Genomic DNA, 64,046 nt, shown 5'->3' with positions numbered 1-64,046 from the left:
GTCTTGAAGTTTCTCCAAAAATTTTTACGAGTTTGATAACCGTTTACCAGCATGCATCCAGCCCTTTTTCAAATCTCTGATAAATGCTAGAATACATCATGCTAGCATATACATGATCATCCAAGACCTTAAGTAATACTTCTGTTCTTCCTTGTAAGTTTGATTCTGCAGCAACATCGCCATTAAAATAAGTCTGGTGCTTGCATTATCTAGCAAGGCATCAACGTTTAAATTTTCTTCTATTTTGTAAAATGATTGGGACTGTAGTTATGCCAGGACTTCTTCTTAATGTGTGAATTGCATGCGCATTGTTGTATGATTGGTTTCTTTTCTTCATGCAACAATCTATTCCACGAGTTTTTGTTCTCACATATGACGGGCTACAATAATTTTCTCGAAAACATCAAAAACATTTTTTTTTTCTTTTGCTATCATGCATCTCTTTTTCACCTCGTAGTTTTTAAACTTTTTACAGTTCTAAATTCTATTGCACCATTTTACATACAGTACATCTCCTCTAATCGCCTGGCGTTAATTTTCTCTGGTTTTCTCTTTCTGTTTAGAACTGCTGTGCAATCAATGAAGGGTTTTCTGTCGCCACCCAACTTCGTAAAGATTTCACACTATCTGTTTCTTCCTTTTGAAATATCCATCTATGATACCTTGCCATCATCAATGCAGTCATTTTCCTTTCAAGTGCAATCTCTACTTCTTTTAAATTGATAACAACGACGTTTGAAAGATCACCAAATCGTTCATGTCTTCATACTTCCTGTCAAGCATTTATTTTGCACTTTCGAATGGAATGCATATGCTGAGTGTCCTAAATCTTCATTACTCTCAGCGCCTCTCGAGATAGACATGCTGGTGCTGCATCCACGCATGCCAAAATTTTCTTTCCAATTCTCATAATTACTTTTTTCCCTGTGAACTGCAACAGATACTTGTTTCAGTTGTGTCCACATATCATTCTCAATATCTTTTCTGAGACTAGAATTTTTATCTTGTCTTAGTTGCTAATCAGCGGCGACGTTATACAAATTCCAGATTAATACAAACTTCACCGAATAAAAGGGTGATGGGTTTATAAGCTGGTGGTGGACTTATACCCAGATATTGGGTTTATAAACAGGTGGTGAGCAAAAAAGTATGTACTTTGCTTACACGAGAATAAGAAGATGTTTACGGTAGCCGTCGGACACAATGAAGTTACATTGTCAATTTCTGTCCAACAAAGTTTCATTTTGACGGCATTGACGTACGTCAATGTTTGAAACAGTCGGTTAAAAAGAAGAATGAGAAGAAGAAGTTGTTTTGACAAAGTTTTGGTTACTTGAAATAGTTTTCCTGTTAGCGACGAATTTAAGACAAATCGATGAATAACAGTCTAAGGATTCTGTTCTAACGATATTCTCCAGAAAAACACATCAAATTAAACACTTTTTCGAAAAGTAATTGTCTGTGGGATTTCTAATGCTGTAAGTTAGCTTTATGATACAAGTATTTTTTGTCTCAACACAGTTAGTGAATATAGACAAAAAATAGGTAGTATTAAAATTCGCAAAAAAATAAATAAAAATGAAACATTTAAGCTACTTACATATTGTTTCAGTGCATTTTAATTCATACATACACAGCGATTATACACAGTGGTTATACACAGTGATTATACACAGTGGTTAGACACAGTAATTATTTTTAGTTACACAATTTCCATTCATTCGATTAAAACGTAATGAGAAGTTGTAATTAACAATTAGTGTTTCGTATTGTTAACAAAAACTGATGTTAATAAAACCGGACACCGAATACACATTTTCCGAATTACATTTAAACGTTTCCACTCCACTTGGGGAAAAGGGATGTTATCTTCAAAATTGTGTAAGCCTTTAGAAATTTTGCTACAATATTTGTTTATCCTCTCTATTTTAATAAATTTAACAATTTGATATTCTAAACAGTTAGAGTATTTCGCGAATAGAGAGAATGACAGTTTTGCTGATGCTGCATATATGTCTATCTGCTTCGGACGTACACACATGTAATCATTTTCCTTGGTACAATAGTTATACATCAGTGGTAATGCATAGATCAATGTTGATGGGGTTGTATGGATGCTTCATGTATGCATAGGGGCGGCAGTGAGTGACAACTGAAGATATGATAAAGAAGATTCTGTCAGTATTGGAAACAGTCACGGAGAAAAGTTTATTGATGCTGTGCTGAGCATGTACGACGAAGAAAAAGCAAAATTAAATTCTAATAATCAAGGTACGTACATTGATCGTTTTATACCATTTGTGTTCGTTATTTTAATCACAATATAGTCTTATGTGAGACTGGCGCTTTCTATTAAAAAGCATGCTTGGAACGCATTTGATTCAAAATCTATAGACATTTTGTTTATTTATTTATCGTTTAGATATCTAAGATTCACTTCAGCAGTTACACGATTCTCATGAATCAATCTATCTTGATTTCTAACCAGTGCCGTTTTTCAAGAAAGTTCGATTCCGCCAGCCATTGGTTGACGTAGATAATGTTAACATCTATGCAGTGAAAAGCGAAACCAAAACCTCTGCGATGGAGAAAAGTGCAGTTAAAAAAAGCATCTCAGCCCTACGTAGTTCTCTTTAAATTCCGGTACCTGCAGGATCTTGTGTTTTTAGAAAATCTGTAACTTTCATTAATAGCCATTTTACCAGACATGTAAGAATATGACTACTCCAAGAAGCACACAATGAACAGATAATCATGCTTTCAACAACACTTTCGATTTAGGGCAAAATTTAATCTTTTAGTACATCCAAAAAATTTCAAGTGCCAACGCATATAACATATTGATTTGGTAAAAACCAACACTAAACCTAAGCACACAGCCTATTAAAAAACATATGACACGTTAATTAAATCTTTGGTATTAGTTTTCATTAAACACTCGATATTTCTCATTCGATGAAAAAAGTGTGACCGCAAAATATTTTTAGCTTTGATTGGAATAAAAATGCAAGCTGTTGTGTTAGACATATTTAGCACAATGTGCTATATTCTTAAAACTTTTCACCAATACTGCTCATAAACTGCATTAGTAATGTTTACAATGCCCTCAAAAATCTGCCAATCCACATTCAGTAAAAACATTAGAATCACACGTCTGAGAATTCTGTGACTTGTTTTCTCGCTTTGATCTAGTTTTTCTATCACTGGTTTGAAAGACATTTTATTCAAAAACCTTTCTACACACCGAAAGATTAGTCACGGCCGCAGGGAGATCAACTTTTTCATGAGAAAGAGAAGCACTTTCACATTTATTAAACAGATTCATAGCTCGGCACACGAATATAAATCCGAAATAAAAAATATTCACAGTACAAAATATTACGGATTGTCGTTGTCAGCAATTCTCAACAAGCAGTTTCAAATTTTGTTCCATTTGTAAATCTTCTAAAAAATTACCTTGTACAAAGTACACAGTCTTCCAAATACAAAATTTACCCCCGTTTTTATACCACATAAATAACAATAAATAGCATTAAAATGAAAAATATATTTTATAAAAAAGTTCACATAATTATTAAGGATATACAAATATTTTCAAATAGAGTTTGCTTTCGGTAAATACTTGTCTAACGTAAAACTTTTCGTGGTGCTTAATATGCGAAAAGAAACTATTTAGGGGCTAATGTTTTACCGAAAAAAAGAACGAATGCTACGTCACTAATGAATTTGCACTGTTTATATTCTAAAGGCCGACGATAAACCTGATTTTTTCGGCATTGCACATGGTCGTTCTCAGTTATTCATTTAAAAAGTCAGTGCTATTTATGGCGGAGGTGTAGCCAATAGCATAAATTTCACTAGAAGGCTAAAAATACATTTCTTAAGGTATCTTTTAACCCAATAACACGTTTATCATATTTTTGAACGTATAGCTAAGTACAGTTAAAAACAGCAAAAAAACCGTCTGGTTACATTCAAGATAATTGTAATAATTTATTCCAGTCCACATTCGAAAAACACGTTTTATTCCACTTTTGTCTGCAGACTTTATTTTTTACCTGTAAAAGGTTGACAAATAGGAAAGAAAATTTAAGCAAGTAATAATAATATAAAAAAATGTTTTTTTAAAATGTTAAAAATTCACTAAAAACATTTATTAAATTTGAGTCGTGTAATCCACTGACCAATAAAATGCAATTTTAGTCGATCTCACTACAAATTCGATCAAATACGAGCTTCTCTCACTGAGTCGCTAGATCTCGTACAATACTGGAGCCATGATAGAAAGATTGATATCAACTTTCACTGGATACCGAACTTTCAACGTACGATGTTCTCTACGGTATGGGAAATGGTTTAAAATCCTCGGCAATTTTAGCCCATTCAGGCACTTCATCGTTCTCCACCAACTGTACGCTCCATCTTTGTTGTTTTGCATCAGCTTTACAAGATTCGATGATAGGATGAGTTGGATTCACATCATGATTAATAGACAAACATTTGCTGCTACCGGCATGATACAACTGTTGAGTATCCTAAAATAAATAAAAAAACGCACGTGACAGGAGCTGTTTATATGTGGGCGGGCTGGCTCGGTATACGGGCTTGCTCACTTGCCGGGTCGGCTTTTAACTTGTGTTTATATGAAGAAACTACTTCGGTTAGGAGGGCTGGCTCCTAACAATAAAAACATTAAGTAATGTAGAACAAAAGAAATACTTTTTATAACAAAAAATTTTAGTTAGTTGAGCATAATAAACCATCTCGCCTAGGAGGGCTCATATAAATATTTATTTCAACTCCTCCATGACTTTTTTTTCACTGATTCATGGCTTACAAAAATCTTATAGTTTTTAACAGAGCTAAGGAAAATAATACTTTCCCGAGCATACATGTTGCCGATACTTTAGCATCATGGGGAGTTTTAAGCATTTAATGCTGAGCTTCTCCAGGTCTTTTTAGTGAGTACTTATTTAGGAAACAAAAAACATATTTATATTGGTTCTTTCACACATACACCTTAATGACTTACCATTTTATACGTAAACTTTTGATTACCGCCCATCTCATGACATTTTTCAACGTACACGTTATTAACATCTGTATACCTCGCATCTAAACAATCTTCCGGCTCTTGACGCAATTCGTGCAAATACGTCCAACGAAATTGCTAAAAAAAAATTCTCCACTGATGAGGCTACTGTAGCAATGTTTGCTCTCTTGCGGGCCTGATTTCAGAGACTTATCATAGTGTCGTTTATTTCTTCCCCAGATTTAATGACAGCTGTTGTGTTTCGGAGTGGAAATATCAAAATGCAAAAATATTACCATAAAAAGGCAAAATTATGCTAAGGATTTAAAAGCAAGACTGGAACTAACAAGTAAATTAGTAGGAACTTAAAAACAAGTCCTTAGAAAATATTCAAAAATCAACCTGTCCACCATGGCTTTGACAACTGCTTAAACTGATTACTTGGCCAGGATTTCTTCCAAGAGTGTCAAGACACAAGTTGGAATGTATATTTCGAATCTAAAACACATAACGAATAAAACAATGCATGAAATATAAAACGACATCGCGAAATAAACGTGTACCTTTACTTGACAAACAACACGTATACTTTTTTTTATACAATTTTGATATTAAAAATATATATATTTTAACTCGTTCGGCTGATACAATAAAAATAAAAACATCCCAAAATTATCATAATAACTATTTTTTACCTGTCCCTTAGCCCTGTCTGGTTCATATCTCGTTCTCACTGTATCGTTGGCTACATTTTGTAAATACCACTTGAAGTCCTTACACTTGTTACGCTCACGTATATCAACACGGTCGAATATATCACCATGTTTTTGATAGCGAATGTCAGGTCGGCGTTGATACAAGAACTCCTTGAACTCATCCATCCATACTTCTGCGACGCGTTTAAAGTTGACAAGAACTGCATGCGGACGGTCGTATGTGTATGGAACGTTTCTCCGATACACGTGTCCAACGCGTGAACAAGGCATGTTAAGCATTTGTCCACCACACATCCATAGCTATGTTTTTTTAAAAACACTAAAGCAGTATACAGGTAGTCGTTCAACCAATCCCCTCCCAAAAAAAAATTTCTGGAGGTTTTTAAGTTTGCCAGGGTAAACATTTTTGCATTATTTAAAAGTCATGTGACAATAGGTACTCTTGGGTACGCGGGTTTTATTAGTTTGCATTTTCAAATCACGTCATCAAAACAAAGCATTTTATTTGCTAAACAAAACCACACGACCAAAAACGAAACCACAATGTTTTTAAAACCAAGTCGGGACAAAGAAAGTTGGAGGAGTTTTAGAAAGTGTTTTAAGACTCTAGGGATAAGTTGCTTTTGTACACTCAAAAACTACAGTACACTGTGCGGTAACTAGGGACTATCTGGGGCCAAATTGGGATCAATTTTCTAAAGTTGGGTCAACCCACCCGTTTCAGAACAGAGGGATTAATGACGTCATCAAAACCCTTTAAATCCCCATTCTTTAACCGTCCCATTATCTCATACATTTCCTTGATCAGTGTTCAAAGCTCTATACAATGGGGGAAACAGGTGAAAAAAAATTTTCTAAAAATTTTCAAACCCTTACAACTCCTTAACCATTTACCTTGAATGAAATTTCATACTGTTCTCCACCCCACACATACATTCCAGGATCATATTTACCTAATTCTTCCCAAAACTTTCGTGAAATTGCAAATAAGCCACCAGCCATTACTGGAGACCTAAAATAGTTACAAAACTCTATATTAATAATACCAGTCGGGTGTCCGAGGTTGTGTCATAGGCGCAGAAAATAGCACGGATTTTAAAGGACCAGCCACCTCGTGGGTTTTTTTAAACCAATCGCGCTTAGTAAACCAACCATAAACCTGCTTTTTCTGAATAACCAAGCATCAATTTCTTCGCGGCCTGACAACATGACCGGAACACAAATTATCAAAGCCACGCCAATGACAGCCATTTTGGAGGTTTGGAGGTCCTTTTTGACCTTGTTGTTTTCTCAGGCCTTTTTATTTTGTACTATTTATTTTACATGTTAAGATAAGTATACTATCGCAATTTTTAACCATGTCAGTTTGGTGTTTTTTATCCTAGCCAACATCATTGTTTTATGTTGTGGCTAGCTAAGTTATGGTACCTTCAGCCTAACTATTACAATTAATTTTGGCTAGGCTGCATTTTTATCTCACAAACCCTTCTTCCGCTTAATAAAATTGCTGCGTGACTTATGCTAAAAAAACATGCATCTTATAAAAAGGAAAAATCGTTGATGCAGTAAAGCATGATCACTTACTTTACCCCTTCAGTCTCATCCTTTCGCTCGAATTTTTGTTGGGCGTTGATAGGTTTCTCTTTGTAATCAAATCTCCAATTAAACGTTCCACGTATGTAGGGATCAACTCCACGATAGTGAAAATCGTTATGATCGATGAAATCGACAGTTGGGCAAACCACACTACGATAATCTTTTCCTATTTCTAAGGAAAAACATAATTTAGCAGTTTGGTTTTGCGTGCATTTTACATTTCATTACAATTGTATACCATGAGCTGACGTTAAATAAAAACTGAACTTCGAAATTAAATTTAAAATCACATACCAGACAATAAGGGCGGCAACCATCCGACATTCGCTTCACAATGCGAATCGAGGAAGAGTAAAATTTCACCAGTTGAATGATCTGCTCCATACACGCGTGCACGAATTAATCCTTCCCTTTCTTTTGTACGTACAAGTTTTACTTTGGGATAAATTTTTATGTAAGTTTCAAGTCGACCTTTTAAATGTTCTGTAATAAAAAATAATTAGAATCCTATACTTTTTTCACATGTACAGGTGACTCTATACAAAACAGACACATCTAATTAACAGACAAAATGTGAATGCACCAGTATATCCTTGTAGAAATACGATCTTAATAATAGCAGACAGTTCTTTCGTTACACGAAATTAACTTTAGTGCTGAAAATTCTTTCTAATTAATGGACAGGGAAGAAAATATAAGTTTTTTTAAAACACTTATTTTTATCATCCACCTTAGTGCTTTTTGGTGTCGGTAAAATGTCCATATCATGGTCCTTTATTCACACTTCAACCATCATTTGACATCTTTTTGACGAATTTGTAACTTTTATATATCTTGATAAGTTTAAAAGGAACATATGAAATAAAAAAAATATGGCGATTTCAGCATTTTACTCCCCCTAAACTCAGTTGAATTGACCATGAGTTATAAAGGTTGTACAGTTAAATTCCATGCAGATTCCTATTGTTTATGCCCTCCTTTGAAATACATACGTTGTACCACTTTCGCTGTATTTTTACATACCCAGAGTGAGACGAGTGTTTTAACGACAAAAAAGAACTTTAAAAAAAACATACCAAGAACTATGCCGACGATAAAGAAAACACGTGGCTCAGTTGAACTACAAGAATTAATCTGGTGAAGTTTATTTCCCTAATTGTAAAACGATCCAGCTGGTGTTTGAAGCTTGTTTTGTGTTAATTGTTGCCCTGAGATATGATACAATTTTATATCTTGTAAAAGTTTGATGAAACAGCTACAAAATATTACTGTAGGAGGGATTGAATACTGTACATATTTCTTTATCCAATGTTATGCTGACTTCCTTTTTCATACCTCAGAATAAAAAGTCCTCCCCCCAATCATCGATCTTAAAAAATTAACCCTTTCCTTAATTAGTCCACCCCTTACAATACGGTTACCGAAAATAATTTTTTTACGGGACATAAAACATGTATTTTGTCATATCAAGAGACTTTTTTGTAGATGTAAACAGTGTGAGATGTAGGTTAAGATTGCGTTTCGTTTATTAAATTAACATAAAAAGAGTACATGGAATTATACAGTTTAAGCTTACCTTTTGAACTAAAATCATCACAGAGAACTATTTCATGGAGCAACTCAGGAGGAGATCTGTTAATAACTGAGTGCACAGTACGCAGTAACGTTGACCAACCCTCATTATGAAAGATAATAATGACGCTTACTTTTGGAAGGATGATTTGATATTTTTTTAAAGTGCACCTTAAAAGAAAAATTAACAAAATGAATATTATTCAGTGGAATCATGTAACAATCATATAAAACAAGTTTAGGCATAACTTTCCAAGTAAAATTTTAATTAATTTCCAATTCGAGGCTATTTGTTAGAAGTATTTTCTAACTCTTTACCCTGTACTTAGACAAGGTAGGCTGTTTAGTTTAATGCATACAAATCATTTTAGCATATTTGCAAAGATACTGTTGTGCAAATGCAAATAAGCAACATAAAAATTGAAAATTTCCAAACTATTAAACCATTTACAATGAATGACCTTATTCCAGGAAACTACCGAGGCACAAAACTTAACGATCATGAATTAACAGGAAGGAAATTATTGCAAATACCTATAACAACTTATATAAAAGCATTGAATTAAGCGAATTAGTTACACTGACTTAACAGCCAAAAAATAATGTGTATCAAGAAATATGTATCCTTCTTTTAAAAGTGGGTTCATTGACAACCATTTTCTCTTGTTTTCTCCAAACCGTTTTCAATATCAGCCACCACCCTTCAGCCTGTCTATCACACTAATTTTTCTTTTGGCTTCAAACAAACAAGTAGGAAGAAGTATGCATGTGTGGGAGTTTTGTATTGTGATTCCTATTATAAACTTTTAGTTTCAAGTTGAAAATTAACTAGTAGTTATCCTGGATAACTACGTTACATTTTAATCAAGGGCATTTAATTAGCGCAAATTTTAAAAACCCGCATTCATTTTGTGCCGTGTTAATTTATAGTACTTATTTGCAGTGTTGCCACTCTCTGTTGAAATAAAAATGCAGGAGATTTCAGTTTTTCATTTTGCCAAAAATCCCACTTTGACATTGCTACACACAATATCAACAGATTACGCACAATAAAAACAACATGATAAAGAGGACAGGAAAGAATTAAAAATTCCTAATGTATAAGGGATGATGTTTAATGTCCTAAAAATAAAAGTGTGTAGTACAGTTGGATATTTTCAAATTCAATTTTCTACATTTGGAGGTTTGCAGTCCAAGACAAATGCTATCTTCCAAAGAAGTTTTTTGGAGTTCATAGGAACATAAGAAAAATATAGGAGTTTCTTTGTTTCTCCTTTGTTTTGGTAATGAACCAGTCAATTATCTAACATTTTAACAAGAACAGCAAAAATAAAATCGATAATTTTTACAAGTATTAGTAATGTTCTTACTGTTTCGGTCTTGGATCAGGCAGTGATCGATGCAAGGATATCTTATCGCTAATAAATTGATTAAATCCATACTCAGAATATGCTCTGCCTTTCTGACCCTCTTCTTCTGGTTTTGTCTCCATAGGTAAGCCAGCTTCACCAGGACCACCAACATTTGATAATTTATTAGGTTCTTGCCATAGTTTATAAGCTATTTCATTATGCTTGTTGTTATCGAGAAGAGAGGAACCAGTCTCTATGTGCAGTATGGACGCTTTATTTAAAGAATTACGAGTATAGTATAACCGAAATGTGGCAAACAGAAAAAACAGTGCCAAACTGACAAGTGCAATTAAGGGCTTCAATTTCCACCGCACAGCAGTCGCCATTTTTTAAAAATTCTTTATTGAATAAGGTTTCATGTTTTCGTTTTTAGTTTAACTTGGTTATATCTAAAAAAATTAGACAGGTGTTAACAATGAAACACGAATACTACACTGCAACTAAATTTTGTGTAGAAAATATAAAAGGCGAATAACGCCTGGTTAGAACATTTTAAAAAAAATCAACATTTCGTATCAAATTAGACCATTTTCAAGTTCCTGGAGAACATACATACTAGCCGCAGTAAGAAAGAGAGTGAACTGAAACAATAAAATCATTTTGACTTGTTGCTGATATCAGTGTGGCAATTCTTCTCAAATTTTGGGGCCTTTGTGGGCCCTGGTGTGGATTAATCTGTAAAGCAGACATGTTAGAGAGTGCAACTAGCGCATCTTAAGTAGGTCTAGTGCAGCCTACCTGCTGTGGAGAATTCGCAATTTAACAACTTTGTAAATTGGACAAAAAAGTGCCCTTATCTTAATTTTTGTGAGGGACAAATCATATCAGAACATAGACATCTCTTTCTCTTATCACCAGGTACCTATTAAAATTAATGGTGTGTATAAAAAATGTTCTGGGACTTCCAAGGTTTTGAATACAACTAAATTTCAAAAAAATTACAAGTTCTGGAACAGGTATCTGTGCCTATTGGACATGGCAATAGCTGTATCAGTACTACAAATTTCTGCCGCTTTTAACACAGGATTTCACGAAATAATTTAGGTTGACCCAGCCATTTCTCTCATCAGTCATTTCTCTCTTCACACTATAAAACTTTTCTTTTAAACCCTAACAGTTCCATCATTTAACTTTATTCACAAAACCACAAATAAAAGCTAGAAATTATATATTTCTATATCTTCAAAAAATTTACAAAAGTGTTGGTTCTATTTCTTTTTAGCAGTAAGCCCAGAGCCAGCATTAAATTTAAAGAATATAATGTCGCCATCATTCACTACATATTGTTTACCCTCCTGTCTGTACTTGCCAGCCGCCTAAAACAATGTACAAGCAGTTTTACTACAAGAAAGTCAAATATAAAATAAAGTCTTTCTTTAACCAGAAATTAATATATTACAATTTTTGAGGAAAATTAACTTCAAAATTAAGATGCTGCGTTTTTATAGTACTTCAAAAGTATTGATGACAGTAACCTAGAGTTTTAAATTTTGTCCAACATGAAATTCTATGTGATTTGGAATCTAATACACGTGTATAACAAGGTTTTTTCTATTACAGTCTTGATTTGGAGTTACATTACTTTTTTTACAAAGTGTATTTCTTTACATCAAATTTTGACTTAATGATGTAATATCTTGAGCATAATTCAGCTAGCCACAAAATCAAAAAAACTCCCTAGATAAACCTAGATAAATAGGCTTGTGTATGAAAGCCATCTCACCCACAGACCATTTATAGTTCTGTGAATAAGGTCAAAGATGGACAGCACAGTGCACGAAAAAAACAACACTGTGAAAAAGTCAACTATTAAGCATGATATGTTTACAATATTATAAAAATTAAAATAAATTATTGAAAAACAGGAGTAACATGAGTCATTATGATTAGCAAGAGATTTCAATTCTTCTTTTAACTGGAGGTGATAAAAAAAATTTTTAATTTCTTTTCTTGCTAGCAAGGAATGGATTGTGACTTGCTTAAATTTTCAGAAATAACAAATTAAAAATTTTTAAGTAGATGGAAAAAAAGAAAAACATTTGTTATTAATTTTTGTTTGTTTTTTTTTGATTTCTTTAAGTGCATTGCGTTTACAGTAGCCTTAAAGATTTCCTTTTATGCGAATGCTATTACATATGCCCTACCTTAGCTGCTTGTTCAGATCCAATTTCTTTAAAGTCATCATACTTCATAACCTGGATAAAAATAATTATAAAATTTATTGACTTTTCAGTTAGGCGTTTCGATGTCTGTCTCCAGATTCTAAAGAGAGTGGTTAATTGGATGTTACAATTTTTTCCCCAGTAAATTGTCAAAGTCAGTAGTTATGGCTAATTGAAAACAGACAGAAAAAAAACCCAAAAAACATACAGCAACAAAAATCATAAAATTAGGCCATGTTGTGACACTCGTATTACAGAGCAAAGAAAAAGAGGATTACAACATGCAAACAATCCAGTACCATTGTCTTGGCTTTAAATGAGCAGGAACTTTGAAAGATTTATCATTGTTGAGACTTTGCCAACACGGTGATTACACGGCTTTAAATAGTAAACAAATCTGAAATCATAGTACACACATAAATATTACTTTGAACCTACCTCAGCCATTATAAAACCTTTCTCAAAATCTGTATGAATTTTTCCAGCTGCCTGAGGAGCTTTTGTTCCTTTCTATTAGCAAAAAAAGTATAATAAACATAAGACTAAACTTAGACATCTGTAAACCACTTTATATATAATATAAAAAAAGAAATTTAAAGCATCAGAAAGTACCAAATTATGTCACATCCCTATAGTTTGTAAGAAAAGGTGTTCAGATATGAAATAACTGTTGAAATGAAATATCAGTTTACCAGTGCATAGGTAAATTTCAGAAGTCGTTCAAATTTCAGCTTTAAAAACAATAATTTCAAGAGTTCACTTACTTGTATAGTCCAGGCTTTGACTTCATCTTTTCCCGCAGTAAAAAAATATTGCAGTTGTAACAAATTGAAGCCAGATTTTATAATTTTTGGAAGAACACTAAACAATGAGAGGGTAAACTTTTCTTTCATAAAAATATTAGTTTTCAATGGCAAACTTTATGTGCACTTCTAACAAAATCCTTGCCATTAATTCACATTGAGTAAAAATATTAAAAGGTTACTATTTTCTAAACTAGCCTCAGTTTACCAAGTTTACACATGCATTAATGAAAAAAAATCACAAGCATCAAATTTTTGTGACATATTTTTCCTGAATTTAGAAAAATCAAGTTTCTGCATGTTTTACAATTATTGGCCCAAATCCACAACTCTTTAAAATTATTACTTGTAAAAGTTAGTATACTTAGTAAATATAAAAAAATATATAAGGCTTTATAATTTGTGATTACCATTATTTAAACACATGAATATTCCTCACACAATTATGGTGTCAATATAAAAGAAAACAACAAACCTCTGTGCTTTTACTTCCTCACAATATTTTTGAAATTCTTCAGGTTCCATTTCAAATGCCTATTTAAAAAAAAAATCATAATGACATGTTATTTTGTTCATGCCTAAAAACACCAAACTAAGCTAAAAATTTCCAAGCAGGTTGTTATTTTTGTCATAAAAAATGTGTGAACTCAAAAATATAGGCTTATTTCTTAATGTGTGTTCAATCAGTACAAAAGGGAATGTTAATAATAAAATTAAAATTATTGAAGCCAAATTAAGGAAATGCCTTTGATTTGCGTATAACCCACACTAGTTTCTGAACCCACGCATTGATGAAATCCTTTATAAAATCGGTTCTCTTTTCCAATTTCTTCAGCCTACGTGAATTTTTTTTATAGGTCATTGGGAAAATAATTCTATAAATACGAGAAAGTTAACATTCAAAACAATTTTCACTCACTTTCAGTTCAAATGCTCCACTAAATGGAATAAGTTGTGCACCAGGATCATTTTCATCTATCCATTGCTTAATTTTAGCAAGCCTTAACAAACAAAAAATACAATGTAAGACAGCATTAGGCCTAGGTACAATTAGTGGGATAGATAGTGCATTTAAGCAGGTACATTTTATGTTTTACAATAATACTATTATTTGCATTCAAACACTAAACAAAACTGTAAAATCTGTGTTCTTTCATTTTAGAAAAACAAGGATACCAAAATATGCATTATCCAAAACTGTTTTAGGTGAAGGATATGTCTTAAAGAAGAAAATGTAAAGGGGTATATAAATTACTAAAAAGATTACTCAAAAATAAAGTTTCTTCAACAATGATTGAGATAATGTTTTATATTTCAAACTTTAAAAATGCAGAAATTGAACCTTGACCTGCTGCACTTGAAACAAACATTTTATGTCTGTGATAAAAAATTTCACCAATACCATTTATTTTTTTTGCGTATAAAATCTTTTTCTGATAAGTTCACAAGATATACCATAGGTTTTGCGGTGATTGGTAAGTGACGATTTAAAACTTCTATCTACATAAAACGAATATGTCAAAATCTGCAAAAAAATATTTAAATTACAGTAACAAAGAATATGTCACAAAAATATTTAAAAGTAATACAAAAACCCAAAAAGCTACACAACCTAATTTTTTTGTTTTACTTAAACAACCACACAAACAAGCACATAAACAAACAAAAAAATACATACTTCCACAGAATTCCAATCATTTATGAAACGTAAATGTTTTTCATCTTCTTCAAGAATCTTTAAAATTTTGGTAACAATTTTCTGTAGAGAATAAAATTGAAGAACTTTTATATATCTCAGACAGAAAAAGAATATGCCATAACAGTCAAAAATTAAGTTATTGACAACTTACAAACTCCTCTGCTTGTTTCTTGTCTCCACCCCTGATACATTTCTTCTCATTGTCATTCTAAAAAATTATATTTTTAAAATTATACTTTCAACTATTCACCATATTCACACTAAAATAAATTTTCAATCATCATAGCAGGAAATAACATTACAAAGAATCCCTTCCCATTGATAAAAAGGTAGGTAATGTTTTTTTGGGTTAGTGTGCCCACTTGTTTTAATTTTACACAAATTCAAGAGATCCTAGAACTGAAATAAAAATACACCAAAAGTATTTTGATTTTTAGTGGAGTATCTTTGATCCTTGGATGGTGACAGGCAAAAATACCTAACTTTCATTACATTAATGCCAACAAAATAATTCAAGTGTGAGATGAAATATTATTCTACGGTGCCTGGTTGCCAGCTAAGTTGAGGTAGGCGTTTAATAAGTGCTATAACATATAAGGTTGAGAAAGGGTAGAATATAATATGAAAACTGCAAATGCTTTTGAGTCAGTGGTGGATCTTTTACAAGTCATCACAGTTTTTAACAATTTTAGTTAAAATAGTCAACTTTTTCAACTATTAATTATGAATCACTTGATAATAATTATTTAAGGCTCAAAATATCAATTTCTTAAGAATTACAAGTCTTTTAATTGAAAAAGTACAATTCTTAAGGTGAGTAGAATAACCTATGGATTGTTTATTTTAGTTGATCATTAACCTAAATTAGATATTTAAATTATTTTTTTTCATAGTTTTTGTTGTTTTAATCTTCTTTTAATTCTGAAATTTGACCAAAATTTCAAAAATCTGTCTGAAATCCGGTCATCACTGCAAGTTCTGTTTTGATACAAAGAAAGGTCTGGGCAATTTTCCAAAGTCATGGAAAACAACAATAAAGTTACTCACTTGTATATTAAAGAGAATGAAAAGTTGTTTATCAAGTTTTTTAGAATTTTTTAAAAATCTTTTTTCTATTTTAAGATATCTACAAAGATTTCTATTTGACCCTATGACATCATTATTGATGATGTAATAAGGTAGTAAGCATTATTTAATAATTTAAATATCTTGCTTACAAAATATAAAAACTTTTTATCAGTGTGGACTTATGCTCTTGATGATATCTTGACATGTGTAAAGTGTTGTAGTTTAAAAGTGATTTCATCTTTAATTAATGGTAGAAATGTAACGTCAACATTTTTTAGAAAATACTTATGACATCTGAAGTTCTCAGATTCTAAATATTTAAATCTTGAATAACTTGAGAATAAAAAAAAAAATTCCAAAGGACTTGATAAACAACTTTTTATCCTCTACAACATAGGAAAATATAATTTTCAATGCAGGAATCCCTTTAAAATCGTTTTCGTAATAGTTCATTGGTGTTTTGTTAGGTATCTGTGTTGCAGCTGACAGATGGCCGTTTAGGTGCAGAATTATTTTACATTCTAAAAATGAAGGTCTAATGCAACAGTTTCCTGGAATTTTGTAGCCGTTGGTAAACCAAAAACTGATCTTGATGGTACGGAGCAGTAAAGTGCACAAGTTTTCAGTTTTCAGATACCTTTTTTCAGTGCTGTTAAAAGGTTATTATCATTTTCCCATGGTTGTCTCGCAGATTTATTAAGCTATGTAATTTTTTTTAAAGGGCATGTGCAAACTGGCAATGATGGTCAAGGTTACTGACTTTGGATTTTGATTTTTAAGCTTCTGAAGTATTTTCGTTGATGTTAATATAGGAATGGAATGGTGTAATGTCCCATCGTGGTGAGTGTGAGAGGAATGTTTTGTCCAAGGGCACCAGCTGTGTCATTTGAAAAACTAACTTTGTTCATGCCTCTTGAAAGTAGAAAAGGGATGTCTTGGTCAACAATATCCGTGCAAATGTTTTTGTTTTAAATAGGAGCAGGTGTAATGGCATATTGGATTGAACTTTTTTTCCATCATCAAATTTTTAGATGTTTAGATAATGAAGTAACATCTACCTTGCATCTTTCACTAGTTAGTAAATTTTTAGTGAAAATATCACATCATTTTTTTCCACATACAATTTTGAAAGTTCCACTGTCAAGAATTGCAGTGTTAAGAGATTTTGCTAGAAGGCTTTTTACTTGATGAGGATGAATAAATCAGACTGATACATTACCACTTCTTAGTCATGTGGGGCATCTTCCTGTGTAAGTGTTTCAGAATACTCAGCAGTAGTAGATTGAAGATAAGTGTTTTGTGGGGAATTTGAAAGAGCTCTGTCAAGGCATTTAGCTGCCCAGTGGTTGATGGATTGACACATTGCATATCCTGTTGGGTTTCCAAAGTTTTTGCCTTGCTCACTGGAGTTTTTTGTTGTATGGCCACCTCTTCAATTTGGTTGGCTGATACCCTAATTGGGGACTTTTATACAATGGCATGAAATGTTATTTGGATATGATCTATAAAATTTTCTTTGTGCTGTATAAAGAAGTTCATCATCTTCTAATGAGAGCTGGTTTATGTCCTCAATTATTTAACATTTAACCTCAGCAAAACCTTAAAAAGCAACCTTCTCCCCAGGAGAATTTTTGATTTTTTGATTTTGAGATTAGTAAATAAAAAGTCAAAAGACGTGAAAAATATGACAGTCGTCATCCATTCTGACAAGAAAGGTAAGCCCTATGTATAACAGTAATGCATGCAATAAATATTCTTAATGAAACGGAGCTTTAATATTCATTTGATTAAGCACTACTTCTTGTTCCTATGTTTTTTTGGGCAACGTAATAGAAATTTTAAAATTGGGGAAAAAACTGTCACCTAAGAAAATCGCATTTCCCAACGTCGTAAGCAATATCTTACCATTCTATTTTTATTTTTTGTTAGTAGTATAAATCTTAAAGGCTGCTAATTTTTGCCGATGTCAGCACTCCCAAATTTAACAGTATTTAGGACCTTTCTAGGTGAGAGCATAGTGTATTTAAGAATATTATTAGTTACAAAGGAGAGATTTTTATTTTATGTCCCAGGATCCCTTAACTTGCAACAAAATTATGCAACATTGATTTTCAATAAAAAAAATAAATAAGCAGTCTGAAGTTGAGAGCAAATATTCAGATTAAATTAGTGCAGTTAAAAGGCTATACATACAAATCTTGCTTTGAAATATTCAACATCCTGAAAAACAGAAAATATAAAAACAATAAAAAGGTAATGCAATCTCAAAAAATATTTTCACAATTTTTTATAAAATCAAAACTGAACCTTAAGTCGGAGTTCTTTTAAAATAGTTTTAAGATCGCGGACTGGATCAATACTCCCATCAACATGAGTTATATCTTCATCATCAAATGCCCCTGTAAAACAATTTTTGTACAAAATATTATGTCTACAATAATAAAACCTCCAACTTTTTTCTTACATAGCAGATGTACTTTTTAATTCTTCCTCTTCACAAATTATAACTAATTCTAAGTAATACATTTTTACAAATGGAATCTAACTTTCTTACTAAGCATCTGAAAGATAGCATCACAAGCTTTGATGTGAGATAAAAACGCATTCCCTAAACCCTGAGTGATAAAAAAAATCGTGATTAAGTTGAAGATGAAACAATTACATTACATAAAAGACTGCAACATTAAAAAGCAGCTGCGACAAACGGTTATTAAGGTACAGATAGTTCAGTGTAATTGATAATTATTTTGAAATTTTGTATGAAAGTGTAACAAAGCAAAATAACCAAAAAAGTTGACACTTGCCTGTCCTTCATTAGCTCCTTCTACTAAACCAGCAATATCAACAACATTTAAAAATGCTGGAACTTTACTACAAATTAACAACACAAGTTAAGCATTTGATCTGTTAAAATAAAATACATTAGCAATATCAATTTTAGCAGCAAATTATTTTACTTTCAGCAGTAATGCATATGCATCTAATTTTAATAATGTCAATGTCAATGTAAACATTTCTAAATACCTATTCAATGATGTATACAAGTTATACAAAGGCTAATTTTTTTCAGCAAAAAGGAAAAGGCTTTTAGATAAACTTGTTGGCTTGAGCGTGGTATAAAGTGGTGGTGATTTTTTCTGTTTGGTAAAATACTAACTTGTATGATGTAAGTCCTTAGGATGCAAATAAACACATTTAAACACAAAGAATAGTAAAATACAAAAAAAATATTCCGTTTTTTAAGTATAAGGGGCATACCATATCCTTAAAGAAATGCTGCAATTTTATTTTTTACCTAGCTGGTTTATGAAAATCACAAAGGAAATCGTAACGCTCATCCGGAACAGGTACCCTACGTAAAAAATAAAAAATTGTTCTGAAATCACTGTAGCAATTAGAAGTTAAGACACTATAAAAATATGAATTAAAGTATAAAAAAATACTTCTCTAGGTACGTATAAATTAATATTAGAATACTTATTTTCATTGGGATCTAAAAATAAAAACAAGGACATTTTTTTACTTCAGAAGGGTTTTGAATTTTCAACAAATCATTACATTTTTTATATTTTAAATATTTCTAATCAACAAGGAAACCTTCTTTCTAAAATATGGGAAACTATTTGAGAAGAAATTTTATAGATAAGGGTAAAGAAAATAGTAAGATGGCAGGCTTACCAATGGTACAAAAGGGGAAATTCTCAGCAGATGCCTGGCTTTTCGTTAGCACATTGAAGAATGTTGACTTTCTAATAACAAAAAAAAAATAATTTACAAGAAGAGAGTTGAGTCACATTTGCTCTCTTCCGTAGAGCCTATTATTATTTTATATTTATATTTTAAAAGTTTAAAAACGAAAAACGGCGATAGAAATGTTTTTTAGATCGCACTTTAAAAGTTTAAAAACGAATAGCGGCGATAGAAATGTTTTTTTAGATCGCATTTTAAAAGTTTAAAAACAAAAAACCGCTATAGAAAAGCTTTTTTCTATCGTGTTTTAAAAGTTTAAGAACAAAAAATGGCGATAGAAATGTTTTTTTTAGATCGCATTTTAAAAGTTTAAAAACGAAAAACCGCTATAGAAAAGCTTTTTTCTATCGTGTTTTAAAAGTTTAAGAACGAAAAATGGCGATAGAAATGTTTTTTTAGATCGCATTTTAAAAGTTTAAAAACGAAAAACGGCGATAGAAATGTTTTTTTAGATCGCATTATAAAAGTTTTAAAACGAAAAACGGCGAAATAAATTTTTTTTAGATCGATTTTTAAAAATTTAAAAACGAAAAACAGCGATAGAAATGTTTTTGCGAAGATGTGTTTCCTTCTCTTTTAAACCTCCTTGCTTATTTTTTTCTCCTTGTTTATTTTTTTTAAATAATTAGATCACTGGATTTGTTGTTTTTTAAAAGAGTTTGTGTTTTTTAAATATATTGAGATTAAAATCGTGTTACTATAATTAGTTTCGTGGTTAAAAAAAATAAAAATTCAATGGCCTTCGCGTTTAATTTTTTCTCGCGCAGAGTATTGTTTATAAACAATGTTTCTTGCTATGCTTTTGTTTTTAACACGAAACAATTATTTTCGCGCAATTTTAAAGGAACTTGCTATCCTATTGTTTTTTGAATGAAAGCCATTATTTTTGCAAGTTGAGTGTACGCGTACAATTACATCTGGACTGTACTGTATGTGAATTATTTGAAATACTTTTTTATAACGTAAGACAGTATAGAAGAAGTATTAGATAAGGAACTTAACATCATCATTATTTCGTACAGTTTTAAATTATGAAAGTATAGGGTCAGTTCTGACTAATCAAATCACAAAGACTTATACTGATCAATCATTTGGGTAAGTATTTTCTAACCAAAAGAAAGATGGAAATCACAAAAAATTTTTGCGAGTAATCTAAAGATCCAATAAAGATTTGCATTGAAAAATTAAAGAATGTTGAAAATTCGATTTTGGCATTCTTGGTTCGTATAAATCAGCAGCAGATCTCATTTTGAGTTTTGAGAAATTTAAATAAAACGTACCACCAAATTGGCCAAGATAATAGAAAACCAAGAAAGGAAGTGCTTCACTGCATTTCAAGTAATGTACTACCTTTTTAACAATGGAAAGAAAGCTACACCAATGCACATCGGTAAACACAAAAACCATTTACAGGTTTTGTCTTTCAAAAAAGTTTATTACAAGTGATAATAGATTGGGATTAGGTATATAAGCTACAGTGAAATGGAGAGACCTGGCCTATTGTGTCATACAAGGTGCTGGTGATAATTGTATATCTATTGGTGGGAAATTATATTCAGGGTAAATTATTCACAGTGCAATGGACAATCTTGGCCATGATGAAAATACAGCCTCAGGTATCAGTGGAGTCACCATGGAGTACTTTTTCAGTTCCAGAATCCGCCTCCAGAAAGGGAAAAAAATCCATTAGTATTGTCAGTAAATCTCTAAAATCACAATCAATAAGGGAGAAGCTCCAATGTCAAACACTTGAGATCTAGCACATTTGGAGAAAGTGGTACAATTCCAGAAAGCTTTGTTTCTTCTAAGGATAATTAAACAGCTGACATTTCAAAGAAAATTGACCTGTCACATGTAACTTGGGCAACTTAAGTGTTTAACTTTTGAGCCAAAATGTTCAGCAGTTCCTACAAGAAGCCTGCTTGAACTGAAACTAAATTATATCACAGGATATGCATTTACACTCATTATTTCTATCCAGTTATTGAGCAAGACACCATTTACACATGCATAAAAAACTTTAAGTATAATTTAAATATTTATATTCAGAAATGTTGATAGGCAATTGGTGGAACAAATGAAGTACTTGACACTATCCTTAAACCTAGCTATACCAAGGACTGATGCAGTTGATATTGCCATATTTTCCTCATATAGCAGATCAAATTTGAATCAAAGCAACATCCTTTCTGCAGAATCATTTTCCACTTGTATATTTCCTCATCTTTGAGTGCCTCCAATTCGATGAGCTTTTTACCAACATATGGTGCCGTAGTTTAGTGGTTATAACTCCTGCACGTTTGCGGGAGACCACATGGGCGAGTGAATGTTACCATAGCCCCGGGTTAACCCAAGCCATGCGAGGAAAACTAGGGAAATGACACTGTGTGGGTCGTTGGATGTTGCCAACAGTTGTCTAGTGGAGCGTGGGCCCTAATTGGGTCTGTCTAGCTTAAAATGAACATTAAATACTCTAGGACTCCCCATCTAAGCCATGACCCCTTCTTGAAATAATAGACAGGGTATATCCCTCGATATTTGTAAGGCTAGCTAAAATATGCACATCTAACATACCTTGGAGATTATCCAAACAAAGCTCTATCAGCTTTCCACCGGGTACCGAATGGGTGGGAGTTAGAACTTGTTGAGAATGTTTCTACTCTATGAATAAATAGTGCTGTCACTCTAAAAAACCACAAATGTTGGGACTCTAAAAAACCACAAATGTTTTGAGGAGCTGTACTTGGAAAAAATAAAAGGGCCTGTTAACAAGCCTAAGTCAAGTCAAAGGAAACTCGACCTGCGCAGGAAGGTAATGACTCAAGCGGAGCAAATTGATGAGCTAAAAAGAGAAAAAATCAGAGAAGAGAGAAGTGCAGAAAATTAAAAGGGAAAACCTGGGGGCAAACAAAAAGGCCAACAACACAAATAAAAGCACAGGAAAAAAGAAGCGGTGAGGAAGTGATGAAATCTGGATGAGGGTAAGGAAGAGGTAAAAGATGAATTTTCTGAGTCATAAGAAGAAGAAGAACCCATGAAATATCTTTGGAGGGTACTTGGATGCACTCAAACCACCTGTCCCAGAAAATGATTTGTTGTGAAAGTGGTTTTCTTGTTGCATCTTCACATCAAAAAACATGATAATTTTTTTTAATGGAAGACTGTTGAAGAGATTTTTAATTAATGATACTGGTGGTCATTAAATAAAAATAAATTTAAGGCTCGTGTTCTTATAAACAAAATTTTATAGTATATTTGTATTCGTCATACCAGTCCAGACCTCCTGGGGAAAACATAGTTCTTACCCAACGTTTGGTAGTCCAACTATGCCAACTTTAAGTGACGTTCCAAACCTTCCCAGCAAAGAAATTGTTTTCTCTTCTTGTTTCTTCTTTGGAGGCATTCTTGCACGAGAATAATTTGTCTTTTGAGTAAGAAAGTACAGCGATTTTTGTAATCTACTGCGCCAAAGAGTCATTGACTTCGCAGGAAAGACGTGAAAACGTGCTTTTATAAAATAAGGACCAGATATATATTGCGGCAATTGATCAAAGTTATTGACAACACACAAGTGTGATGAAGAGAATAGTGTTATAAATAAATAAAAAGCTTGCACAACAGTGGGAGGAGAATATCTTTGCCCTCCGACCACAACAAGACCTAATCCCTGCAGGACACGTTAATCAAGCGCATTCACGAGACAGACAACCAAAAAAAGTCAGGAAGTTTGGTATAGTTAAGGCGAATCATCGTGCAAAAATATGGTAAAATTTTGTGCTTTTGAAATGGCAAAATGTGCTTTTGAAGATAGAAGCATGAAATTTTGGGCAGTGAATCTTTGTCAGATTTAAAATTTTGTGACTGGGAGTTCACAATTACCCCATCTTTTGTATTTTACAGACCAGAATAAGGCTCCATAACAACAAAGGATTTTTTTCCAAGGGGCTGTTCATATGGGGAGGCGAGCGGGCTACTTGCCTCATTTAGGCGAGATCTCGCCATGATTTAGAACACCTTATAAAAAATGCATATTTTATATTAGCCGTCCAAATTTAAAAAGCCTAACAAGTCCTGAAGACGAGGTTGTCTGCGTTTTAAACATTTTTTATATATAATAAAATATTGACACTTAAAAGCAGGGTCCTGTAATCCTTAACAAACTTCAATGTTCTTCTGGCAAAATATTCTTTCTTTGGAGGAAAATTTGTGAATTAATTATTTTTGTGACAGTGCCACTCTTCTTAATAATTTATTAATAAGTCTCGTATGTTTGTTACTCTGTAAAAAATATTAAATCAATTCTTCCCAAGGTTATTTATTACAAGCTCGTGAGCTTGTATTAAAACGCAAATGTGTCCTACAAGAATGGAAATTTTTGCCTCTCTGAGCACCGACACGGGAGTCGTCGTGTGTTCGAATCTCATCCTGGTAACTACTTTTACTTTTTTTTTCTTTTTTCTTTTTTAAAAAGATAAGACAAGTGTTCAAAACACTTGTTTAACTAACTAGTAAATAAAGGTGTTTCCACCAAAATTTTTAAAAGTGAATGTAGGCAGAATTAACTGAATTAATGAATTTCGCAAATTTTGGGGTTTGTGGGTTTGTGGTCTTTCTTCTTCCTGTCAGTCGGTTCACCCAAGACGGACCCATCGAAAATTAAAAGTTCGAGGAATTTTCCGTTCAGGAAGGTCTCACAAATCAATTTTGAAAAATAAGTGTGTAACAAATATTATTGCGTATCTGAATAGTAAAATATGTCGTGTCTAACTTCGTAACAAAAATCCCAATTTGATAGACAGCTTTTTGTAAACTTTATTCGCGAGGTTGTTTGCGTATATCATGCGTCTTGTTTATTTTATCGCAAAAATTTGGAATTTTAAAATCAACACCTGCTACAATGTTTAATCTATAAGCTTCATAAAAAAGTCAAGATTTAGAAAGCATTTCACAGCAATAATAATACTCCAAAACAGATTTCCTAAAAAAAAATTCACATGCATGATAATTTAGTTATACTGAATCCTGACAACAAGTTTCGAAAAACACCAAATTCGGGAAAGGCTTAATATGTGACTTCACACCCTCAAAAGGGCCAAAAACTTCCGGAGAGTTTTGTGAATTTCTATTTCACAAAACAACAAAAATGGAAGAGACCAGAAAATGCACAAGATGTAAACACTTTGAACCTCTAGACAATTTAGGGTCCCAATAAATGTAACAAGGCCTGGGGACGAGGTTGCAATAAATGAACAGTAGACTAAGCAATGCATCAAGTGCCTCCTAGATGCTGCCAAGGGTTCAAAGGAACGTACCAAGTGTCCATGTGGCACCTGGAGATCGAACTGAAAGCTATGCGAACTTAGTCAAATTTGCAGACATGGCAAACGGAAATCAAGGCGCAAAAAATGCAGAGGTGGGAGTATCTGTCACCATGGTAAGAAAGGATCCACATGCCAAAAATGCGGAGGCGATCAAATGTGCGAACATTGTAAAGAGAGGAGGCGATTTCCCATTTGCGACCCTAATGGGCATCTCGCAGACATTGTTAGCAGTCGAACTCGTCAAGTTCTGCAGGAGAATAAGGAACTAACTTCTACAGAATACTTAGGCTGTGATATTACATCGCTTGAAGCACAGTTCGTCGAAGGGAATGTCTTGGGACAATGAAGGCGAGTGGCATATTGACCACAACATCCCTATTACGAACTGGGAAGATAGGGAGGAACCATCACTTAAAGAATTAGCTGGAAGGCTGCACTATACCAATACTCAGCCTATATGGGCAGGTGAGAATATATCGAAAGGTAACCGATACATCTCTGTCTAGTCTGCTTCATCAGTATACTACATAAATGCCCAAAAGCCTATATAATGTAAAAAACCCTCATACAGCTATTTTTCATGCTCCACGAGCTGTGGAAAAACAAAGCTCGTGTTAGACCTTCTCAAAAACAAGCACAAGCGGCATTTTTACAACACCACCATCGTCTTTCCGACGATAAGATAAAACTCGACGTACTTCACCTTGAAATTGACGATTATGTGTTCCTCATATATCTCCAAGATCAGCCTTTCAACTGAATCGAAACTCTCGACTACTGGCTGGTGAGGAGACACTATTTATCGTAGATGACTGCATCGCGGACAAAACCTTGACAAGTGAAGACAGTCCCTACGCAAACTAGCTATCTCAGGGAGGCATAGGAAGCACAGCCTGTGATTGTTTACACAGTCTTATACAGCCTAGAACCTTTGAAGACAGAAAATCAGCTTTTTTATTGGTACCCTCACGAGAGACCGGACATAAGGCTGATCCATGACGAAGCCAACATGATCTGGGAGTCCATCAAACTGGGTTAAGAAAATTAATACCGCTTGCTTAACCGTAAGGCTTGAACATCCAAGGGGCTACAGCATCCTAGAGTAGAGTATAAAAATATGATGCTTGTACTATTATTGTGTATCGCTATAGCCAGTGACAGCGTATGCTGGAGAACGAGGTTAAAGAACTTCGTTAGGTAAACGGTGAGCAGCAGAAAGCCATCAAGATGCTTGGGGATGACCTTCGAACTAAAAAAGAGATCAGGATGCCGAGTTGCGCCAAGAGCTTAATGAGAAGGATAATGAAATAGAACATCTGCAACAACGAAATGTTCCATATCGAATTCCCATAGACACTGTCTTGTATGTTGTTGATAAGAATGATCCTCACGGGCACGGAGAGGTAGGAGACACAACCACTACATGATCCGACGTCTAAGAGTGAGGTACCCTGATATAATAGTACGAGAACCAGAATGCAACGAATTTAGGTTTCGAAATGGGTCATACTACGAAAGATTTGAGCTGAGGCTACATATTGCTAGTAGACGCAGGAAATAATACGGTGTTATCCGTGACGAATTGATCAAAGAATTAGGACTATTGGATCTAGCAGACTTGGACAAAATAGGCAACATCCTAGGCGTTCATACACTCGATAGACGGCTCGAGCGAAATGTTTATACCTCTCTCTACACCGTTGCCTTCTAGTAGCTTTGTCACATCTGACTTGTACTCAGACCAGTTATCACATTGGAAAGTCTTGGAATAGCGTAGAGGCCCTGCTTTATGGATATCTATGATTATCTACGCAACTTGTTCGCGCACAGGAGTCCTCGACGAAGTAGGCTGGGGTTCTGTAAAATACACATTTTTCGGGGGTTTTCAAAACCTGAACTTTGAACCTCAAAAAAAACGTTTTTTGAGGTTCAAAGTACTGTCCCAGAGGAGGGTAAATTTTTCTTTTGGAAGATTTTTTAAAGATCGCAAGCTTATGTTAAAATATCCTGATACACCTAGTTTCTTTTTATGTCGACAACAAATCTTTGTCAATGCTAACACGTCTTTACTTGCCCTTCACTTCTTCCTGAACTTTGAAAAAATGTGACGAAGACCTGGACCATAATTTTCCTGACCGAAATACAATAGCTTCGCGCGCGAAAAAAGAAAGTTGGTATGTTGTGGGATATGATCGCGCATCGCAAAACATTACGTCATTTAATTTGCTTTTTTTTATTTTCCAATTGAACCTAAAAGCAACGTCGATGCCGGTGAAGTTATATTTAAGTGTTGCTGTAATTTATAGTGTGGCACGTACAGTAGATCAAATTGGTGCATTTCGTGTGCCTTTGTTACGTTGAAGTTACGGTAGTCGATCTTTTAAGGGCCGCGAATATGCCGAAGCCAGAGTAGCTTACGAGATACCCTGTGTGTCACTTTCTTTCGCGACTACTTTCTTTCTGCAGAGAGTAGGTTGATAGCCTTTCGTCCAGTGCAGATTTAATCCCAAAAATTCAAGTGCATTAATTGCCGCTATCTCGCACCCGAGATAGTTCGCAAAGCTATCTCCCTATCCCACCTCAAAGCATCGCGTATTCCGTCCATGAAAAGTTTGTATAGACAACCTGGGGGATCGCAGATGGACAAATGCGTTTTTTTAACTGTGATGACGTTTTGTGCGTTCTACTGACGCCTTTATAATATCAAAGATTTTTTTAAATTTTCTTCCCCACTAGGACATATCTGAAGGTAAATTCCAGGTCTACCTGTGTCTCCTGTAGCATTTCAATTATCTTTCTCATCGGGCGTGACAGTTGTCATTTTATATTATACTTAATCCATGCAAAAGCCTGATAAATCATCAGGTTTAATACACCAGGGAGCCGACGTAGTTACGACAGGCTTCGAATCCGCATCTGGAACCTTGGTACGCGTTGGTGTCGACTTCGCTGTTGATTGCGCGTACCAAAGAATGCCTACTATCGCGAGTGCTGTATTTAACTGACCCCAGAAGAGGTCTTGACTGCTTATTCTACAGTGCCTTTTTGCTGAATCGGATCTTTCTTCCCATTCTTCCTCAGTGCCGCTAACTTGTAGCCCTGTGCTACTTTCCTTGGATGCTTCACTGGCTTTGTAATAACCCGCTGTTCTTCACTTTGTTGAGTACTGTCGCTATTTATTTAATGGAGGTAGACCCTTCATTTATCCATACTTCAAACACTCTTTACCCAGCTTCAACTCGCATACGTGAGGTGAAATCGAGCTGTAGGTGAAATTAGAATGACCTTTCTATAAATATTTATATCATGGCTACCTAGAAACGTAAAACCAGGTGTAATTCTATAGTGAAACATAGACCTCCAGCTTGCAAGGTTTCTCGCATACTTTTCATAAGATCCTTTATGTACTTTTGATAGATAATTCCCCATCTTTTTATTCTTCATCTAACCCCTTGACACCTTACTTCCTCATGGACAACTAAGTATTGTTGAAGGTATGTGTTGTACACAAGGATTCCCCTTGATGATATGGTTTGTCTTGATATATTTTCTAAGACCTTCAGCGCTATCAAGTTGAACAATTTTTCCTACTAGATTTGCATACATGCTTACTACATGTAAAGAGAGGGCTTGAGCCGTTTTTCTCCTTTATCGCGTAGCTCCCGCTGAACAAAATTTATCGCTTTATCAGCGCCCTGTCTACGAAACCTTCGTTACACTTCTTCAAGGTGTGTTTTACCTTGACGCAGGGCCTTTGTTACCGCCTGACGTTTGTCTTTAGGTTTTTCCTTGGTGTTCTAATCTGATCTGGCTGTACGAGCTTCTTGTCAGCAGTTCGTTTTAGCGCGATTTTGTTCCCTTTTAGGGTGTAGACCTGATGACTTTTCTGCTGGATGAGGATGATCTCGCGTGTACATTAATACCTTCCTCTAAGCATCGCTTGTAGTCTTTGAATGTAATAGACTTCTCCGTGAGGCATTTCTTTACACCCTTTGCTATTCGTTTTTTTTTATCTCCGAGAGACTTTTGTAGGTTCATACTTTTGTAATGCACTTTGTAATGATTTTTCCTTTATTCGTTTATGCCTTTTTGTTTTTCCAATAAGAAGTGGCCTTGCGTCTTCTTTCTAAATGCGCTTGTATTAAAGCGTGTCCCTACATCTGCAGCTATATTCCTGCAGAAGTCCTCCATTCGAATGTGGACAAAGCTGTCTGTATCTATATAGCAGAGTTCTAGCTTACTATCACATTTTGGCTGCATTTAGTCGTATGATCTGCTTGGAGAGAACTAGGATCGATTGCCCAAAATACACAAGCTTCAGTATTTTGACCCCTGTTTTTCCCATCTTTACGTCCATGAGATGATTGCTGAAGCGGGTTCCACCCTTAAAGTACCCATTTAAAACCATGTGTTAGTAGTTTCTGAGTCATGGCCCAGCCATAGAGGTTGTTTCCATCGAGGCACTGCAGGGACGAGAATTTTTCGTCTGGAGCATACTGATCACCCTTATACTTGTTGTTGGCCTTGGCATAGAGGGGTACTGCCTACGTTATTCCTCTTGCATTATTCCATACCCTTTTCAAACATAAGACGTCAAGATCTGTGAGAAGCTCGACTCCTGTCTGTTTGAGTGCCATTTTTTAGGCTAGGTCTGGGGAAGTGTAGAAGTGTACAGCTTATAGTTCTCGGTGCAAACGTCCCGGAAATTTTCAAATGCATCTGCAGGGAGTAGTACATCTGTGGCAAGGTAGTTATCGTGATAGTCGTCGAGCGTAAACTAAAGACCCTCTGGCATCATACAATACTCCCATAATTTTTGGGCAGGAACGTAGTTTTCGTGAGAGAAGCCTTTCATATTGAGTTTGCTATAAAACGCTTTCTTCAGAGGCAACTCCGTCTCTTTGAGGAGTTCCCATTCATCCATATACTCGCATGGGTATACCCCCTTGTGTCTTTATGCTTTACGAACCATCGAAGATTTCTGCTATGTCCATCTGTCGGGTTACTTGAAAGCTTCTCTAGACTCGATGGCCTAAATATAAAACTATCGATAAACATAAGCTTTATCTTCTTGAACACCTGCTCTCCTTCCTCGTTTTTTATGCCTCCTAGCGGCACATCGACTTTTACGTTGAAGCTGATGTACTTCTCTGAGTTCTCCGCGATACAGCCTTTGTCTTGTGTATTGTATTTCTCTCCTTGTTCTCTGATAAACGGATGCGCATCGTAACTGCTTAGATTGTGGAAGATAAAAGGGATGTGCTTGTGGATCTTACAATTCCGGTTGCAGTTGTTGGGCACCGCACCTCCGTAGAGACCTGTGTAGTGACAGTGGTCTCGAACCTTGCGATTTATTCCAGGGTCGTCGAATGGATTCATACAGATGTGGCATAATAAAGTCCAGAGGCGTTCTTCTCGGCCTTTCATTGCCTGAGTGGTCGTTTCAACCCCTGACTTTGCGTTTTCTCGACGGTTGCACAGCGCGACGAAACACTTCAAGAGACGATGTATTACCACGGTGGTTGGTGTTTGAATGGTCGGAGGAAACCACCGTTTCCATAAGACCTCTAAAAAACGACCAGCGGAGGTCGAATATTTGGCCACGGTCAAAAATTCGTTGAACCCTCGTTTTGAATAATTTGTAAAATATTTTAAAGAATGAAAACAAAAAAGAATGAACAGAATGAATTAGAGTTGGAACGAAAGAGTTGTGTTTAGTTTTTTACTTGTGCGAGTATAGTTCTAATTGAAGAAAGAAGTATATGGAATAAAATATTAGCATGTCTTTACGTTGGGTTTTTTTGGTAAGTTTTGTATACCTTTTTACCTTCGTACAAAGGTATTTTCTACCTTTCACAGAATAAGTTGTTCTGCAAAATACCAATGTTATTTTACCGACGACCTGCACCGCCTCATCACAGCGCCTCTTTCAACCCGGTTCCATGTGGCACTTCGGTCAAGTACCCCGTTGTCCCATTCTAAGGTGCCAGGAAGGAGCGTGAATGTATTATTAATGGATTTATCGGATATAGCGAAGTTCGACTGTCACTTCAAAAGGGAGACACCACCGGATCATGAAAGCAACGGCCAAAATGACCGCCGACCTCACGTAGCAGGGCCAAAAAACGAAGGCCGGGTCATATCCGTGTTCCCGATTCGCTGGCAAAAATGGTAGCAAGGACTGTGAGGGCCAGACGGTATGAACTTTTTTAGCATTATATTGCATCAAAATACGTTGTTAGGCAATTTTATTTCCTTTCTCTGCCTTTAACATTAGAAAAACAATTTCTCTACTTTCTCTAGCCCCCACTTCAAAAAAAGTTCATCTTATTCTGTTTATAAGATGTTGAAAATTTGTAATTTAACATTTATTAAAGTGAAATTCAAAATAATAAAGCTAATAAAAAGCCACCTTTTCTCGTGTTTACAGCATGCTTCCTTCTCGAAAGCTGCCATTTTGTGATAATTTTTTTTTCGGATTAAACTAAGTTTGACGTCATCTCCCGGATGGCAAAAAAAGGTCTCCTGAACATGTTGCCGTAAAACGATAACTCGGAGGACAAAGAAGAAGAGTAATTATTGCAACTAAGATTAATTTTGTTAATAATTATAAAATGTGTTTTCGTGCTATGATTTTTTGCAATGAGAATAAGAGAAGTAACGCTGGAAAGCATTCCTTCGCCAGTCTTCCATAAGGCAAGAAACAACGAGCTGCGTTTACTCATTAACTTAGTCGATACGCTTTCACCAGAATTTTTTTTATCAACGGTGGCAAAAAAGGCTTTGGCAATTCTAAATCTCTGTCCACTTGTCTTTGCATTAGGCCATGTGCCAATTCTGGTATAGGTGCTCGCACTTCTTCTGTGTGTTGCGTCTAAAACTTTTCTAATATATTGTGGTACACTAGGCAGGGTTTTTAAGGGATTTTATTTTGTTCTGCGCGCATTGTTGTTTCTTCTTTCTTTTTTCTTTTTGTTTTCTTTCTTTCTTTCTTATAATAATCTATTTTAATTTATTTTTCGTTTCGAGTTTCATTCTCACATCAAAGAACGCAATAGGCCCTAAGATTAAGGCTGCTTGAACTGTTATTATAATAAGCCCAGGGTTGTGTTTTAGCTTGCACCCGTCCTCTATATGTTTACTTCCGCATGGTTGTGATTATTAAAGGGATCCTGAGGTACTTTTACAAGTTGGACTTACCTGAAAGATTTTCATACAAAATTCCCAATGACATATTCACTTTTTGTTAAAAGTTCACGAACCCTAGATATCGTTTTTTAAATGTTTGTTTTTCATGGCGCCTTGATGGCCGCTTCGATCTTCTTGTTCGTTAAAAATTTCACACTAGCTCCAGTCTTTTTTAGTGGCACGTGACCCTATTACGTAGTATTTTAGTAGCGCTCACAAAAATAATGACTTTTACTCACTATTATTAATGACTTTCATAGCCAAAAACAATTAATATACCGTCACAACAAAGTTAAAAAAAATCCAACGTATTTTCCACATCGATCTCTGTGCGAATGATTTGTTTTTGTTTTTTTTAAAAATAATTCAACATGATATTCTAGCGGTCTAAGCAATAACACAAAAAATAATATAATTAGCAGCAGGTGTGTGCATGATTTCTTTTATTTCAAATTTAAAAGAATTTATTTTAACAAACAGGTTGTAAAAATTACTGATCTATAACCTGTCGACCTGGGCGGGTATGATGCTTAAGTGAGTATTGCCAACCTTGTTCTCAACAATCTTTGGGGACGAGGTTGCCTAAGTTACTCAGTAGATTGATATATTTTTAAAAAAAATATTAAAAAATCAATTAAAAAGAATACTGCTTTAATTCATCCCATGATACAGTAAGAGGCAGAATTTATTGTCTAATTAAAGTTTGTTTTTATGATATTCTTCCAATATGTAGCGCAAACATCAATGTAGTCTAGTAAACTAAACTCATCATTTTTCCCTTTTGCGATAGCAGGCTAAAATAAGCAGGGTTTCAAAAGTAGGACAGACATCGAAGCACGAAAGCAGAAAAGAGAGACAGGTCTCCTGTCTAACATCAATGCTACTCTTCACCTCCATGATTAGACCTTTTAAAAGCATACATCATACATTAATGTACAACAAGACCCTCATAATTCACCATTTTTAGCATCAACAAATAACTGCTGTTGCTATATTCGGACTTATTAGAATACTGTGGTCGCTTCTAAATTTTTAAACTTAACAAAACACAAAAAATGTTTTAGCTACCTCCTAAATAAAAAATATTATTTTTACCGGAGAAAAGCAAAGAAAAATAAGAAATAAAATAATAATAGTTAATTGCGTAAATATTAAAGTTCAACGCAGAAAAACCACATTTTATGAAATATATTTTAGCGTTTTCTGCAATGATTTAATCAAACTACATTGGTGACAAACTGTTTTTAATGATGCAGTTGAAGCGTAAAAATTGTTTTTTGCTAAGAGTTAGTTGTTCATGCATTCCCATAGGAGGCAACCGAACTATGTATGCTGTGGAAAAACAAATACTTTTTTCTGTTGTTATATCTTCGGCTATTTTTTACACATCTGATCGCACAAGGCCTAGGGACTTTTTATGTGCGATCTTACCACGTCAAATAATTGCCAACGCAAAGGTACATCTTTTAAAAATATGTCAGTAATTATCTCGGCAAATGCGAGTGTCCTCTTAAATTACAAAGGTTGTAACCACCCTTAATCCTATTCGTGCTGGAGGGGGAGGGGTGCTTGAGGGAGAGAGGTGATGCAGCCCCCTCTCCCTCCCCCCTTTAACTTTTTCTATAACTTTTTATGGGCTTATAGTCACACCTTGGTATTTTGTTACTTATATTTGCCTTCCAAAATATATCCTTTTGAAATAAAAACCATACACAAATGCGTGACATGTTGAATGATCAGTAACTTTCACAACCTGCGTCTCAAGTAAAGTCCTTTGAAATAAAAATCATGCACAACTTGCGTCTTAAATAAAAAGTCCTTTGAAATAATAATCATGCACATTTTATTTTTCGTTTGGTTGCTCAGCTATGTGAGAACATATGCAGAATTATTTCTATTTTTTTTTAAAAAAATAATTGCTCGTAAAGAACTTTATGCAGAATTATTTTAATTTTTTTTTTTAAAAAAATAATTGTTCGTAGAGAGCTTTTGTTTCACTTTGCTGCGCGAAGTTATATGTTCTGGCTATGCAGTCAGTACTAATTAAAGCGCTACTGAAATAATACGTAACAGGGTCACGTGCCACTAAAAAAGAGTGGAGCTAGAATGAAAATTTTTAACGAAGAAGAAGGTCGAAGATAATCAAGATGTCAGTCGAGCCACAAGAAAAATAAATATTTAAAAAGCTATGTCTGGAGTTACATGAAGTTTTTTAAAAAAGTAAATATATTATTTAGCATTCCTCATGCAAATCTTTCAGATGAGTCCAACTTGTAAAAGTACCTTGGGATCCCTTTAATCCTGCCAATAGTCTATCCATAGAATGAAGTTTTCTACTAATCTTCTAAATTAAAAACGCTTTCCGAGTCTAACTCTTCTATAACCAACAGAAACTGTTAGGGATCACAGTGCCACAATTAATGTGGGGGGAGCAGGGGGAGGGGCAAGGATAGGCTATGAAAGAGTAAAATAAAATGTTGCCTGCCATGGTTTGCTATGATAACCATAAATAGCTTCTTTGTTACTTTAAAATATACTTCCCGGCAACGCGACCCGTCTCTGTGGTGGGCATTTCTGTAAGATTCTACACAAGTCGGAAAGAGCCAATCTCGTTCTCAGGGCATCGGAATAGCGAAAAAGGCCACGGTTCACTACTAAGCTATTGCTTCCACTTCCATTCTCATCCTTATACCAGCTTTCCAAGCTAGAGTTTGATTGACTATCAGGTTTTGTAGACTTTTTACTGGCCAAAACTTCAAAACTAAGAAAGCCTACAACTTTTTCACAGGAGCTCGGTTTTAACAAGGAGAGTAAAAAACAAGTGTTTACTTATCTTTAGTATATACCTGTTAAAAACTCATCTTCAGTGTATACCCGTTACAATATTAAAAAAAAAACGTTTTGTATATATAAAAACCTAGGCCACAGCAGAGTCAGCGAAATTACCATCTGGAAGTTGACGTCACAAGCCCTTCTGCGAAGGGATTTATTTACAATTGGGACACAAGATGGCGACTGGCACGAAGCTTTACCTCCAGCTAATATTTTACAACTTTAACGACAAATATCTTGCGAACAAATCGAAAAAAGTATAAAAGCATTTTTTTCGTAATTAGTACAATATTTTGATTTGATTTTCGATTACTTTTTTTAAAGTGGGAGGTAAGCTTTAAAGGCTCGTAATCACCCTGTAGGTAATTTTTTTAAGGTGCCTATTTTATTGTAAAAATTGAAAGATATGCATGAGAATACATTATCCTTTTAAAGCGAAGCACAATAATAATGGTGGGTAATGGTTGTGGGGAGATAACAAATGTATAATATTTTTTGTCATTCTCTATCTATCTATCTATCTATCTATCTATCTATCTATCTTCATTCCTACCTATTCCCCAAAAAATTTTCCATAAATAGTCTACGCATACTGAACGCGTTGTATTTACTCATTCCAATAGAAATACGTTGTTTCTATCAATTTGTGTTATTATTCTGGAACCCAAAGCAATTAAATGATCCAAATGTCTTAGCAGCAAAGAGAAGGGGACTAAGACACTGAAAAGAAATGGTGTTTTCTTCTGCGGTGTATTAGAAAATAATGATGTATTTATTCATACACTAAGCGTCAGGTGTTTGAGAGATGCCCTGAGTGTCAGGGCCTTCGACATGCCCTGTGCGTCAGGCACATGCTAATTACTGGTGTTTTTATTGAGATGCCCTGAGTGTTAGGTGCAACGACATGCCCTGAGTGCCAGGTGCATGTTTCTTATTTAGTTGCTGCTGATTGAGATGTCCTGAGCATCAGGCGCACCTCAATGAGCATCAGAAAATATGGTGAACACATCTATACACGCCCTGAACTGTAAGATAAATCTGAAGAACTGTTGCAGTGTGGGGTGTTAGGTTTTTATATGCAACCATTAATAATCAAGGCCTGGGTAGGGCCCAGTTCCTTTACAGGCAAGTGAGACTAGTATCCCTGGCAACCTTTGAGATCAGGTCTTAGGTAGAAATCACCCCCACTGTGCAAGGTTCTACATGACATTCTCAATGACTAAGGTAAACCTAATATATACTAACCACAATGCCAAGGAACTGTACTTCTGCCACCAGAATTAACATGAGCAAAACTACCAGTTTATCTCCATTATGATAATTAACTGGGATAGTGTAAGTGATTTCAATTCTTTATCAGTCTTTTCCATTTTAATTCAGTCAAGTTGATGCAAGTGGGTACATTGTATGATTATAAAATAATCCAAGGTTTGTATTTCCTGGTTGCTATGCCTTCTCTGCCAATAACCTCCTCTTTTTTTCAAGTCACTTAATCTGGATGTCTGAACAATATTGTGTCTTTTGTGTTTGGAAATGGATAGTGTACAGAATGTGTGGACCGATCATTGTTAATCTTTCTGCCACACCCAATCTGCTTGACTTTCACCAAATTATTCTCTGTTTGATTGTCTTGTCCAACTGCTGGTGTTATCAGCTAACATTTGATTCATTACTATATTGAGTTGTTTTTCAAAACTTTGTCCCTGACTAATTGATTTATTCTTAGAATCATCTGGAACAGTAAACTCTTTACCAGCTTTAGAATTCTGTACTGTGACACCCTCATATAATTCCTGCCATAAGGTACAAAAATAATTTTGTAATTTTTGGCCAATCACTGCACCAGGACATCACCGTTTGTTTGAATCTTGTTAAAGTTGCTATCATCTTGCTAAATATTTACGGATGTAATAATTTTTCAGGATTTCCCAGTTCATCTCCTATCCACATTTCCATCACTTTATTTATGACTGACGCTGGTTGTGATGAGGTAACATGATCTATTTAGGTTTTCTATTTTGACTTGATTAATACCTTTTCATGTATCTTGGATCTTCCTCTGCCAGAGCAAGTGCAATGCATTTATTGTCCTTGTCATAATCTGTGACAATACTCCAAGCTCACACCTCTTCAACATATTGATCATAAGGCTTTGTTATGCTGTTAAACACTGGTGGGTTCTTGTATGCGCTCACCTGTGCTACCAATGTTTTATTGATAGAATATATTACAGCAAACCCAACCACCTAATACAAAATCTAAATATTTAAAGCATTAAACAAAAAGTAGGGGGTAGCCAACAATCTTTTCTATGTTATTCATAGTTTTATTTAGCTAGCTATGTATTAAAACTAGAACAAGAATGTGTCTTCATTTATTCTGTATATGCTGTCATTTTCCTGCCTATAAAAATATAATTCAAACATTTCATAAAGGTTGAATGCATGATTCATTTTAAAGCTGTGCAAAGAGATAGATAGATGTGCATATTTTACATGGCTAGCCTCACAAATATCGAGGGATATACCCTGTCTATTATTTCCAGGAGGGGTCATGGCTTAGATGGAGAGTCCTAGAGTATTAAATGCTCATTTTGAGCTACGGAGACCCAATTAGTACGGCCCGCGCTCTACTAAACATCTCTTGGCAACATCCAATGGCCCACACAGTGTACCATTTCCCCAATTTCCCTCACATGGCTTGGGGTCACCCAGGGCTATGGTAACATTCACTCGCCCATGTAAAATCGTCGTAAAGAGGAATCGAACCCCAGTCTCACGCACAGAGTAAGAGAGCTATAACCACTAATCTACAGCGCCATTATCAAGATTGTTGCTATTTGCAAGACAAACAACACTACTTATATCGGTAAATCTAAGTATCCACAATTTGTAGAGACTCAGTAGACTTGCCCCGAACATTATTGTGAATCTCTTCAGACTATCATTAAAGGTCAGATTTACACCTGTTAAACCGTCAAAACTGTCAAAGCCACAAGTGGTGCTATTCGTGGCCAGGCTTGATTATAGAAAAGGATACACAATACATACAGCCATCTCCTTTGATGTGGCATAGCCATGAAAAGCTAGCTTCATTACTGTTTATATATTATTTAACATATTGCTTTTTTTTTAGCGTCATAACTTGTCACTTGTTCTTTGGTTAATTTTAAAGATGGCAACTAAAGTTTCATATAAATGTTCGTATCCAGAATGTGAATGGGCTTTTGAAAGTAATTACAAGCTTCAGCGTCACCTGCAAAGTCATGGCAATGAAAAACCTTTCCTTTGCGAGTTATGTAACAAAGCATTCTCCTACCGGTATAATTTAAACAGCCATCTAAGAATTCATGAGAAAAAAGCTCGTGAAAAAACTTTAAATGGTATAACACAACTGAGAGATGCTATATCTTCTCATCTCTATTCAATAAAATGCACAAAGAAAAATTGTGCACAGTCATTTGAAACTAAAGAAGAATTACAGGATCACATTAAAAATCATGAATTGAAGTATCATTGTTCTTATGAAAATTGTTCCAAAAGGTTTAAAAAGCCTTCACTGTTAAAATTACATGAAGGAACACATAACAAAGAACTTCCATTTAAGTGTACATTTGAAAATTGTAATAAAGCATATGTTAATCACCAACGCCTGAAGCGACATACGTTAACACATGAAAACAAAAAGCAGTATCAGTGTAAACTGGAAAGTTGTGGTAAAAGTTTTAATCGTGTGCAGTATTTAAAAGCCCATATGCGAATTCATGACAAAAAAAGTTTTTCATGCCCTGTAGCTAATTGCGAGAGATCATTTGTTTGTGCTGAAACATTAAAAGTTCACTTACAGCGGCATGTTAATTTCCGTCCTTTTAAGTGTGACCTTGCTGATTGTGATAAATCTTATCTCACTCTAGCAAATTTAAAGGCACATAAGAAACTGCACCTGTCGGGAAAGTTGATAAAAAATAAGCAACTAATCTATGGAGATAAACTTTGTAACAAAGGGGACGGTGTTATCAAAAGTGTATCTGTTAATGATTTTCTAAACTCTAAACTTTTTGAAGCAACATGTCCAGGTAACATGAGTATTTCCTCTTGCCAAATATTAACCCAAGAAGATCTTGTTACATCAACACTTGGAGAGCTGGTCTGCAACCAATACATAGACACAAAAGATCCAGATCGAATGCCACATTTGACTGGAGAAGAAACTGCCATGACGTTAGCACAAACTTACACTGATGCGTCTTCTTTAAATCAACCACATGATAGCTTGATTGTTTCTGATATAGAGGATATACAGTTTCAAGAGGAGTTTGTGTCAAGCATATATACACCAGCTGTTCATGATTTTGGAGTATTTGCATCAGGTCATGATTATGAAGAATCGAGCATGTCTGCCGTAGAAAAGGAACAGGCTGTCTTTTTACCACCAAACATTGGCAAATTAAATGACTTAGATAATGATATCAAAGTGTCAGATAATGAAATAGACACTTTTGAATCATCAATGGAATTAAGTACAGGTCATTTAGTAATACATGGTGGATACTTTGGTTCTTCTTCATGCATGCCTGATCATATCTATTCAAACAGAAATTTAGAGTCAAATAGTACAGTTAATCTTCAAGATATTCACTAATTATTTGAATGTTTATGCAAATTCTTTACAAATTCGCAAAATTTATGCTTGTAACACCTGCACGATTTGAAAAAAAAAATAAAAAAACAGGATTCTATATTATGTACAATAAGGGGGTTTTTATGTTTATTTTGACATGAGTAGAGTATGTTTTATTTGCCAAACATCATGCACAAAAAAGAACATTAATTTTTTTTTTTTTTAATTTTTATTTTAATTATACCTTTCTCTATCTACTAGGTCGTGTTCCAAAAAGATGCTTTCAAAAAATTCTAAACCATCGATTTGGTCTCTCAAAAATGAGCATTAGTGTAAGAATGATTTTATCTTGATGCTTTTTGGTTGGTTTTGTTTGTTTTTTCTCCTTTTGTGTTTTGATTATGTAAATAAAAGATTAGAAACTATATATACTGTGTAAGGCTTTATAATACCAATATAGTTTGTGGTTTATAGATAAGTTAATATCTTTAAAAACTATAAAACAATTTGAAGAAACCTTGCAAGTTGTGGAATTGTGCTCGACAGATTTCAAAATAAAAAATAAACGAGACGATCTTTTTCGAAATAAACAAATCTTTTATCTTTTGTCTTGCATATGTTTTGATATTGGAATCTCTTCTAAAAATTGTTTGTTATTTAAGTTACACATTAACCTTATTTAGACTACGAGGAGAAGTAAAAAAGCCCCCACCTAATCTTTTTGTAGTAACTTCTGAACCATACCGTTTTAGGGGTTAAAATCTGTTGACTTTTTATCCTTAAGCTTCAGGACAAACAAAAAATTATCCTTAAATAACACTGAAAGTCAAATTTTAGCTTTTTTAGGTGCTTACAAAGTAATTTTTGCACAAAAAATTTTTCAAGACCTTTTTGTATCCTAAAGATTATGTTCCACCGCTTGTTCCACAGCCGTTTCTCAGTTTTCGAGAATATGTAGTGACGTCATTCAAATCTTTTTTATCTCAATCGTTTTCCAATGTAGTAAAAGAAACAACAACATCTTCTTGCCACTCTTGCAAGGCTGAATTAGTCCTTAAACCTTTTAAGAGACTTGGCCTGGATAGGGTTAAGGAAAAGAGTGAATAACTTATTTTTCAATTAAAAGTCAAAATAGTGCAAATGATGCTTAGGACTTCCTAAGATTTCTTAAAATATCTATATAGCATGTTTTGTATAACTAGCAGTCATAAAAAATAAGAGCAATGCTGGTCACGGTAACATGTGCATCAACAGATGCAGTGTATTCTCTCGAAGTATCACCAGACATTGAATTGGAAAACTTCAAAGTTCTCGTTCAAGTTGAAAGTAGTACGATGGATGTGAAAGATATGGTGTTTTTTCATAATGGTAAAATTTTAATAGGCGAAAAGAAAACTTTGACGGAACTAGGGGTTGTAAATAATGATGTGTTGCTCTTTGGACCGTTACCACAGACATCCATTTCAAATACGTCTCATCCACCAAGATTAGGACAACCTGTATCCACAGCTCAAAATCTTCCACAAAGAGGAGTTGGTAAGTGATTGGGCTTTTATTTACATGTTAGACAGGAAAACTTTTTTTGAAATATACAATAAAATTAGAGAATGAAGATTTTTTTAGTAAAATACTGACTATATAATGTTTTTAAAAAAGCGTTTTGTTTTATCTGTTTGTGGAAATCGTTAATCTGTATTATTTTTGTCCCATTGAACAGAACGCTCCACTTTGGTAATAATATTATTTTTTTTCAAAGGCGGCATTAACTGGGGTTCAGTGCAATTACCTGCAGCAAGTGGCTCAACACAACAACAACCTGCAACTGTCCCAAGACAGCAACCAAGTCAGGAGAATTCAGAAACAATCCGTTTAATTTTTTTAAGTGACCCGCATCAACTGGCTTTATTGAAAGAGAGAAATCCTCGCCTTGCTGAAGTTATAAATAATGCTGATCAATTTCGAAAGGTTGGTATGTTGTGAAAATTTTGATAGAAAGAAGTAAACATATCATACCTCTAATTTTCTTAATGAAAGTTTTGTTTTTGATGTGTAATGATTTTTCGCTTATAATCACCCACATTCCGATCTCTAACTGCATCAATATATACGACGATCCTGTATCATGACTGCTTCTGTAGAGTGATATATGTTTGCGACTTACTTTGTTCATAGAGGTAGAAATAGATCCATGCTTTGTTAAAATAGTGAAGCATCTAATGGTTTAGTGGAGATATTGTCACTACGTATTTCTCATGATAAGTGAAAAGAAAACTTTTTGCATAGCTTTGATATAAATATTGGTACTATTTCTATTAGGTGTTGGCTGAACAAAGGCAGGAACGACAAGAACAGGAGAGACAACGTATCAGACTTCTTGCAGCAGACCCATTTGATTTAGAAGCACAACGAAAAATTGAAGAAGAAATAAGAATGGAAAATGTCAACCAAAATATGCATACAGCGATGGAGTATAATCCAGAAGCTTTTGCTGAGGTAAGAGACTATCATCTTGTACACGCGTTTGTGCATTGCTTTCTCCACTATGAGAAATAATGCACTTTTAAAACATACACCTCAGTTAAGACACTGTGTATTTTGACTGGTTGTTATTTTCAGGTGTATATGTTATATATAAATTGTAAGGTGAATGGTTATCCTGTGAAAGCATTTGTAGATTCAGGCGCGCAAATGACAATCATGAGTAAAGCTTGTGCGGAAAGGTATGTGCATTAAACGTTCAGCAGTTTTTTGTTTTCTTAACTATTTATTAAATTTTATAATAATTATTTCTTCTTTTCTTCTTACACGTTATTACAGATTATCTATAGTTATAACAAAAATGATAATACAGAGGACTGCATACACAGCTAAATTTAGCTTACAATATTCTTAGGTTGCTTCATTTGAAATAATTTTGCATTAACCTAACAGTGTCAGTATGTAGATAAAAAACTGTTGGAATGTTTTATTGTATTATAGAAGCATCTATTTCGAATCATTTAGGTGTAACATCACAAGGTTGATTGATCACCGGTGGCAAGGTATGGCGGTGGGTGTAGGCACCCAAAAAATCATAGGGCGTGTACATATGGGACAAATGCAAATTGAGGATGTTTTTCTTTCTACTTCGTTTACAATACTTGAAAATCAACCAATGGACCTGTTGTTAGGTTTGGACATGTTGAAAAGACATCAGGTTGGTAATGGTTTTGTATTCATCATCATATTATTCGAAGATACGCCAATAAGCATATAACTTTAAGCTTTTCATCTGCAGATAGCGATGATGAATACATTTCTGGTTATGTTTTGGTATTTTTATTCTCGCTAAGGATTTAACTTCGCTTTTCTCGCTAAAAAAATGTTGAGGAAATAATTGCATCAAAATTCGCAAAAAATTGTTTAGGAAACTATAATTTTCTTCCGGTTCGATTAAGAATTGTACTGTGTCTGTCTTTATAGTGCTGTATAGACTTAAAAAGGAATGCTCTCCTGATTGGTACAACTGAAACAGAGACAAAATTTTTAAACGAAGCGGACTTACCAGAATGTGCCCGTTTAAATCGCAAACGGACTGCACCTCCTGAAGAAGGTAATGCGTCCTCGTCTAGTGCTCAAGAAGAAGAAGATAGACGACTAGCAGAAGCTTTAGCAAATTCTCAAAAAGACATGGAAAGTTAGCTGTATATATTTTTATAGAACTATTTATTTTCTACAATTACTGTTGGAGAAATTTGTTAATATTAACAACTGTTTTTAAATATAGTCGAATTAATAATTTTACCTTGTTCGCTTTAGCTAAACCAGTTATTAATGGAGTGTATATTTGAGAATTTAACCGTGGAAATTTAAAAATAGAAAATAGAAAGAATAAATAAAAAGCTACCGTGAAATGGGCTAGCGTTAATTTGGGGCCGATGAAATGACCATTATTAGTAAATAATCTGAAATCTGAAACTTTTTTTTTATTTTTTGTCCCAAAATATGTTTCTACAATGAAAATTTCCGTGTGGAATTTTTTTTAATCTCAAACAACAATTTTGAAAAAACTTATAAATTAGTAACAACAGATTTTGTTTTTAGCACAGTTTTCAGTCTCCTGTACATATTTTTTCATATAATAAAAGAAAAAATAGCCGCTTAGTGTTTTCATCTACCAATATACCTTTTATTGTTCCTGATAGAACATGCAAATTTGTCATGCTCAAATGCTGTTCGGAAATATTCCGTAAGAAAAAAAACGTTTGAGTTCGAATGAAGAATAAAAAATTTTGGTGGAAACTCATAAGGGTCCGTTACATGTAGCACAATTTGCAATGAATAGTATACAAAGGTTTTTAAACATGCACAAATTTTAAATTTAAACTGAATTTGCGCGCTCGCTTTAAATAATTTTTGTCCTTACATATCTTGTAATATCAAATTTACTATAGATTCGCTCTTTTATATTATCGCTAAAACCCGAAGTGAAACTCACGCCGGCGCAATTTTCGGTCTATTGTTATTATTAATGAATATTTTGCAGAGAATTAACATTTCAAAATAATAGAGTTCTACTGTGATGATCAAAATGTGTCCTCTGAGTGAGTTTACTTCGGTCATTTGTGTTTGGTGAAAAGAATAGCAATACGTCTCTCCATCACAAGTGAGAAGTTGTAATGCCGTCAAAACGGCAGTCCCCAGAGCTTCAGATTTTACGGTATGTTGATTCGTAAAAGTTAGTTTAATAATGTCTGATGTTTATCTATATTATAATACTGGTAGCTTAGCTGCGCAATAGCGAGAAGCACGCAATGCGGTATAAAAAGGACGGGCGAACCCGTTGTTTTTCAAAGGGATAACGACTAGTATAATGTAAATTTATTATGGGTTTGCGAACAATTTTCTGATTTTTTTCATGCTTGACACAGTGTATCCTTTATAAAATAAAATTTTCATAATAAGACGACATTTTATTTTTTAAGGATCTCAAATCTTGACTATACGCAACAATATAAAAGTGGATATCCAAGATAAACCAGATGTTATGAAAACCAAACATGAATTGTTTTACTTTCATTATTAAGCAAATCTGACATACGATGTCAGTAAAATCAATAAACATGCACTTCAGATGACATAAAAAAGCAGAGGGAACTTTCTCGTTAGTTTTGAAAGATGACGTATGAATCCATTCTACTCCAATATTTTTAACTTTGCTGTACAGATTTACATTACATTTTATCCTTTCTAAAGTCCACACCCTTTCTTAATTCACTAAATTTTGTATTCTGGATTTCGCGCGTTTAAAGCCACTTAAATACCAAATATATATGGAATTATACTTTTTATACATTTTTAATACAAATCAACTCTATTTTCAATGATTGCATCCAAAATTAATTTCTCCCCTTCTTAAACCCCTATTTAGAGGAAATTATTTCTCTGAACTCGAGAATAAACAAGATACTTGAAATTGATATATGCGCAAAATGAATTAACCCATGTTGTGGTGGCTTAACTGAACAGAGATTATGTCTGAGCTCACGTCGGAATCAATAATTCAAGTGTTATAGCTAGCTACTATCGATACGTTTTACTTTGAAATGAGAAAAACATGTGTTGCGCGTTTGTATAGACACATGAAAACAGTCTAGGTTGGATGAGATGCTTTTTCTACTTTTAACTTTCCACGTCACAACGAATATTTTCAAGTGTTTGTCATTCCAGTTGCTGCTGTCTAAACATGTTATTCACGCCCGCATAAAACAACTTTGTCTCCAGGAACTGTCTTCTAATGTACATTTTTACTTAAAGTATGTGTCAACTAGGAGATTGGTAATCAAGCTGCCGAGAAAAGTCTTATTTAAGTACTTTTGAATGGAGTGCACGATAGACAATAACAGTCAATATTCCTTAACAGTATTTTCAAAACAAAACATCGAATGAGTGACTAATTTGTTAAATCAGTTTGAAAATGATTTCCCAACATCTCGGATTCTTCGTTTTACTTCTCGTGTTAAAGTACGCAAAGAATGTCGATATCACGCAGAACGACGCTCCTCCTGAGAAGAAATATAACGCTCTTTATGCGAAGTTAGATAGCCAGTTGAAGAATATCCGCTGTGGAAGAAAATGTGCAACACATTGTATTGACGAAAACAGTTACAGAAAATGTACACGTCTTTGTGATTGTGATAAACATGGATACATTGGAACGACTGTCCCATCAAATTGCAAGTTAGTGGAGAAAACAGTTTGTAACGAAATATGTCTGTTTGGGAAATGCAACACATTTTGTAAAACAGAAACAATAAAAAAGTGTACTAATCCTACGGGATAATAAAAAGTATGATGACTTATTTGAAGTTTTTATTACTATCCTAACTTGATTCCAGGTTGTTTTTTTAATCAAGATGAAATTAAAATCAGAAATTTTGTGAATTGTTATATTATTCGTGAAATCAAACTTTTCATTGAATGGCGATAATAAGATTATTGCAATTTTTTGTTTGGCTGATTTGTAAGGAATGCTAATTTGCAAGAAATAAAAATGCTCGAAAAAGGCACTAACTTTTTAAATTAAAAAAGGCACTAACTTTTTAAATTAAAAGACGCAGCAGGGTTTTGTTTCTCGAATTTGATTATTATTATTACTATTATCTACCTAGGATAGCCTCCTCAATTCCTAATGGTACTGTTATCACGGAAGGGTTCTGCAAAGGGGCTCCTAGTGCATTTAACGCTTTCATTTAAGCTACGTAAGTCGTGCAAGCACAGCAGTTGCTAAACTAGACAACTGCCTAAGGTATCATTTCTATTCTAATGCTAAACATTAAGCAAAAAAGATCGATTCACACTTGGTTTGGCCGGGGTTAGAACCCATAAACTTCTGCGAAGGATGCGAAAGCTCCACCACAAAGCCCCGGGTCGGTAAAGTTATCAGTCGATCTCTAATGACATTTACGACTGAAGCATAACAAAAGGTTGCATAAAAAAATTTAATGGTTTTGTTATTAAGTTAAAATATATCGCCAAAACACAGCGAAGTGATACTTTTGCAGACCAGAACAAAGGAAGGTACCAGAATTAAAAATATATCCTACATTTTTTTCCGCGATTTGCGATATTTCAATAAATTTCCAAACTTTCAAACAACCGTACAATAAGAAGGCATAGTGCTGGCATGTCAAGTTTCGTGTTTCTTTTATCTTTATTTAAAAGCACCTTTTTATTTACTCTACCTGGTTTTTTTCTGGTGATAACAGAACCCCCGTATCAAGTATGAAGTACATCACAGTTTTTTATGATTTTAACGATTTCTTATTCTCATAATATTCTTTAATCTTAAAATTAATTTCCCTTCTTATGTCTTTGTTGCAAGACTGATACAACAAGGGTGTAGAAAAGAAAGGCAGACCCCCTTGCCTGTTTCATGCGGAAAGAAAGGTTCTCCAGGAGGGGTTACTTATTTACAGTTGTCCTACTGGAGAAAAGACATAATTCCAATTTTTTTGGATATTTAGCCAAGCGTTAAAACATCCTAACAAAAAACAACGAAAATAAACATCTGGGGCACATATCTTCCATAGAAGTCGTGTCAGCCATAATCTTAGTAACTTCCTTTGTTTTGGTAAATCAATTAGTTATTTTTTAATCTAACTTAATTAAGTATTATTACTGAAAAAAATAACCACTTTGTTTCGTCATTGATTCATTCTATAAATTTTCATTTCGTGCAACAACGTGTGAATAAATATTTGGGAAAATAAAAATTTAATGTATAAAAAATCAGAGACATATGTGAATTCTCATACAGTGTTTGGACTGTCTGTCAATATTTATATAAATATTATGATTGTGGAAGCTATTTTAAGTTTATTCCCTTAAGTAAAAATTTCCACATCAACACCATTTCGTCCCAACCTCTTTCTATGTCTTACAATTTCTGTGAGCAACATAGACGTACTGGTTAGGGGTAGAGTAAATCTTCCATCTTCAACATCCCCATTGTTCTGTGTAAACACGAGAAGATCAGTTCAATAGTAAGCAGAAAAAGATAAAAATTTCAAATTTGAGAGCTTGAAATTCAAAGCAGGAGTTTAGTGATACATGTCATCACATAATATAGTATGTTCCACGGTGGAGCCTTTTAAGTATGCTACTCAGGTAGGAGATAAAACACTTTTAACCCAGCGGGTGTCCTACATGAAAAAAATTTGTTAAATACAACACTGAGTTGTTTGGACGTATAAGAATAGTCCCTTATTATGACGTAAAAATAGAGCAGCTAGGTTCCAATCACGTATTTTTTCTTCTGCAAAACATTCCTCATGAAAATTAATTTAGACTACAAAACATTTTCGCGAACCTTGTGATTTTTCTCAATCTATTTTTTTGTGCTCCGATTTGCGTGCCTTCCGTTCAACTCCCTGCAATATCCTACTTTTAAAATTTCCTGTGTACCCATCAACTTCTGGATATCTTGTTTATTGTTGAAAATCCTTTTTTTCTTTTTTTAAAGGGTCCAGAAAGGGGTAAGGGCAGCAACTCGATTGTATTCCTTATTTGTTTTTTCAATGACCAGGTGCCCAAAACTTCTTCGATTGCAGCAAACAAGTTTTTAAGTTAGTCAGGGGTGATTTATTGTTGGTATTGACCGGACAACGATAACTTATTCTGTTTTAGGAGAAAGTTTATTTTCCATTAAAACTTCAGCATGGCATTTCACGACACCTGGATTTAAACAAATATTGTTATCTAAAAGAAATTCTTAAAAATCTTCTTACACGATTCCTCAATTCTTCAAAGTATTTTTGTTCTTAGAAAATCTAAGGTAAATAGACTTTCTCAGGGAAATGTAGCAAAACTGAATCATCAATTTAATAAATATTATTTCAAAAATATATCTAACTAACATTTCTACATTCTTTTACGATAATAATTTGACAAATATTATTACAAATACTACCGATACAAATGTTGTCACAAATTTGCTTCTCCACATATTTACAATTGGAGGGTAATGTCGAACCAGTGTAACCCATGTTCATCTGCACGTCACACATGCATACTTGCGTGCATTTCTTTAAACTGTCTCTTTTCACGCAATCATTCGTACATATTTTATTATCACAGTCATATTGAAAAACTTTCTCGATATCTTTTTGTAGATATGGTTTTTGATTGGCATCTATGGAGTTGTGTATCATGTCCTTGTTGGTATCACTATTAACTTTGATAACATTGCCATTTATGAAAGTTGAAGAGATCAGGAAAAACAGGACTCCCCTTGCAAGATTTAGATTAAATTCCATCTTTTTTGTATAATCTTTCTATAAACTTCTATTTCTCTTAATTTTTTTTCTTGGACTATACCTTCAGTGATTTTTTATCATATTTATATGCTAATGTTTACCTATTAATTTGACACTTTCAAATGTGTGAAAAGACTTCAATCAGTCTGTTTTCCTACGCTTTCATGCACTGCTACCAGCAAAAGGTAATTATGTATTGAAAAGGGAAATTTGATTGGAAAAAAAAAGGGAAGATCCGGTGCAAGAAAATTTACTTATTAAGCAATTACAACGCTTTTGGTGTGTCTATTTACTTTAACAGAAGAACTTTTCGTGGGAATAAACTTTTGTGGAAAAAACTCCGACAAAAAAAATCTTTTAACCTAAGAAAATATAGTCTAATAATTTAATATAACATCTAGATTTTCATTGTTAAATTCGCAAACTTTGAAAATTTACTCCCGCGAGGTATATAGAATTCTCGAATTTTTTTCCTATAAAATAATAACTTTAATGTCAATTTTATGTCTTCTGGAGCATTGAAACTTGAAAATGTACCAGCATGATAAAAGCGAGCTTAAAATCACAATTTTCCTGCTAGTAGAGCTATATATTAAAATTTTGATCAACTTATTTGAAAATTATAAGTTGACACTAAAGGATTACTTGCATGCAAGCTGCTTTTTCGCTGAACTTAAGAAAAACATAACAGAAATCAAAAGTAAATTTGTATTGCGTTATATTTATGTAAAGCTGTTCTTTACGGGATGGTGCGAACTCGAAAAACGTGAACATATATTCCTTATTTCATGTGCTAGATAATTTGAGTATGAGAATACTATTGAAGCTAATTGTAGATGTTTTCTTGACCGTCTTGATTGACCACCAAGAATGTTGAGGTTCACTTCTCTGCTTTAAAATAGGCATGTCAATTCACAAGCGTCACGCCGTTTAAAACTCAGAGGCAGCATTGAATTGAGAAAGGGTGTTATTGAGAGCTAGGGTGGAAATTTAGATATATACGGTATTTAGATTATTTAGTTTGGACAATATGATCCAAATGCTAACAATTTTCCTATTATAGAAGGAAACAAATGGTGACATTTATTGTTGCGTTACCAAAGCAACCATAACAGCCTCAATTTCAAGGTTATGTCCCTACGAATGATTATTGGCCAGTCCTGAGAAGCAGCGGCAAATACGAATTTAACTATTATAAAAATAGTTTCTAAATTGCAATTGTTAATCCGACACTTTAACTAATTTTTTAAATTCACACGTAATATTTACTTGTGACATCATTAAAATGTTGTTAAGTTAAAGGAAAGACCAAAGTGGTGTTTGCTTCACGTGTCAAAGACATCTGGTCTCATTTAACTTTATTTGTAATTACAATGTTGTTGAATTAAATTTGTCTCGCGAACTAAATAAACACAATAACTTTTGTTCACGTAACTTTCCTGTGACGTTAAATTGTCGTTCATTTGAAGAGGGAAGGTCAAAATTAAGATGCTTCTCTGTGTTTAAAACATCCGTTGCGTACGCCTTTTCCAAAACATCCGTTGCGTACGCCCTTTTCAAAACATCCGTTGTGTACGCCTTTTAAATATCGCATACATGCACTTTAAAATAGTTACATTCACTTGTCAGAAATCTTGTACCTGACATAATACTTAAGTTATCCAGTAAGATATTACCAGCATCTGCAATTAACGACAAACGAGAGACGAAAACAAATTGATCGAATTAACTAAAATCAAAAAAGATCTTTTTGCAGAATCTTTTGCTTAAATAGCGCGAAGATACACAACGAACTTTCACTGCACATTGAAATAGCTGAAACTAAATTTGTGTACATTTTTTGTTAGTATTTTAACTCCCCGTTTTAATGGTAAGGATAGCCTAGACTTGCATTTGGTGGGTGATTTGAACGATGTTTGGCGTATGGACAAGCGAGCAAATTAAATTTTATGACAAGCTCGTCCTTAGGGGTTCTTGTTTTTTATTATTAATGACCGGCGGCGAAGAAACTTGTTAGTTAGTGCTATCAGTTTTGATATCAGATAAAAAATCTTGAAGACAAAGATCATTTTATGTATGATTGTGATTTTTTCTTATATATAATGTCCACTATAAAATACGCTTTTTTGTTTTTTGTTTTCTGTCAATAAAACAAGAAATGTTGCTAAATATTTTTCCAAAACATCGCGCGCAATAATTTTTCATCTCCCTTCATGTTTCTTTTGTTATAAATTGTAGAAGCCGTGTAGAGGGGTTATAATATAAAGTGAATTACCAACTTATGAAAATATAAATTTTAGTTGCAAAGTCATTAACTATCTGCTGATATTTCTACATTCTTTAACAATACTGATTTGACAAATATTATTACAAATACTACCGATGCAGATGTTGTCACAAATTTGCTTCTCCACATATTTACAATTGGAGGGTAATGTTGAACCAGTGTAACCCATGTTCATCTGCACGTCACACATGCATATTTGTGTGCATTTCTTTAAACTGTCTCTTTTCACGCAATCATTCGTACATATTTTATTATCACAGTCATATTGGAAAACTTTGTCAAGAACTTTTTGTGGATATGGTTTATGATTGGCATCTATGGAGTTATGTAGCTATCATGTTCTTGTCGGCGTCACTATCAACTTTGATAACATTGCCATTTATGAGTGTTGAAGAGATCAGGAAAAACAGGACTCCCCTTGCAGGATTTAGATTAAACCCCATTCTTATGAACTTCAATCTTTCTTTAACTTGAGTCTGGTGATTTATATTAAGATTATATGTTAATGTTTACCTTTTCAAATGTGTCAATAACCTTCAATCAACCTGGTTTTTTTCTATGTTATTTATGCACTGATACCAGCAAACTGTAATTATAATCGGAAAAAATAATATTAAATGAAGGAAGGAAAGTAAACATTTAATTTCTTTACAACTTCTTCATATTCATGTATATTATGTATGTTACTGAATCAACGCGCTTTTCCGTGCTTTGGTGTTTCTGAAACTTTCTTGAGACGCATATTAATGTTAACTTAAAGAAAAGATACAAGTTGCTGTTTTCTACTTGTGTTCAAAATATTAGATCAATAAAAATATGTAATAAAAGGAGTTAAAGGCCCATAATAACAATCTTATCATGTCGGACACGAACTTTTTTGGGACTGTCTGTTAGTAGTAGTAGTAGTAGTATCATTAGACCGAAGATACAGCGTTTTTTGAGGATGTTTTGAGTTTTAATAAGAAATTTTGAGGTTCACAAATTATCAAATGACGCTAAAAACGTTGCTTACGTTTTCTTATAAGAACTTCTTGGGAGGTTTTGGTGTTGAAAATAGCAATTTTTATTCAAGAAAAGTCTCCATGACAATTTTGGGATTCTTTTTGATTATTTCCTAAAAGCATAAAAAGCCTTTCATTCTTCCATTACGATATTTTTGAAGTAACTGTAAAATTTGTAACAAAGATACTTAAAAATTCGATTTCACGAGAAAAAAATTTTCGCGACTTGCAAAAGTAAAGAAATTTTTCAAGAAACTTGCTACCAGGGAGATCGAAATCTTAAGCATTTTTCTATTCTGATAAAAAATTTCTAGCAAAAATTTATTAATTAAAATCAATTACTCTCAGTTTTTCGACCGGTGATAGATGAGTTTGCACATATTTTGTCGTTTAAAAGCCACTGGATAGGCCACTGAAATGAAAAGAGAATTTCTACTTTGTGGACGAGCCTGTTAAAAACCGTCAAAACGTTAAAAAATTATAAATACGATAAGATGGCGCTGGAACACTTTTACAAGGTGAGGAATATCTCATGTTGCCACATCTCAAGAAGGCGCTGGAACACTTTTACAAGGTGAGGAATATCTCATGTTGCCACATCTCAAGAAGAAATTCTTGTAAATAGTGAATATTGCTTTTTTTTTCAACTAGACTAACAAGAATTTTAAATTGCTATCCCTGTTGTTTGTTATTCGGTTGTTTAAAATGGAGATAAATGGAGATATAATCAAGGAAAGGAACTATGCGAGACCAACTGAAGATGAATCCTCTCTTCTTGCTGAACATGACTAGTAACGATCATCAAATGGTTGAATTTACTCTGTTATCCCTCTTTTTCCACTCTGTAAATCGTGATATTTGTATACGGCCATCTGTCGGTACAAAGAAAGTGTACGCATATGCGCCGATTTTTCTTACAATTCCGCGTGTTTTCCAGATTCCGTAATAGCTACCTCCACTCAAGGATGCGACGAAGCGAAGATTGAAAAACTTGCCTTTTTAGGTCCACGGAGGAGGGAGAAATTGGTTGGTTAGAAAAATAGTCTACCATGCACAATGAACGAAAGGCAAAAATAGCAAGTTCCTCTGGCGAAATGGTTTGGTGATGCGTGATAGAAAATACAGCCTGGATTCGTCTTGGAAATTTTTAAAGCAGCAATGTTTTCTATCATCTAATTAAAACCTCAAATACTCAAGAATTCTAGTATATAAATTTTATAAACAATTCCTGGAAACTGCAGACAGTACAGTTAAATGTCGTTTTAGTGTCATTCCTCATGTTTTCTTTCCCTGATTGAGCAACACAGCACTTGCGACCTGGGGTGGACACGTGTCAGGTGTACGATCTTTATTTGGGATTGCTTTTTCACGGAACAATATCTAGTATGGAAAGGTTCCTTAAATCAGCCAAAGAAATCACTATTATTAAATATGGTATGACATTCTAAGGCATCTTAAACCCACCCTTTTCCATGTCCCAATGTGCAAAACCCTCATTTTCACATCAATCAGTTGCAGAGAAGCCAAAGCTATTCTAACCAACCTGATGGGGGCGACGTGACAACAGAGGAGCACAGAGACAACAAGCAACCACTTTCTGGCAGCAAAGAACCACGTCTTGACAAAAAGTGCTGTTGGATTTTTAACTCCTGGTCAACAGGCATTTTTGAATTTACGACGTTGATCCTCCAGTGTTCTAAAACGCAATATATGTATGGTTCAAAAGGAACAAGATAAAAACAACGGCCATTACAGTAATTGGAAAACTAAAATGGGACATTTTGCACATTGATAGTTGATACAGCAACACTCTTGGTTGATACGACCTACATTAAAGTTTCTTTCTTTAAAATTGATGTTTGTCTGTATAATGTATTTGGTATTCTGCAATGGAACGCATACATAGAAGTTGTACAGTTTCTTCTGTGCATCCACGACAAAATCTTACCTATATAAGCAATAATCTTTGCCACCATTATAGCCAACCTCGTTCCAAGGGCTCTTTTTCACTCTCTGACAATCTTGGACGGCGCTATAAAAGCGCTGCAATCACGTCCCGAGAACTTTTTTTTCGCATTCTGATATGCGTGCTGCCACAAAAGAGGTATCTCTGGTACTGGTCTCTTGAAATTTAAATTTGACTGGATCGCTTGTCTCACGCGTTGACGGGCGTGTCCGTCTGTCTGTAATAGGCAAGATGGATGTGTTCATTTTTCTTAAATCTAGCCGAAAAAGTATGTCTTATTTGGCAGCTGTCTAGACGTTACGGCACGACGTCAATGCATTTAGACTGACATCAATTCATCAAATGAGAATAGGCCATTGCAGTGCACTTTTAAGTTTGAGGCCAAATAACTTAAAAACGGTTGAAAATAACTGACAACATTACCTGCGTGGATAACTAGGGACCACCTGACAAAAGGCCGATTTCCTAAAGCTAGGTCAACCCGTCCGTCTCGACACAGATGAGGTCATCGAAAACCCTTTAAACCTCAATATCGCTTTAAAAGTTTGCCAAAAGCACACGATCCTGTTTATTTTCGTAATCGAAAAGCTCTACACAATAGAAGCAATGTGTCAACATGCATCTAAAAAAAGGTTCTTGTGTGCGTAAGTGATTTTTCCACGGGCCTGATCGACTAGTCTGTTATACCAATGCAAAGACTGTGTCTGTCTGTAACGTCAATGTCTTATCTTAAATAAATGAAGCATCAAATGTAGCACTACAGAAAAACAGTCTTCATACCTCTATGGTTTGTCACTGCCTTTTCTACTAAACAAAAATTCGCAAACATAAGCGGTTAGCATATAAAAAGATTGACAAAAATTCTATTGGTTTAATAGTAGTGGCCACGTATTCATGATTAAGCATCTCGTGCTGATTTTAATTTTCGTGGCACATGAGACAAAATGAGCTTGTCATTATATCTTTAGCCTTTTTTTAAAAATTTTAATATTTTTAAGTCGATTAATTTTGACTGCACATTCTAATGTCACATGACCCAGTACAAATGGGTTCAATTCCCTGCATGGTACCATAATTTTTAATTCATTATTATTATAAATTACAATTTTTTAAAAGATATTAGAGTAGTGCTGATTTATATTCTACTAGTCGTTAGCCTTTGAAAAATCCACGGGTTCGCCCGTCCTTTTTATACCGCATTGCGTGCTTCTCGCTATTGCGCAGCTAAGCTACCATTTTGCGTGACAGACAGACAGACGGACGGACGGACAGAGCCACTGATCCTCCAGATGACATACTTTCACATATTTAGGTCTCTCGGTATGTCATTGACTTTGTCTGACTTATATCAATGAAAAGAAAGGTTGTCAGCAATATGTATTCTGCCAAAATTATTAATCTCTGAAACGACTAAAAACAGGAAGTTGCAAACCTTTATTATAAGAAAAAAAAGTTGGATTGGATTTTATCAAATCAATGTAAAAACATATGACAAACTTTAAGTCTTACTAAAATTTAGGATCCTTTACCTTTACCAAAAATTACTTTTCGTGAAAACCACTTACACCGAATAACCCATTCTTGGGATAAACGCTTAAACTGCTATGTCAAATTCAATGTAAACTCAAGCCTACCCAGCAACCGTGCAGTTAAAAAATAGAGTTACAAAACCATCCAAGAATTCTGTGGTCTTTCAGCTAGATAGCAAAGCCACTATTGCATTTAACCATAATATATAGCTAGCGAAGGTAGCTAAACATCCATGAAAATGAAACGACCTCCTAAAGGACATAGTCACAAGACTATGTATAGATAGTTAAATACCTCAATAAAACTAAGATTTCCTTATAGCCAAAAAACGTTATAAAGGTCCAAAATTTTAAAATACAAGCTAGCCACTCTCATACTGTTTATAGATTAGTTAAAAAACCTTCACTCTCCATGTGTGTGCTTCTCTTCAAATGTACTATGGTAAAAATCGGACAAAAACTGTTCGGCAAAGTACACAAAATGATATTTTTGTGGAACAAAACTAAGTAAGGCTATGAAAGGAATATGTAAACAAATCCCGAAAAAAGGGTTTATTATTTACAGGTCCAATATTTGAAATTGTATCACATACAGTTTCAATAAAGTTTAGCAAGAAAAGACTGGTAAATATAAAAGTTTCTGTAACAAATCAATATGTTTGCCTAACATGCTCAAGCGACGTCATACATATAAAACATTTTAAATCTATTTATATAGTATGGTATGTAGTGACCCTGTGGTATGCCTTTATGTATCCGCACACAGTAAACTTAAGAAGAAAGCATCAATATATATTCCCATGTCGGAAAAAAAAGTTGGAACTAGCAGACAATCCTGGTTGGTAATTTTAGGCTTTTGTTGACTTGTATAAACATTATATTACCTAACAACCGACTGTTACATCCTTCATCCCACATTAACACAACCACACGAGTAATCTGTTGCAATATCCTGATCTAATTAAATCCTGTCTGTGTCACTAAGGACACTGTTTATTTTTCTGTGTTGCGTAATAATCTTCCGTCTAACATCCAGGTATTCTCCAGTAAACAGATTAATAGGTTTTAATATCTGAAAAAAGATCTACCATCCACTATGTCGGTCATCCTTGTCTTCGCCCAAGAGTCTCCTGGCTCCTGAGCCGTTGTTACGAAGAGAACGCTATCAAATTAATTAATAGGCAAAATGCCCTGGGAACGAGGTTGGGATGTCCGCAATTACCAATTTTTAGTGCAAAAAAAAAACAATTAGTCGAAATTCTCGCTATACACAGAACCCTATTTAATAGATATTTTTTGAAATGGTTTGAACCTGATTACCAGCGACTGTATTTTTTTTATATTGGGAAAGCAAATGTTAGAAACGAGCTGAAATGAATTTTGACAAGGCTGAAAGATTTTGAAAAATATGCCTTTTACAGAACTTTTATTATCTGCGCAGTACATGACAAGTGCCTCTTTTGAATTTAAACCTCCTTAAAATGAAACGTTTTTCCCAGGCATTAAAAATTATTTCTTAACTAATCAGAATACTGAATTAAAATACATATATAATCGTTCGTCCGGTTGGTTTAATGCAAATCCGTCTTTACCTGGAACTTCGCATAAATTAGGTGTGTACTTAGTCAAACTATGGCTTTTAGTCCCTTGTGGGTTTCAGTTATAAAAAGCCTACTGTAAGATCAGACCTCGTGGTCCCACTGAATTTGCTGCTACAATCTTGCTGGACTATGTGAAATCAAAAGTAAGTGAAAGTAAAATAGTATGATCTGTGTTTTTAGAGAAAAGCTTTCGACATGTTGAACCATTTTAAACCGGTGTTAAAACTAACGAGTTTTGGTATTGTTAAACAGAAAACGCAAGTGGCTTGCAGATTATCTGTTTGGTAGATTTCAGCAAGTGCAACATAAATTTTTTTTATCTGATGAACCGCCAATCACTAGTGGAGTACAACAAGGGTTGAACCGTCAATCACAAGTGGAGTACAACAGGAGTCAATTTTTAAGCCCGCTGCTCTTTATAATGTTTATCAATGATCTTTGTACCGTCGTGAAACATTCTTAAGTGGTGAAGTACGCAGACAATACCGTATTATTTGTTGCTGAGAGAGAACTGAGTATCAATAAAACTCGTCTCTCATCTGACATGGACTGTATTTTTTAATGGTGTATAAAAAAAGAATTACTTTTAAATTTTGGATCCAGAAAAACTGAAGCTATGTTGTTTGGTTCGAAGAATAATCTTTCAAAACAGAGCAGCTCATTGAGTATAACCTATGGTTCAAACTGTGAGAGTAACATTTACGTAGAAGTATGTATCTTGGTTTACTCATCGAACTGTCGTTAAATCTGAATAGGTACTTTGATGTATGGTAAAGCTTCTAGAAGGTTGAATTTACTACATCGCCCATGATTTTTGATGACATGGAAAGCTGCATTGACTATTTTCCAGACTATGATGCAACCAGTTTTAACTTATTGAGCATTTGTACATCTCAAAACTACCAACTGTTCAAGCTGTAACCTTAAGATGGACGTAGATGTAAAATTATTAGAAATAAATCCCTTATACCACCGGCTAGTGTATTGGAGCGCAAATTTACAATAAACTTCCACTGCAGATAAGAAAATGTAAATCTAGTGATATTTTTAAATCGAAACTTGAGAATATTACCTTTAATTTATTTTTATCACGAGGATCTTTTTCAATTTAGTGTTACTTCTTCTTATTACCTGCTAGCCTTCTGGGCTTGCGTTTTTACAGTCTTTTGTTTGTTTTTCGGTTTTCGGTTTTCGTTTTTAACTATTTATTTAAACTCACAATTATAACATTTTTTTTATAGTTTTGAGAACTTGTTTCATTTAGTATTTTGTGTTTTAGTGTCTTGTGGCAAATCGCTTCTGACCTTCTCAGACTTCTCAGCACGTTTTCACTAGACTTTTCAAGTGTTTGTTCTTCGCTTTTATCTATTATTTTACACCATACTCATTGTTTTTGCTGATTTTATATATAGACAATTTTAATACCGTAATATTTTGTTGATAACAGATTTGTATATATTTCTGAAAAGGCTATCCTTGTAAAATATTCGTGACTAAATAATAAATAAATAAAATAAATTCATGATTTAGGGTGATGTTATAATTCGTTTATTTGCAATACACAGTAATTTAATACTTGCAAACAGTCAAGCACTCTGTCGGTGTGTTTATTTACAGTGACTAAATATGTTTATTTGTCTGTACACCAACGTTAAATGTGAGCCTTAGAAGGCTAGTTTACAAGAAGGTCAATTGTATGCAAAATATGAGTCATGTGAGTAAGTATAAAAAGAGTGCGTCGCTACTTCGGTACGACAATTGCTGATGCAAACTAAACAAGACTGAAGAAACACAAACAAACGAAAAGTACACATGCAAATGATGATTGCGAACGTACTTCAAAGTTTTTTAGTTCTCTCTTTTGTAATCTTAAGTTGTGTCGTATGCAAACCTTTACAGGGTATGAAAGCTGGAACTATTGAACATAATCTAAATGCTACAGACGAAGTCTTGTGTTCTGAAACATACTTTAAAATTGAATGTGTACTACAAGCTGATAGCAAGACATGTACGAGTTTCTTTCACTGTATATTCGATAAAAATGGGTATGTTGGTTCCACGCTACCATCGAACTGTAAACTAGTTAAAAAAGATGTGTGCCATGAAATAACTCTCGGAGGAATGACGAAAACAATTTGTGAAAAAAGAGTAGTGAAGCAATGTATAAACATAAGCAAGTGATAAAAAGGATATGAGTACGAAGGTGTTGATAATATAAGTATATGGTAGCAATGACGTAATAATTTATTGTTGTAATATAAAAGTTTGTAACCTCGTTCTCAGTCCCTTTACAGCTTTTCGTATGCAGGTCATACGTCTAGGGCTTAGAGAATTGCAGCATGAAAAAGGAAAAAATCAGTAAAGATGCGTTTTTATTGTTTCTTTATCTAAAATTTCATGGAAAGGGTTTATAAAGAACTGCATTCATGGAGGAACATATTTTGACTGTGTTTAATGAAAGCAAGTTTATCTGCGCCTACTTTTTTTACTACTTTTCTGCAGTTGTGTAAAAGAATGCTGTGAAGAAAAGGTAGCTCAAAGTAGCAATACATCTTTCATAATGTATTTTACTTAAAAAATGGTACGTACTTTATGATGGAACACGCTTACAACAATGCACGTTTCAAGCTCCACTGCTATCCTTTTTTTAAATAAAAAACGTTGATTTTCTCTACCTCGAGTCATCTGTTTTCTATTGAATAAAACAAATTTGGAGCATATGGAGTTTTTGTCTACTTATTCAAGTAACGTTGTTTTTCAGCCTAACATCAGTGTTACTTTAAGTTGTTGTGTGTCGCTGGGTGTTGTTTAAATTCACGAAATGGATAAACAAGTTGTCTTATAACAACAAACACATACATTTTTGAGAAACAGTTTGTGTTTAATAGACTATTCATTCAATTGTAGTGCGCATATACAAATTAATTTTTAGTTTTATTGATTTTATTTGTTCTGAAACCAATTATTGAGGACTTCATACATCTATTGTTTAAGGAGATGGTTTGAAACACTTTTATACTCAAGCTTGACCCCAGTACCTTTTACAGTAATGGCGAAAATCAAAAAGCGCGCGCTTGTGAGAAGCAAATATTCCTTGGAACGAGGCTGTTTTAAACTTTCAAATTTCGTTACATACAGCTTGACCTAATAATTGCAAATTGATTTAGTCAGGAGAAAATACTCCCATTTCATGTCTGTTATTAGAATTTGGAAAATATACTTTTGTCGCTCTAAACACAACTGGCTTTTTTTACTGTCATTATTTGACAATAAATTTAAATTTTAATTCGTGAGGAAATTTGTTGTCTGCGATGCGAGAATACCAACTTCCTTCATAGGGCATGAATTTGATAGCGCGGTGTGTAAATGGCTCAGGGGGCAAGAGACCCTAGGGATGAAGATGTGAGAATACGAGCAATAAAAAAGATTGTAGTATGTTTTGACTCGCAAACAAATTTTTATACACTTTCTGGAAGTTTATTCTAAACATTGCAGTATATAAGAACTGAAATGACTCTAATAAGAGATGATCCTTCATTTTAAATGCAATAAAAATACGAAGAGACTGTTATGCATATTGTTATGCTAGAAGACAGGGTGAACAGCTGTTGCATGGCTGCTGATTGAACTTTTATGTTGGCCCGAAAGACCAGGTCCGCCAATCTGGAATGCCCCGTGCTGAAAAACCTCTTTGAAATTAACGAAAGTTTTTTTTATATTGAAGTATTCGCAGGGTAGACAGACTTCAATGTTTTTGTTTACGAAATTTCTGCAAGACATCGACATGCACCCAATAAGCAGTCAGCGATACATGAAGCATGTTGTGAAAGAGCGAAGCAAAACCACGAAAAAATATTATTATTGGTTGCAACAGATATATTTAATTGTTTAAAAAAGTTTACAAAATATTGTTACTACAATAGCTAGCATGCAAAATAGTTGGATTCATATTTTGTTGTTTATTTTTGACATTTACTGGTACGTACATTCAAAGCTTACTTATTTCTCTATATCAGGTGAAGAGGTATTTTGTGTGTTAGTAGTTACATTAGATTTTTTATAATTCTCGAAACTCTATTTAATTTTTTTTCTTTCGCCTAAAATATATTATTTGGCTACCACGAAATAGTTTGTTGTTTGCATCACCTTTAATTTTCTGGCACGCTTTTTCAAACATTATCATGTCACAACAAAAATGCCTTACAAATAAAATTGCACAAAACGTTTGTAATTTTACATATTTAAAAAATGTAAACAGTAGTTGAGTGGTTCATCTAAATATGTCTGAAAAACACCAAGATCAGAAGTGACGTCACAGACCATCAAAAGTTTTTGTTATTTTTAAAAGGGAACTTTGAATGACATTTTCCATATTTGATGCGATGTAGCTTTACTCGCCTTTTCAAAACCAACATTGCGGTCTTCACTTAGTATAATCATTACCACAACTTCGGACCCAGTTTACTTAGTGATAGCGACAATGAACTGTGCTTTAAAGTCCTGCAAACTAGGATGCGTAATGTGTTTATAAAGACATCTGCCCTGTTTTCAAAACAGAAAAATCTTCTTTTTGTGGAGGGAAAGATATTTATATATTTAGCCGAATTCGTGAAGCCCGTGACACAACATTTTTGCTACGTTGAAAGGATGCTGTCAAAAGTATTGTCAAAAGTTCAGTTACATTAGAGGTTATCAGTAACTATTGTATAAAAACGAGATTACATTTACTGATAAAGACACCGATGTTCTATTGATCATTTTATTTCAACCACAAACAGAAAGAACGAAAACATGTATTTTCAGAAGTATCAAATTTTGTTTCTTTTGATGGGATCAATGGGATTCAGTTTTCTCGAGAGCAGAGACATTAAAGCTGAAAAACGTCCTGCTAAAGAAATGAGTATTGATGTACCCATAAGAATGCATCTACGACCAAGTGGTAATAAATGGGAAATTTTAAAGTACACTTGTAATGGTGAATTTTGTACAAAGAAGTGCAGTGGAGGAGAATCGATGCAGAAGTGCGAATTAAGATGTACATGTAAGGACTTCACGTATGTTGGCACGACGTTATTTTCAAGTTGTCATTTTGTAAAAAGTAGAATATGCAAACAAATTTGTTTTAAAGGAAATTGTAAAAACTTTTGTCAAGTTAAAATTATTAAAAAGTGTAGAAATATGAGTTAAGAGTGATGAATGCATTTTTTATTTTTTCATAAACCATGAAACTCAACAATAAGGAGGTTAGCGGATTTAATGCTCCTATCGGAAACAATCGGTAGATTTATATACTAAAATGAATTAGATGAGCATTGAACTGGTAGAAATAACATGGACAAATTGTCATTATTCTTTCGATTCTCGGTGTAAAGTAACCTTTTCTGAGTCTAACTTGCCTCACACCAGTTTTATAATTGTTTTAACAGTTGTAAATTTAAAGTGAGAATAAATGGTGAAGTGTAATTAACCAATCTGGAGGAAAGAAAAATCTATAATCAGAAAAAAATAGATTTAACGCAACGGTAGTTTTTAAGCAGTTTTTAAAATCAACTTTGTCAATACTTTACAACCGACAGGTTGTGAAAATGAAACTTCTAAGCGCCGCTTACTGTCGAATTTACGGAAAAATTCACGTCGGGTCCACTAAGTGACGAAATAATTGTTCAGTCCCAAATTACAACTTGTGGATTTAAAATATCTAGATATGTGCCAGCATCGTTTGTCATCGATTGTAAATCAATATTTCTACATTTTGTGAAACACTGATAAGTCTTAAAATAAAAAAAATGCGTTTGTAGAGTGACAGATGTGGATGGTCAGCTAGTTTAGTCATTTTTTTAATTATTTGGGCTTTCCATAGCACAAACTGGGTTTGAAATCCACTCTTCGCACCTCAACAGTAATAGTACTATCAACGGAAGAACTGGAAGAAATCATACCCGCTAAATGATGTCCATGTGAAAATGTCATCCTGATGGAAACATGGAGACCTTGATTAAACGCTTTTTACTGCGGGAAAGGATGCATACTGTGTATTGTTAAAAAATGTGGAGCATGCCAGACAAATTAAAATGAATTTCGTTACCCTAATTCTTACGTAATTATGATTGCAAACCTCATACATCTTCTACCCAAAATTAAATTTTGTTTTATCGCATAGCATTTTTTTATCATCTTTTTTTTATTATTATTCCGAAAATTTATACATTTATATACTTCAGTGTTGGAAACACTGTTATCAATGTGGGTGCTGTGTTCGGAATGTATACATTAGGTATACACCGACATTGCCTACCCAATTTTTCTCACATGCCATGGGTTGACTTGGTAGCTGAGGCACTTGCTAAATATTCCCGCGCTTGGACCGAACCACAGACTTGTGATTACAAAGATACACAACTATTCAACCATCTTATCATAGGCGTAGAAGAGCCCTAGAGATGAAGTTGGCAAATGTTCGCCAACTAAAACCTTAAAAGTGGAGTTGCAAAAATATTTTTCGGCTCTATTCTTAAAGTAAGGTATATATTAAAATCTTAAAAAAAATCGAATTATGTACTTTTTATTTTTATCCAGGCATACCCAACTGGTCGAC

At 34.1% G+C, this 64,046-nt stretch overlaps 4 protein-coding genes across 6 annotated transcripts; 2 read left to right on the top strand and 2 right to left on the bottom strand.

The window, feature by feature from the left end:
- Nucleotides 1–3,527: 3,527 nt before the first annotated feature.
- LOC130641495 (polypeptide N-acetylgalactosaminyltransferase 10-like) lies at nucleotides 3,528–10,745 on the bottom strand. Its single transcript, XM_057448309.1, has 9 exons — nucleotides 10,287–10,745; nucleotides 8,921–9,087; nucleotides 7,639–7,827; nucleotides 7,333–7,516; nucleotides 6,643–6,760; nucleotides 5,728–6,048; nucleotides 5,435–5,530; nucleotides 5,033–5,170; nucleotides 3,528–4,535 (listed from the first exon to the last, which is right to left on the bottom strand). Exons 1-9 carry the CDS (start codon nucleotides 10,652–10,654, stop codon nucleotides 4,338–4,340), a joined length of 1,779 nt encoding a protein of 592 aa, XP_057304292.1. The 5' UTR covers nucleotides 10,655–10,745; the 3' UTR covers nucleotides 3,528–4,337.
- Nucleotides 10,746–11,479: 734 nt separating this feature from the next.
- Nucleotides 11,480–23,331, bottom strand: LOC130641496 (obg-like ATPase 1). Of its 2 annotated transcripts, XM_057448311.1 has the most exons (17): nucleotides 23,116–23,329; nucleotides 19,739–19,809; nucleotides 19,538–19,553; nucleotides 19,356–19,412; nucleotides 18,865–18,931; nucleotides 18,615–18,675; nucleotides 18,368–18,459; nucleotides 18,254–18,280; nucleotides 15,144–15,200; nucleotides 14,972–15,052; nucleotides 14,696–14,793; nucleotides 14,213–14,294; nucleotides 13,769–13,827; nucleotides 13,255–13,351; nucleotides 12,929–13,000; nucleotides 12,473–12,523; nucleotides 11,480–11,644 (listed from the first exon to the last, which is right to left on the bottom strand). In XM_057448311.1, the coding sequence occupies exons 1-17, from the start codon at nucleotides 23,286–23,288 to the stop codon at nucleotides 11,537–11,539; spliced, it is 1,269 nt and encodes a 422-aa protein (XP_057304294.1). In that variant the 5' UTR covers nucleotides 23,289–23,329; the 3' UTR covers nucleotides 11,480–11,536. The 2 variants fall into 2 exon arrangements, with proteins under 2 accessions (XP_057304294.1, XP_057304293.1); XM_057448310.1 differs by lacking the exon at nucleotides 18,254–18,280 and having other exon boundaries at nucleotides 23,116–23,331.
- A 7,639-nt stretch (nucleotides 23,332–30,970) lies between these two features.
- Nucleotides 30,971–40,019, top strand: LOC130641493 (zinc finger protein ZXDC-like). Of its 2 annotated transcripts, none has more exons than XM_057448305.1 (2): nucleotides 30,971–37,141; nucleotides 38,287–40,019. In XM_057448305.1, the coding sequence occupies exons 1-2, from the start codon at nucleotides 37,118–37,120 to the stop codon at nucleotides 39,790–39,792; spliced, it is 1,530 nt and encodes a 509-aa protein (XP_057304288.1). In that variant the 5' UTR covers nucleotides 30,971–37,117; the 3' UTR covers nucleotides 39,793–40,019. The 2 variants fall into 2 exon arrangements, with proteins under 2 accessions (XP_057304288.1, XP_057304289.1); XM_057448306.1 differs by having other exon boundaries at nucleotides 30,973–31,328.
- Nucleotides 39,806–43,909, top strand: LOC130641494 (protein DDI1 homolog 2-like). The gene is made up of 7 exons (XM_057448308.1): nucleotides 39,806–40,103; nucleotides 40,977–41,307; nucleotides 41,528–41,736; nucleotides 42,088–42,264; nucleotides 42,388–42,491; nucleotides 42,775–42,967; nucleotides 43,234–43,909. Exons 2-7 carry the CDS (start codon nucleotides 40,995–40,997, stop codon nucleotides 43,450–43,452), a joined length of 1,215 nt encoding a protein of 404 aa, XP_057304291.1. The 5' UTR covers nucleotides 39,806–40,103; nucleotides 40,977–40,994; the 3' UTR covers nucleotides 43,453–43,909.
- The last annotated feature ends 20,137 nt before the right edge of the window (nucleotides 43,910–64,046 follow it).

The sequence above is a fragment of the Hydractinia symbiolongicarpus genome, chromosome 4 (assembly GCF_029227915.1).
Source record: "Hydractinia symbiolongicarpus strain clone_291-10 chromosome 4, HSymV2.1, whole genome shotgun sequence".
In the NCBI taxonomy this organism is placed as follows: Eukaryota; Metazoa; Cnidaria; class Hydrozoa; order Anthoathecata; family Hydractiniidae; genus Hydractinia; species Hydractinia symbiolongicarpus.
Note: the sequence above shows the minus strand (reverse complement) of the source record. Positions and strands in the feature narration are given on the sequence as shown.

What these genes read in the sequence shown, in the direction of transcription:
- LOC130641495 (XM_057448309.1), bottom strand. Translation starts at nt 10,654, where the DNA reads ATGGCGACTGCTGTGCGGTGGAAATTGAAGCCCTTAATTGCACTTGTC. An exon ending in AGTATGAAATTTCATTCAAG is followed by an intron (nt 6,049 to 6,642) that starts GTAAATGGTTAA and finishes AAAAAAACATAG; the next exon opens with CTATGGATGTGTGGTGGACA. An exon ending in CAGACAGGGCTAAGGGACAG is followed by an intron (nt 5,531 to 5,727) that starts GTAAAAAATAGT and finishes TATGTGTTTTAG; the next exon opens with ATTCGAAATATACATTCCAA.
- LOC130641496 (XM_057448311.1), bottom strand. Translation starts at nt 23,288, where the DNA reads ATGACTCTTTGGCGCAGTAGATTACAAAAATCGCTGTACTTTCTTACT. An exon ending in TGCTATCTTTCAGATGCTTA is followed by an intron (nt 18,460 to 18,614) that starts GTAAGAAAGTTA and finishes ATTGTTTTACAG; the next exon opens with GGGCATTTGATGATGAAGAT. An exon ending in AATATTTCAAAGCAAGATTT is followed by an intron (nt 15,201 to 18,253) that starts GTATGTATAGCC and finishes ATAATTTTTTAG; the next exon opens with AATGACAATGAGAAGAAATG.
- LOC130641493 (XM_057448305.1), top strand. Translation starts at nt 37,118, where the DNA reads ATGACTGACGCTGGTTGTGATGAG. An exon ending in CTGACGCTGGTTGTGATGAG is followed by an intron (nt 37,142 to 38,286) that starts GTAACATGATCT and finishes CTTTTTTTTTAG; the next exon opens with CGTCATAACTTGTCACTTGT.
- LOC130641494 (XM_057448308.1), top strand. Translation starts at nt 40,995, where the DNA reads ATGCTGGTCACGGTAACATGTGCATCAACAGATGCAGTGTATTCTCTC. An exon ending in TCTTCCACAAAGAGGAGTTG is followed by an intron (nt 41,308 to 41,527) that starts GTAAGTGATTGG and finishes TTTTTTTCAAAG; the next exon opens with GCGGCATTAACTGGGGTTCA. An exon ending in ATGCTGATCAATTTCGAAAG is followed by an intron (nt 41,737 to 42,087) that starts GTTGGTATGTTG and finishes TATTTCTATTAG; the next exon opens with GTGTTGGCTGAACAAAGGCA.